This window comes from Diuraphis noxia, unplaced genomic scaffold, assembly GCF_037042655.1.
Source record: "Diuraphis noxia isolate RWA-SAM2 unplaced genomic scaffold, SU_Dnox_SAM2 contig0004, whole genome shotgun sequence".
In the NCBI taxonomy this organism is placed as follows: Eukaryota; Metazoa; Arthropoda; class Insecta; order Hemiptera; family Aphididae; genus Diuraphis; species Diuraphis noxia.
The window spans coordinates 24,650,709-24,722,797 of NW_028301714.1; the positions used below are offsets into that span (position 1 = coordinate 24,650,709).

The window sequence follows — 72,089 nt, forward strand, 5'->3', positions numbered from 1 at the left end:
GCGATAAAGATCCAACAAAATTGACTACCTTACCAACTGAAAAATCCGATAACATAATTGATGAAACGACAACTGATAAAAATACAGAGGGAAAACTTGATCCAACTAAATCCGACTCCAAAGAATCTATTAATTCTTTAACTACAGATAAAGAAACCCCTGAAACAGTAAAACAAACGGAAAAACCATCAAGCGATAATCTCGGTCTATCTAAATCTACATCTAAAGAATCAATAACATCTGATAAGAGCGATAAAGATCCAACAAAATTGACTACCTTGCCAACTGAAAAATCCGATACCATAATTGATGAAACGATAACTGATAAACCTATAGGGGGAAAGATTGATCAAATTAAATTCGACTCCAAAGAATCTATTAAATCTTTAACTAGAGATAAAGAAATCCCTGAAACGGTAAAACAAACAGAAAAACCATTAAGCCATAATCTCGGTCTATCTCAATCTACATCTAAAGAATCAATAACATCTGATAAGAGCGATAAAGATCCAACAAAATTGACTACCTTACCAACTGAAAAATCCGATAACATAATTGATGAAACGACAACTGATAAAAATACAGAGGGAAAACTTGATCCAACTATATCCGACTCCAAAGAATCTATTAATTCTTTAACTAGAGATAAAGAAACCCCTGAAACAGTTAAACAAACGGAAAAACCATCAAGCGATAATCTCGGTCTATCTAAATCTCCATCTAAAGAATCAATAACATCTGATAAGAGCGATAAAGATCCAACTAAATTAGATAAATTGTTAACTGAAAAACCCTATTTCTTAATAGATGAAACGACAACTGATAAACATACGGTGGGAAAGATAGATCAAATTAAATCCGACACCAAAGAATCTATTAAATCTTTAATTAGTGATATAGAAACCCCTGAAACGTTAAAACAATCACAAAAACCATTAAGCGATAATCACGGTCTATCTAAATCTACATCTATAGAATCAATAACATCTGATAAGAGCGATAAAGATCCAACAAAATTGACTACCTTGCCAACTGAAAAATCCGATACCATAATTGATGAAACGATAACTGATAAACCTACAGGGGGAAAACTTGATCCAACTAAATCCGACTCCAAAGAATCTAATAAATCTTTAACTAGAGATAAAGAAATCCCTGAAACGGTAAAACAAACGGAAAAACCATCAAGCGATAATCTCGGTCTATCTAAATCTACATCTAAAGAATCAATAACATCTGATAAGAGCGATAAAGATCCAACAAAATTGACTACCTTGCCAACTGAAAAATCCGATACCATAATTGATGAAACGATAACTGATAAACCTATAGGGGGAAAGATTGACCAAATTAAATTCGACTCCAAAGAATCTATTAAATCTTTAACTAGAGATAAAGAAATCCCTGAAACGGTAAAACAAACAGAAAAACCATTAAGCCATAATCTCGGTCTATCTCAATCTACATCTAAAGAATCAATAACATCTGATAAGAGCGATAAAGATCCAACAAAATTGACTACCTTACCAACTGAAAAATCCGATAACATAATTGATGAAACGACAACTGATAAAAATACAGAGGGAAAACTTGATCCAACTATATCCGACTCCAAAGAATCTATTAATTCTTTAACTAGAGATAAAGAAACCCCTGAAACAGTTAAACAAACGGAAAAACCATCAAGCGATAATCTCGGTCTATCTAAATCTCCATCTAAAGAATCAATAACATCTGATAAGAGCGATAAAGATCCAACTAAATTAGATAAATTGTTAACTGAAAAATCCGATAACATAATTGATGAAACGACAACTGATAAACCTACAGGGGGAAAACTTGATCCAACTAAATCCGACTCCAAAGAATCTATTAAATCTTTAACTAGAGATAAAGAAATCCCTGAAACGGTAAAACAAACAGAAAAACCATTAAGCCATAATCTCGGTCTATCTCAATCTACATCTAAAGAATCAATAACATCTGATAAGAGCGATAAAGATCCAACAAAATTGACTACCTTGCCAACTGAAAAATCCGATACCATAATTGATGAAACGATAACTGATAAACCTACAGGGGGAAAACTTGATCCAACTAAATCCGACTCCAAAGAATCTATTAAATCTTTAACTAGAGATAAAGAAATCCCTGAAACGGTAAAACAAACAGAAAAACCATTAAGCGATAATTTCGGTCTATCTAAATCTACATCTAAAGAATCAATAACATCTGATAAGAGCGATAAAGATCCAACAAAATTGACTACCTTGCCAACTGAAAAATCCGATAACATAATTGATGAAACGACAACTGATAAACCTACAGGGGGAAAACTTGATCCAACTAAATCCGACTCCAAAGAATCTATTAAATCTTTAACTAGAGATAAAGAAATCCCTGAAACGGTAAAACAAACAGAAAAACCATTAAGCCATAATCTCGGTCTATCTCAATCTACATCTAAAGAATCAATAACATTTGATAAGAGCGATAAAGATCCAACAAAATTGACTACCTTACCAACTGAAAAATCCGATAACATAATTGATGAAACGACAACTGATAAAAATACAGAGGGAAAACTTGATCCAACTAAATCCGACTCCAAAGAATCTATTAATTCTTTAACTACAGATAAAGAAACCCCTGAAACAGTAAAACAAACGGAAAAACCATCAAGCGATAATCTCGGTCTATCTAAATCTACATCTAAAGAATCAATAACATCTGATAAGAGCGATAAAGATCCAACAAAATTGACTACCTTGCCAACTGAAAAATCCGATACCATAATTGATGAAACGATAACTGATAAACCTATAGGGGGAAAGATTGATCAAATTAAATTCGACTCCAAAGAATCTATTAAATCTTTAACTAGAGATAAAGAAATCCCTGAAACGGTAAAACAAACAGAAAAACCATTAAGCCATAATCTCGGTCTATCTCAATCTACATCTAAAGAATCAATAACATCTGATAAGAGCGATAAAGATCCAACAAAATTGACTACCTTACCAACTGAAAAATCCGATAACATAATTGATGAAACGACAACTGATAAAAATACAGAGGGAAAACTTGATCCAACTATATCCGACTCCAAAGAATCTATTAATTCTTTAACTAGAGATAAAGAAACCCCTGAAACAGTTAAACAAACGGAAAAACCATCAAGCGATAATCTCGGTCTATCTAAATCTCCATCTAAAGAATCAATAACATCTGATAAGAGCGATAAAGATCCAACTAAATTAGATAAATTGTTAACTGAAAAACCCTATTTCTTAATAGATGAAACGACAACTGATAAACATACGGTGGGAAAGATAGATCAAATTAAATCCGACACCAAAGAATCTATTAAATCTTTAATTAGTGATATAGAAACCCCTGAAACGTTAAAACAATCACAAAAACCATTAAGCGATAATCACGGTCTATCTAAATCTACATCTATAGAATCAATAACATCTGATAAGAGCGATAAAGATCCAACAAAATTGACTACCTTGCCAACTGAAAAATCCGATACCATAATTGATGAAACGATAACTGATAAACCTACAGGGGGAAAACTTGATCCAACTAAATCCGACTCCAAAGAATCTATTAAATCTTTAACTAGAGATAAAGAAATCCCTGAAACGGTAAAACAAACGGAAAAACCATCAAGCGATAATCTCGGTCTATCTAAATCTACATCTAAAGAATCAATAACATCTGATAAGAGCGATAAAGATCCAACAAAATTGACTACCTTGCCAACTGAAAAATCCGATACCATAATTGATGAAACGATAACTGATAAACCTATAGGGGGAAAGATTGACCAAATTAAATTCGACTCCAAAGAATCTATTAAATCTTTAACTAGAGATAAAGAAATCCCTGAAACGGTAAAACAAACAGAAAAACCATTAAGCCATAATCTCGGTCTATCTCAATCTACATCTAAAGAATCAATAACATCTGATAAGAGCGATAAAGATCCAACAAAATTGACTACCTTACCAACTGAAAAATCCGATAACATAATTGATGAAACGACAACTGATAAAAATACAGAGGGAAAACTTGATCCAACTATATCCGACTCCAAAGAATCTATTAATTCTTTAACTAGAGATAAAGAAACCCCTGAAACAGTTAAACAAACGGAAAAACCATCAAGCGATAATCTCGGTCTATCTAAATCTCCATCTAAAGAATCAATAACATCTGATAAGAGCGATAAAGATCCAACTAAATTAGATAAATTGTTAACTGAAAAATCCGATAACATAATTGATGAAACGACAACTGATAAACCTACAGGGGGAAAACTTGATCCAACTAAATCCGACTCCAAAGAATCTATTAAATCTTTAACTAGAGATAAAGAAATCCCTGAAACGGTAAAACAAACAGAAAAACCATTAAGCCATAATCTCGGTCTATCTCAATCTACATCTAAAGAATCAATAACATTTGATAAGAGCGATAAAGATCCAACAAAATTGACTACCTTACCAACTGAAAAATCCGATAACATAATTGATGAAACGACAACTGATAAAAATACAGAGGGAAAACTTGATCCAACTAAATCCGACTCCAAAGAATCTATTAATTCTTTAACTACAGATAAAGAAACCCCTGAAACAGTAAAACAAACGGAAAAACCATCAAGCGATAATCTCGGTCTATCTAAATCTACATCTAAAGAATCAATAACATCTGATAAGAGCGATAAAGATCCAACAAAATTGACTACCTTGCCAACTGAAAAATCCGATACCATAATTGATGAAACGATAACTGATAAACCTATAGGGGGAAAGATTGATCAAATTAAATTCGACTCCAAAGAATCTATTAAATCTTTAACTAGAGATAAAGAAATCCCTGAAACGGTAAAACAAACAGAAAAACCATTAAGCCATAATCTCGGTCTATCTCAATCTACATCTAAAGAATCAATAACATCTGATAAGAGCGATAAAGATCCAACAAAATTGACTACCTTACCAACTGAAAAATCCGATAACATAATTGATGAAACGACAACTGATAAAAATACAGAGGGAAAACTTGATCCAACTATATCCGACTCCAAAGAATCTATTAATTCTTTAACTAGAGATAAAGAAACCCCTGAAACAGTTAAACAAACGGAAAAACCATCAAGCGATAATCTCGGTCTATCTAAATCTCCATCTAAAGAATCAATGACATCTGATAAGAGCGATAAAGATCCAACTAAATTAGATAAATTGTTAACTGAAAAACCCTATTTCTTAATAGATGAAACGACAACTGATAAACATACGGAGGGAAAGATAGATCAAATTAAATCCGACACCAAAGAATCTATTAAATCTTTAATTAGTGATATAGAAACCCCTGAAACGTTAAAACAATCACAAAAACCATTAAGCGATAATCACGGTCTATCTAAATCTACATCTATAGAATCAATAACATCTGATAAGAGCGATAAAGATCCAACAAAATTGACTACCTTGCCAACTGAAAAATCCGATACCATAATTGATGAAACGATAACTGATAAACCTACAGGGGGAAAACTTGATCCAACTAAATCCGACTCCAAAGAATCTATTAAATCTTTAACTAGAGATAAAGAAATCCCTGAAACGGTAAAACAAACAGAAAAACCATTAAGCCATAATCTCGGTCTATCTCAATCTACATCTAAAGAATCAATAACATCTGATAAGAGCGATAAAGATCCAACAAAATTGACTACCTTACCAACTGAAAAATCCGATAACATAATTGATGAAACGACAACTGATAAAAATACAGAGGGAAAACTTGATCCAACTATATCCGACTCCAAAGAATCTATTAATTCTTTAACTAGAGATAAAGAAACCCCTGAAACAGTTAAACAAACGGAAAAACCATCCAGCGATAATCTCGGTCTATCTAAATCTACATCTAAAGAATCAATAACATCTGATAAGAGCGATAAAGATCCAACAAAATTGACTACCTTGACAACTGAAAAATCCTATACCATAATTGATGAAACGATAACTGATAAACCTACATGGGGAAAACTTGATCCATCTAAATCCGACTCCAAAGAATCTATTAAATCTTTAACTATTGATAAAGCAACCCCTGAAACAGTAAAACAAACGGAAAAACCATCAAGCGATAATCTCGGTCTATCTAAATCAACATCTAAAGAATCAATAACATCTGATAAGAGCGATAAAGATCCAACTAAATTAGATAAATTGTTAACTGAAAAAACCTATTTTATAATAGATGAAACTATAACTGATAAACCTATAGGGGGAAATATTGATCAAATTAAATTCGACTCCAAAGAATCTATTAAATCTTTAACTAGAGATAAAGAAATCCCTGAAACGGTAAAACAAACAGAAAAACCATTAAGCCATAATCTCGGTCAATCTCAATCTACATCTAAAGAATCAATAACATCTGATAAGAGCGATAAAGATCCAACAAAATTGACTACCTTACCAACTGAAAAATCCGATAACATAATTGATGAAACGACAACTGATAAAAATACAGAGGGAAAACTTGATCCAACTAAATCCGACTCCAAAGAATCTATTAAATCTTTAACTAGAGATAAAGAAACCCCTGAAACAGTAAAACAAACGGAAAAACCATCAAGCGATAATATCGGTCTATCTAAATCTACATGTAAAGAATCAATAACATCTGATAAGAGCGATAAAGATCCAACAAAATTGACTACCTTGCCAACTGAAAAATCCGATACCATAATTGATGAAACGATAACTGATAAACCTATAGGGGGAAAGATTGATCAAATTAAATTCGACTCCAAAGAATCTATTAAATCTTTAACTAGAGATAAAGAAATCCCTGAAACGGTAAAACAAACAGAAAAACCATTAAGCCATAATCTCGGTCTATCTCAATCTACATCTAAAGTATCAATAACATCTGATAAGAGCGATAAAGATCCAACAAAATTGACTACCTTGCCAACTGAAAAATCCTATACCATAATTGATGAAACGATAACTGATAAACCTACATTGGGAAAACTTGATCCAACTAAATCCGACTCCAAAGAATCTATTAAATCTTTAACTATTGATAAAGAAACCCCTGAAACAGTAAAACAAACGGAAAAACCATCAAGCGATAATCTCGGTCTATCTAAATCAACATCTAAAGAATCAATAACATCTGATAAGAGCGATAAACATCCAACTAAATTAGATAAATTGTTAACTGATAAAACCTATTTTATAATAGATGAAACTATAACTGATAAACATACGGAGGGAAAACTTGATCCAACTAAATCCGAATCCAAGGAATCTATAAAATCTTTAGCTAGAGATAAAGAAACCCCTGAAACGGTAAAACAAACATTAAAACAAACAAGCGATAATCTCGTTCTATCTAAATCTACATCTAAAGAATCAATAATATCTGATAAGAGCGAAAAAGAACCAACTAAATTAGATAAATTGTTAACTGAAGCAACCTATTTCTTAATAGATGAAACGACAACTGATAGACATACGGAGGGGAAGATTGATCATATTAAATCCGACACCAAAGAATCTATTAAATCTTTAATTATTGATATAGAAACCCCTGAAACGGTAAAACAAACAAGCGATAATCTCGGTCTATCTAAATCTCCATCTAAAGAATCAATAATATCTGATAAGAGCAAAAAAGAACCAACTAAATTACATAAATTGTTAAGTGAAAAAACCGATTTCTTAATAGATGAAACGACAACTGATAAACATACGGAGGGAAAGATAGATCAAATTAAATCCGATACCAAAGAATCTATTAAATCTTTAATTAGTGATATAGAAACCCCTGAAACGTTAAAACAATCACAAAAACCATTAAGCGATAATCACGGTCTATCTAAATCTACATCTATAGAATCAATAACATCTGATAAGAGCGAAAAAGAACCTACTAAAATAGATAAATTGTTAACTGAAAAAACGTTTTTCTTAATAGATGAAACGACAACTAATAAATATACGGAGGGAAAACTTCATCTAACTAAATCCGACACCAAAGAATCTATTAAATCTTTGATAAGTGATATAGAAATCCCTGAAACGTTAAAACAAACAGAAAAACCATTAAGCGATAATTTCGGTCTATCTAAATCTACATCTGAAGAATCAATAACATCTGATAAGAGCGATAAAGATCCAACAAAATTGACTACCTTACCAACTGAAAGATCCGATACCATTATTGATGAAACGACAACTGATAAACATACGGAGGGAAAGATTGATCAAATTAAATCCGACACCAAAGAATCTATTAAATCTTTAATTAGTGATATAGAAACCCCTGAAGCGGTAAAACAAACAAGCGATAATCTCGATCTATCTAAATCTGCATCTACAGAATCAATAACATCTGATAAGAGCGAAAAAGACCCAACTAAATTAGTTAAATTTTTAACTGAAAATTCTGATTCCATAACGATTGTCACTAATCATGATACTATGAATCTAATTACAACAAATACGGAAACTAGGCAAACTATAACTCATGAAAAGGTAACCGAATTACATATCGAGGAAAAACTAGATCTTATCAAGTCTGACTCCACAGAATATAATAAATCTTTAATTGGTGTTAAAGAAACAACAGAAACTGTAAAACAAACAGACATACCATCAAGCGATATATCCGGTCTATCTAAATCTACATCTAAAAACTCCATAACATCTGATAAGAGCGAGAAAGATCCAAGTAAATTGGATAAATTGTTAACTGAAATAAACGATTCCATAATTGATGAAACGATAACTGATAAACATATAGGGAGAAAAATGGATCCAATTAAATCTGGCTCAAATGAATCAATTATAATTGATAAAACTGTACTCATTACTACCGATACTAACGATAATAATAGCATATCCTTTTCATCGCAAACTAATACTAAGGAAATTATTAAACAGGAAACCGTATCAGAAAAACAGACTTATCAATCTATTCTTTTTGAAAATAATCCTAATAATCAAGCTTCGGCTAATACTTCTTTTAATGACTTTATTCCAGATAAATGTATTGATTCTAAGATGAGGCCATTTAATAATATGAAAACGGATTTTTCATTAGAGAGTTTCAAAAATGAACTTGATATTTCTAACTTACGCAGTATAGAATATTCACATAATTCTTCTCATAATAAATCTGAATTTGTAAATTTTGATAAAATTAAAGCAGAATCAAAAACGAATAAACCCTTAGTGATTTTAACTGATGTCAATGTTTGTTGTCCATCACATACATCTATTAATGATGATGATACTTCTTTTGGTACCAAAGATGATAATAATTTCCCTGAAATAATTCGGTTGAATAATTTGGTAGCTGATACTGTACCGACAATTGATAGTGATAGGTTATTAAATGAACAAAAAGATACTACTTTTGGAAAGTCTAATCTAGAATTAAGTGAAAGTTTGTTTGAATTTATGAATGTAACATCTACAACTTTAGATCATTTTGAGTTTGATCACAGTTTGAACGAATCTGAGGATGTCGATGGTAAATCAAGTGGTGAGAAGTTTAGTATAGTTGAAGATAGTGGTATTGATAACTTTGAGGTAAGTAAGAAATGTATAGAAAATAGTTCATCAGATCTAAAACTGAAAAACATTGATGTTTGTGAAAATTCTTCCATGTGCACCTCATTTAAATCTGATCATTTTGTGCCTCCAATTCATTCAATTGACGTTTCTAATAAATACGATGAGATTGGAAGTAATATAAATGATGAAAATATATTCAAAAAATCGTATGGAATTCGAAGAACAGATATTACAAAATCAGTTTTCAGTTCTTCTAAGAAATCAAAAAATTTAGGAGGTTTTAAAAATGAATTAACTAAAAAAGATACCAAATCAAATCCAATTATCAAACCTGAAACTATTGGAGTTATGCGCAGTTCTTCATTACGCTCTAATACATCTACAATTTCTAAATCATACACGACATCTAAGAAATCTAAAGTTATGAGATCTGAAAGCACAAAGGTTGTTCGTTCATCTTTTGAATCCAAAACATCGATACAAAATGATAATACATCGAGTCAAAGTAGAAATATCGGCACCAAATCCAACTTTATCAGATCTTCAAAGAGCTTAAAAACAAAAGCTGATACAGAATTAAAAGATTTCAGATCAATGGACTCATCTAAAAAAATAACACGAAATGTATCATCTTTAGCATCAGAATCTGAAACTGTCAATAATAATGATTTCAAATCTTCTACTTTCATATCTAAAAACCAATCTTTAAACACGTCTCTAACAAAAAAATCAAATGTTCGTCAAGAAATTAATGCCGATAGCAAACATAGCCAAAGATTACGCGAAAATGTAACTTCAAAAGTTACTACTTCAACTAAAATATCTAACGAATCATCAACAAAATCAATTTTTACAGCAAATATAAAAAACTTTTCAAAAATTGAACAAACTTCAAGTGTTAATTTGAAAGATTCAAAATGCTTATCAAGTAATATTTCAACAAATCCACACGAATCACAAGATAAAAATATCAAACTATCGGTAGCAAATAAAACATTAAATAAAAAAATAAAAACACCTGAAATTGAAAAATACCACAAGAGTACAGTAAATGAAAAATTAAAAAAAAAACAAGTCATAGAAATACCAGAATTATCTTCTAAGCCTAAAATTAAAAGTTATATGGCATCTACAGAATCCCGTAACAGGAAAGTAGAAAATATTTCTTATGCCCACAGTAAGCCATATGACGTTTCAACTAAATATCAACGTATATCAGATAAACAAAAAAAAATGCCTTTATCGCCATCAAAAATACCTGTTAAAGATAATTCAAGTAAAACTCCAACTAAAAATAACTTATCACTTTTGGATACACGATCTTCATCTGTTTCTGACCCAAGAGTCTTAAGTGCACCACCACAAAGAAGCAGTTTTGATTTTATGTCTTCACCTAGAAAAATAAGTCCGACATCATTACCAGTAAGCCCGGCTCACAGATGTTTAAAGACTGATAAAAAAATCAGTTCTGTGTTAATTACTTCAGAAGTCTTCTCAAGCTCTTCAGATCGTGCATCGTCTGTAGAATTAGTATATGAGCAACCAAAACGTTCTCCTTGTTCATCAATGTCCGAACAACAGCCTGCTTCTATAACAGAATCAGTATCATTAGATGATGAGGAAACTACACAATCTTCAACCTCAGACACCAATCGAGATTCCGAGGTATATAATAAAATTTTTTTTAAATAAATCAACAAGTAAACCTAAATACAACAACATTTATAATTCACATAAATATACAATTAGTGTGAATTACGAAAAGTAAAATGTTCTTTTAACATTTTAAAATTTAGAAAAATATTAGTATTTATTAATTAAATAATTAGTTACAAGCATATAGTATAGAGTTATACACTATGCAATGTGTATAAAACTACAGAAATTAATTAAAATTAGTGAGGTATTATCAATGGGTGACTTTTCCTATCGAACAATTTATGTTACAATGGAATCTGATATCATAATAGCTGGTTGTACAAATTGTGAATATGAATTTCATCAATTAAAAAAAAAAAATTGAAATTATTTACATACAAACGTATATATGTATGTATTATAATATATCTACAAACAAAATTACATTGTTATTTTTGTTTATTTAAATCGTAAAGGTGAACTGGAGAAGCTAAAAAATCTCCACAGTGTATTTTAAATACATCTTTAAGTCCAAGGAATTGAAACCTATAATGTTTATATGTAGTTTTTTAAACAAATATGACTAATTTATTCAAATCATTTAAATAATTATCAAATAATATTTAATATTTTATGCATACTTATAAATTATATTACAGCAAACCTCTATACCAATACATTATACTATACTCTATTTCATGTGAAGATATGCCACGTTATTACGAGAATAGGTCTGCTCTGCGCATCCTCGACCAAATTCTCAATAGGTGGTGCGCGATTGTGGCGGTGCCACTCAACGCCGATTGTATTATCTAGTTACCTACTAGATTCTATTAGGTATACTACAATCAGTCGTTGTCAATGATATTTGACAGCATGGTGAGAATAAGACGACACAGTCGCCGATGAACCTCATAATACATCATAATACATCCGTATAACTGGCATGTTCTCTCGTAGAAAGAGTATAGTGCATCAACAATTTTCACAACATGGGTTCCTCCCTCGTAGGCGTGAAAGTTCAACAAATATAAGTTAGATGAATATGTTCATCGTAGATGTAAGTACCTCTAACAAAAAGATACAGATTAATTGTCATTGTTTCAAACAGTAAAATGTATTTTGGTGAATGGTGATACATTTTTTTTTCATAAAACAATAATAATAACATAATATTAATATATTATAATCCTAATGTATTGATAAATGCCTTTTTCTTTTGCTTCATATTAGCAGTTATTGTTTATTGAGAAAATTGAAATTGCACACTACTTACCATTTGTCCCTTGGGGAGTTGGGTACACATAATTAAAAATTATAAAGATTGATAGATGGTTACTTAAATCGATAAATATCACTGGCAACCAAACTTCTATTTAATATTGTTTTTATGCTGTTACCGTATACGTGTTTATGAAAAATATAATTTAATGAATGGTTTTAAACGAATATTAAATTCAAAATCTACAGGTATAATTTAAGATCACTCACATATAATATATTCATATAGATTATAAGTTCTATATTGAATAATAACACATCAAAATGTACAAGAAATCACAAGAAAATATTGTATCAATTGACACATTACAAAATAAAACATTCTAATTGTATGCAATATAATGTTTTAAAAAATAAGGAATATATGTGGTATAGAATATTAAAGAGAAAACAGTAAAATAAATATACTCTCAGTATAATAGTTGATGAATAGTTTATTTTAAAAATAACCTTGAACTTAAGTCTTAGAATTTCTTCGCATTATATTTATTTACGATTAATAGTGTTTGAAAAAGAAACATAATTGGTATAAGAAATATCTAAAAAAAAAAATAGCATGACCTTAATAAATTAGTTATGCAATAACAAACGTATAGAATAAACTTATAAGGTCAATATAAATTATGATATATTTAAAATATAATATCGATCACTTATTATGTGTTTATTTCTTTTATTTTTGATACTGAATTCTTGAAATTCAATAAAAAAAAACGTCAAAAATTAAATTGCGCTTGAGAAAAAATTCCAACCAAACCAAATTTCTCAATACTCGAATTTTCCAAATCTTCTAAATAATTTATTCATATTTTATCAACAGTTGACATAGCTTCGCCCTGTTTTGTTTTTCTAACTTATGGCTTATGAGTAGGTAATACTAATATCTACAATTTATTAGGACCTTATGACGAGAACCAATTGAAACAAAATATATTTTTTAAATGTGGTTGAGCTTTAAAATCTCTATTTATAATTCTAAATGAGTTATTTCATTTAAATTTACATTATTTCCACAGATAAATTCAACTATTTTTGACGATTCATCAATAGAGTTGAATTTAGTTTTGACGAAACCAAATCAATTTTTACTATCTGATAAAATGTCAGAAGAAAGCAAGAAAAGCTTACCCCAGATCGCAATAACTGCGTATGAGTCCAACGAGGAAGATATTGAAGTAACAAATCTATTAAATGGAGCAAATGAGGAAAATATTGTTAAGATACATGAACCACGATCAGTTTCTCCTAAACCAAACAGACATAAATCAAGAATTATATTAAAATCCCCCATCACAGCACATTTACAAAAGTCACTTTCTCCATGCTTAACAGACTTGAATAGCTACACAGATGTTGAAGTAATGTCAGATTCAGACGAGGAAAAATACTATGTAAGAACTCCTAACCTTACACCATGTCCTATAGATTATTTAATTCTAACAGATGTGGAAGACTTGAGTGAAGATGAAGGATATGAAAAACACAATAAGATTTTAGATGAACTTACCGATACTGAAAATTTCATAGATGATAAAGGAATAATCAATGAAGTTGAATGCACTGAACAGCCTTTAGAATCAATGCCCAATTTTCCCCAGCCACACAGAGAAACTTTATTTCACTCCAAAGATGGAACAGTAAGTACATTATCACCAACCGAAGAGTCAAACCCTATTTGGCTCAAATCTCCAAACGAAGAAGTTAATGGTGTTGAATCTGAGGAAGAAATTATAATAGTTGAAGAACATGGTGATATAGAATCGTATATCAAAAACAATAATAATACATATTATCATGATATAGATATTGGTGTAGAGGAATCTGTAGAAACTGTTAAACAAGAACGATGTAAACAAAAATATAGAAACCGATTATTAACATCAAAAAAAAATATAACGGCTGAAGCAGATAGTGGTAAAAAGCGACATCGAATTAAAAATCGACGCAATTCAGAAATTGAAGAAAGTTTTGAAAAACGTTCTGAAGAAAATAAAAAAAATTCATTATCAAATTTTATGTCAGAACCCACCATCAATAATGTGGCCATCCCTAAACAAAATCAAAATATTAAAACAAATAAAATCAACAATCAAGAGATTAATAATACATTTGTGATACATGACAACAGAAATGGTTTTAGCATTTCAATCGACTTTCAAAGCCAGAACTCAGTATTATTAAGCGTTGGTAGGGATTACGGAAATTTATCAATGAGATGGTTTAATGATGGAATAATCACAGGTAGGGTCATATCAGATTATAATAATGACAATATTTTAGAGCCATTAGAACCAGGATATCATATTAAGAGTAGCTTATATGATCCAAAACGGCAATTTGAAGTAGATTTATTTACATATGGAACAATTAAAACCTTTCAAAATAGATATTTTACGTATATTGCTGTATATACTATCGTCCAACCTGTAAGCATAGTACAGTTATATATAAATAGACCATTTCAAACACAAATTGCAATGGTCAAAAATCCTCTGGTAAAAGTATACTCCCTAAAAGACAAATTTACAAGTGTAGAAAGATTACGCCCTTCACCAGTTACACAGCTATCAGCATTCAAAATTTTTAACCAAACGGAAAGAAAACAAAACACAGAGCAGAAGAAAATTAAATTAGAACCAACAAAACATGTCTCTGATGTAATAAAAATGTTTGAAAGTATGTGTGGTAGTCCAAAGTTGAGACGAAAATTCAATTTCAAAAAATTATCAAATTTGAATAGTAACATTAAGATATGCGATTTAAATCAAATATGTAACTGTAAATGTATCAAAAAAAAATCCAAAATAGGTAATTACCAACTATATTATAAAAAAGGTGACGGACTAAACTAACAATTAAATAAATACTATGTACGTCATAAAATAAAATGAAATAGTCACTAAATAATCAAAATTGTACTATATAACCTCCTATCATACATAGTGTACTAACCACCTAAGTTGCATACAGTTTAACACATTTAATCTGAAACTAAAAGTATTTGAAATGTCTAATGTTATAAGAACATAAGATATTTAAAGGTTTATTAAGCCGTTGTGCAACCCAGCATGATTTCTGACACCTAACATACTAGAATTATTTTAAACATAACCATTTTGGTTTTTATATTATAATTTTAATTAGATTTGTTTAATGTTTAAATTATTTTATAGGAAATGAAGCCAATCAAACTCAACAACAAAATGCAAAGTCTATAGATAATTCTGGTGAGTTTTGAATTGATAAAATATAATTACTAAATTTAAAAAATAAGATTACACATTACTCAGTTTTAAGAGGACGTAACACCCTCATGTGTTGTCACGGTCAAACAGATAATATACAACATGGCAACAACTGTTTTGCGCAGTATAGAACCATTCAAGCTGTAGTGATAACTATACAACTCCAAATTAATATACAATATAGTTTAGTACGTTATCTATGAAATATAATTTTTATTATTTATACAAAAATATTATATATTTTATAATAGTAATATTGTATATTACTTATACAAAAAAAGTTTATATTGTTTCAAAATCCATTATTGTTGTGTTTTTTCAAACTTGATAACTTTTTGTAATAACAATATAGAAAAATAAGAACAAAATTTTCATTTTATGTAGAGGAAATTTTGTTTCTTAGTTATGTCTGTAGCCTTCTCGGTTCTTTTCCGCGCAAAATAGTTTTTGTTATGTTTTACATTTGTTAGACGAAGACAATACATGCTGGGATAGCGTACTCTTTACGTAAACTTGCAAAAAAGATAAAACAAACCTTATTTCCAATTGAAACCAATTAAACGCCAATTCCCTGCTTTGCTCAATGTACTGGTAATTATTTAATATAATCAGATGGCTTTTTTTAGAATAACGAATCACTGTGAATGCTTAAAAATAAATATTAAACATGTAAAATTTTGCACTAATACGTTTTGTTATACGTTGTTTTAACATAATAGACAATAATGAAAACATTTTTAAATCAAGATAACAAATTATATTTACTAGACACTAGCATTAGTTTTTAAATTGATTTAATTAATTGACAGTATTAATGAAATTAAAATATTTGTGTTTCAATTATATATAACTATAAAAATATAATAATATCATAGAATGGTAAAATTGAATATATTAATATGTATATATATAAATATGGTTTTATATTTATTTTTTTTCACTATGTAAATAATTTAATGAACATAACATGACCCTTAGATTATTTTTCCAACGAATTATTCAGCCACAACAAGTCATATTATTTTGACAACATAATGATCAATACAGCAATTAGCCACAGTAGAGAAGAATTAGCGAAATTAGTAAAGGCTGTAAACATTTTAGAAAATAAAGTCGAAAAGCAAGAGTATATTTCAACACATGATTTTCGAACCAAAAAATCAGATTCCGAAAGCTCATCTGATGGAGTTGGTAGCTTAGACAATGTTCAAAAAAGGATTTATCGGCTATTGAATGATGTTCAAAATCAAGAAAACCAAGTGCGACATTCATTGAATGACATTATGGAAAAAATAAACCATTGTGGTTTTCCAAAAACCAATAACATACCAGAAATTCAAGGACCAAGCTTCCGTGGTAATTTTAATACCGCGAGTTTACCATACAGATGGTGGAATAGATCTATGCCTTGTTTGCCGTTGTCAGAACGACATGTATTTTTATCAGGTTCTCAAGACTCACTGTCTGAATCATTTCAAATATGTTATTTTACTCCAAAGAAAAAAAAATCAATATCAAAAATGTCAAAGAATCAAAATTCTGGTTATTGTATATGGCTACCGCAAAATAAAACAGGTGAGGAGTATTGTTTTTGAGTGTGAAACTGGATTTTGTTTTCATAACATTAAGCTACTAACCGCTATTTCCTTAATTCCTTTAAAATTCCTTACATAAAAATAAAATAAAATAGAAAATAGAAGTAAGGAAGTTAATGTATAATTAATGTATGCATTTTTTGAGAAATAATCGTTTTCAGAAAACGATCGTACTCAAATAAGGCCATTAATGGTTAGAACTCCGTCAGAGAATACTGTACCCGATGATTATGAACACTTAGACGAATGGAAACCGGTTGATTATTCCAAAATATCTCCAGATACTGTGCAAGAAAAGTTAAAGACAATGTTGAGTGATCCTGGTAACCATGATGAAACACTTACTAATTTGCTTATAGATATGTTAATTGAACAAGAAACCGCTAAATTAGCTGCTTCCGGAGAGTTATCTTCCGGATCATCTGATTCAGATCCTCATGAAATTCTAGATGTCGAACAATCAAAGAATTGCCCTTCCCCTATACCAATTATATCCTCTCCAAAAATTCGCAGAAATGGAGTTGGTGGTTCTCAAAGATTATCAGCATACAAAAGACCTACGTTTAAAGAAATTCACAAAGATGATACTGAATCTGATAACGATAACGAATACATAGTAACTGAACCTCCGGAGAAATTACCGAGTAGAAAAGTTACATTTCGATTAGAATCAGAGGATGATGAAATTGTTTATCCAGGACAAAGCGACAACGAAAATGATGTAGTAGACCGCGATGTGTCTATGTCTGCTATTAATCAAGCAGGTATCATAGAAGATTTGAAATTTGAAATGGATTCAGATATAGGAGAAAAAACATTGAAGAGGGTAGAGAGAAGATTTGAACGTATGGCTTCGGAAACATTAGAAGATAGCCCAATCGCTAAACAAGCTATCGAAGGAGAATATCACAGAATTATTTCCCAATTATCAAATGAAGAGGTCGATGTTGCTAACCAAATATGGGATGAAGCTGGTAAATTAAGTTACATTTAGAAGCTAAATACAATAATAACGCTTCTTTCAATACTAACAATAGAAAAAAATGAGAGAATTATATAATCAACTTGAAAGTAAATTGTATATTCTGATAATATGATTTCGATAAAATAGATTTATTTATGTAATTGTATTATTTTATGTCCAAATATAAAACAGCGTATAACAAAACAACATAATATAGCACTATAAAATTAGGCTTATTTGTAGATGTTTGATCTACAAAAAGTTTTTTTTTTTCAATATAAAATGTAAACCATATAACATAAATATCCAAGGATTTGATCTTTTTGGCGAGTTTGTGTTAGTTAGATAACCATTGTATAAATAACCAATATTCTAATCCTGTATTTTGTTTGTATGTCTTTGTGTGTACAGAGCGCAGCCCAGAATTAACAACTAACGCCAACAACTTAGCACTTCAAAACTCCATAGATAAAATCCCACCTAAACCAAATCCTAGACATTCCATTGACAGTAGTATTACGTCTTCTCTAGATGAAGATGATGTAAACTATACTACAAAAAAACAATTTTGGGAAGAAATAACCAAAACTAATCAACCTCCACTACCAAAACCTAGATATAGTATTTCTTTACCAATCAACAATAATTCAAAAAGACCCATAATGAACAATGCTTCTTTAGAACTCTTCGAAAATTCATTCGGTGCTTCTGCTTATGCAGAAATACCTGAAATGATCAAAAAATCTATGACAAATAACCAAACTACAGAAAAAAATGTAGTTTCTGAGTTAATTTGTCTGAAATCGGAATTGCTCGATGAACAACCACATAAACCACAAGAGGAAGAACATAATTCTATTATAGAAACTAAACGATTAGATTCTGAAACTGAATATATTAATAAATATGGAGAAGAATCATTGGCTTTTGAAAATGAAGGCTTTCAAGAAGATGTTTTTGATGATAAAGTATCAGCTAAAAGAAAAATGGACACAAAAACTAGATCATTGTCATTACCATCCCATCAAACTGAAAATATTTCATCTAAAAATTATATTCAGCAAATTAAGCCTCAAATGGAAGGAATACAAATGGAACAAGAATCCTCACCTGAACATAAATCATTGAAAAACACATCACATCAAAAATCGCCAAGCCAAGAAGTTCTTATTAACCGTCAAATTCATAAACATATTTTTTCTAATGAATTAGATGAACAAATAGATTCGTTAATACCTGAAGAAAAATATTTAGGCTTAAAATGTGAAAAAAACGTTTCAATGAATTCAATGCATACATCATCCGATAAAATATCTGTAAATACAAATGAAAAATCTATAACGAAAACTGAATCCGCTGAATCATCTGTACTTGATGATTTACCAGAAGAAATAAAAATTAACAAAGCTATTTCTAAACAATCAAAAGACAGAAACTCGTTAAGCTTAACTCAAGATCATATTGATGACATTCCTTCGGACACTTGTTCATTTATTGAAGAAAAAGAAAAATCAATTTTACATACTGAATCAATTGATTCATCAATGATTGATGATGAATCACATCACGAAATAGAAAACGAAAAAGAAATGTGTTTAAAAACTGTACCCGATCATATTATTCACACTCCAGAAGAACATATTCCAGACACAATATGGGAAGTCACTCAGCTTGGAACGGACGATCAAGAGTTAGAGAACGTTGATATCAAAGATCGATGTGTTTTCCATCAAAATTTTGTTCAACAAGTTGATTCTATTGAATCCCTTGAAAACCCAAAAATAGAAATGACTGAAGAACTGGCTAGAAATATAGCAGAACAATTAGTTAATGAAATTGAAATTGAACTTACGAAACGTCATGATGTTTTGGCAAACTTGCATCATTTAATGATATCACCTGATCAATTTAAACAACTGGAAAATAGTGGTTATTTAGATATAGAAGGAGAAGATTTGCAGCTAAAAATAATGGAATCAGTATTAGCAAAAAAGTCCAGGGACCAATTGAAAAGTATTTCAAAACATGATACAATTACTTCAAGTATTGAAATTACTGATGAAGACTTAAAAAGTAGTGGTTTTGAAATTGAATACGAAGGATTGACAAAATCACGTATAACTGAACATAATATTCCCGATACTGATGATGAAAAATCTAAAACAAATCCTTCTAACAAAACTCAAGATATAATTAATGAATCTCGACAAACTTCACATGATGAAAAAGAAGAATATTATAAAAATGCAAAAGATAATTTAATTATTGAAGCTTATATAAAAGAACAACAAAATGAAAATGATAAACGAATAGAATCTCAAAAAAAAGATATTTATTTGAGTGGGCATGTTGATCATAAATCAATATCCCAAAAACACTACAATGATACTAAAACCGATGTTTTTGAAAAAAATATAATCAATGAAAATGACCAAAAAATAGAAACACAAGAACTAGGATCACATTATAATTCTAATGATAATAATAGTGTCCACAACATTCACAATTCAAGTACAATATCTAACACTGGAAAGGGGGAAATAATCGATGAGCATGTTTTAGAAAATGATAGTCATGAAATGCACTCTAAAGAATGCTTTGAAGTAAAAAGTAAACAAAATATACACAGTAAGACAGAAAATATTATTACTAAAGAAAAACACATTGATACATTGATCAAAGATTTCGACGATAAACTGATAAAAGAAGAACAGCATTTGAAAAAAACCACAGATGATGGAATAGAAATATTTAATGTAGACCGAGAAGAATACAAAGTGACATCTAGCATTATAAAAGAAACAGTGAATGATTATAAAAGCGAAGTAACATTTAAAGATTTTGAGCCATGTTCATCAAAATCACTAATCAAACAATTAAGCGCGGAATCTTTTCCTTCAAAAGATAACTCAGTCCACTCACCAACTTCGCCATCTTCGTCTTCAATTGATATTCGTGAAGAAAAGCGTGTAAATTTTGAAACTGTTGTCTTAAGAAAACCCGATTCAATTAATACGAATAAACTCTCAACAAAAAAACCTGCTGATTCTAGCTCAAGTGAAAGCCATTATCATTCGTTTGACCTAACATCATCTAGCAGACCGTGTTCGTCTGACGTAGACGGCCTTATAGCTGGATCATCTGAGTATGAATCTGCTGTTTCGGTACCGTCAAATGAATACCACACCGCAATAAGTTCGCTGAGCTCAAGAGAATCAATGAAATCACTAGATTCAGAAAGCTCTGGAAACCTTGCTTCAGTGGAAAACAGTGAAGCATCTGAGACACTAATTGCATCAACTGGAGATTTTGATTTTGATCAAGAAGGTACAAACTCAATTTTAGAAGATGAAGATAAACTAGAACCTTATGAACAAGAAATACCAATGCATATAATTAGAGGAGAATCCTTACCAATTATAGCAGAATTAACCGAAATGAAGTACAGTAGCATGTATAAAACTCAACCATTTTCTCAGCCAGCAATTAATAGTGAAAAAAATATGCAAAAAATGAAAAGATCACATGAAATGACTTTTCATCCTATACCAAAACATATAACCAGTGACAGTTTATCTGATTCATCATCTCACGAAGAAAAATTATTATCTAGTGAAGATGCCAGTATGAGTATATCGAGTACAGAAGGCCAAGCAATACAAACTGTTGTTGAAGCAATGAATGGATTTCCAGAGTCTGGAACATGCAGTTTTAGTTTCAGCGATGAAAATACTAAATCTGTTGAAACCTCAACTATTCAAAATGAAAATGAAAATTATAACAATGAGAACAAAAGTGTAACAATTATATCATCTTCAGTACCAACAGAACATGGAATTTCTCAAAATGTATGTACACAAATGACCACAAAATCGGAAGAATTACAAAAAAAAGGACATCGAAGAAATAATAGTTCATTTAGTAAGATATTGGTTGAAGACTTGGATATTATCGAAAATAAAGAAGGTATAGATGTAGATTCATCCAAAGAATTTACAGTTTATAACCAACAATCGGAACATATTCAAAATACATCTAAAAAAAAACATGAAAATATTTCATCGAAAGATGTACATGATTTAGATTCAGAAAAAGAAATTTCTTCAACACATGATAAACACAATTTTGATATGCATGGAAGTATATCCGATAAACATAGTTTTGAACACATAGATGATATTGCCGAATCAGATGCCGCTTTTCAAATGGTACCTCATGTATCACCAGCAATACCAGCTTCTTTACCCCCCACAATACCAGAAGATCCTTTTTCAGAAGATGAGGATGATTTATTAAACGATTCTACAGATACTGTTCCTAATATTATGATAACAGAACATATGGCTCCTTTAGTTGATCGAGGATTTCATTACCCAGACTTAGATCTTGAAGCTAAGGAACTAGAAATTAAATCATCAACCCCACAAACACCTGCATCAATAAGTAGTAGAGAATCATCAGATACAGATCAAGGTAAAGAATACATAATAAATGAAGAGTATGACCCACATGAAGAACCTTCATGGACTGGTGAGGAACAAACAATTTTTGAAAAAGTAGAAGAAACCGAAGAAAAAGAATCTGTTTCTTTGAGTGAATCATTCGAGTTAGTGGAGAATATCGAAGAAAAAATTGACAGCTCAGAAGATGAATTTGTAGTTATAGAAGAAATAGGAAAAGAAGCTAAAGAAGAGGATTCTGAAGGAAAAGCAATACACATTCAAAAAAAAACAAAAATAATTCATACAAATTTAAACAGTACGGGTTCACCTCAGCATGAATCAGACTCTGAAAGTCCAGGATTAAAAAGTCAACTTGAATTAGAATTTGCAAATCAAAAATGGGTAGAACTTCAATTTGAAGATGACAACACTATAAACGAAGTTTATGCATATAATATAGATTATGAACGGCCCCCTCTTGAAGATATCAAAGAAGAAGATACTGATGATTTGCAAAGCAGTAAAATTGGGAGTATTGGAAGTCAAATCAGCCATTCAATAGATAGTTTTGGCAGCATGAAAGAATCATTTAGTAGCACCCCAGAAAGTAAAAAATACTTAGGAAAATCATTAGAGAATGATAATATATCGGTGAGTTCACTACAAGAGTTTGAAAGGTTAGAACAGTTGGTAAGAATTGAATCAATGAAAGCGAAGTCTTCGGGATCTTTAGCATCAACTACAAGCTCTTCTAATAGCAGAAAGGATGATTTATCATTAGCTTCTCTTAAAGATTTTGAAACTATTGAAGCAGCTTGTTTTAAAACTGAGTTGATTGAAAACAAAGCTTTAGCTACCGAAAAATCATTAGATGACGAAGAAAAAATGTTTAAAATCAATGAAATTATCAAAGAAGCTGAGATAAATTTAGAAAAAAACGAAGATAATTCTGAAAAACATTTATCAGAAGATGATAATTTGACTAGTACAGAATCACTTGACTTAAAAACAATTGTTACCGAAATGAAAGTGTCCGCTTCTCTTGAACATATGTCAAATACCGAGTTTGTAGAAGGGAAACAGAATGATTATGACGACTGCATGAACTCAAGTGTTTCAAGTCGTGGTTTTAGTAGCCCAATTATGGATGACCGTTCAAAAGAGTCATCATACAGAAACAGTTTAATCTTAGGTAGCAATGATTCACTAGGCCCAATAAGTTCGACGTCAACGAATGCAACTTACCACTGTGAAACTGGATCCAATATGTCTTCTAGTTTCACAAGTGGAGGTTCAAACACTATGGTCTCCAGCATGGAAGGCCTTGACAAAACTGGAAGTAAACATGATTGGTTTGATGAACATGAAACTTTTGAAACATTTAATAGAGACCCAGATGGAACAGAATTCACTCATAAGGTCATACGACTACCCGCTGAAATTCATAAAGTAACAGCCAAAGGACCTGAAAAAGAAAAAATTATAGAAGATTTTGTAGAATACTTTTCACCTGGAGAATTTCAAGAGGATATGGAACGTACAGATGAGCATGGAAATATATTTGTTACGCGAATTGTACAAAAACGAATGGTTTTCGATACTGAAGAGCTAGCAAGTAAAGGTATTTCTGAAAACGAATTAAACGAATGTTTAAGAAAACTTTCTAACGACGCCCCTAATGGATTTGAAATCAATAAAAAAACTTCAACACACATTACAGGTATTACGTGCATTAGATATGTAATATAGGTCATCTTCAACTGTACATATTAACTCATTGTATTTTTCTCAACTATTCCAATTCTATTTTCATCTTAAACCTATATTTTAATAACCATTGCATGCTTTTAAAATAAGACTCTGATTGAATATTTGAATTTTCAATAACAAAACACATTCAAATATCAATTTTCTAGATAAATAATATCAATGAAATGTTTTAGGATCTTCTGAAGAAATTAGAGGACCGTCAAAAAATGATTCAAAACAAGGTAAGTAATTTATCAATACCAAATGCATGAAACAAAAGTAAATTTGATTTATAAATAATTTCTACTGTATAGCTCACACAATTAGATTAAAGCAGCCTCATCTCCAAGCGGGACGAAAGGTTCTGAACTAATTTATTATTTCATTGATATCAATAAAACTGTATTTGAATTATGAATTATACTATACTAATTAAATATACTAATTACCAATAATAAATTAAGTTAATACATTTTAATGCATCGATATTAGATATATGTCTTAATATGTAGTTAAAATTGTCTTTCCACAACCTTTTAAAAGAACGACTCAGTTATTGCTGTCTCCATCCTATAAATACGTAACATAGCAAATTTTAATCTTAGAATAATCAATTGTATTCTCGTTGTTTTTAATATTTGAGTAATTTTTTAAAAATATAAATTATTAAATCTTATCATTTTTATTTTAAAACAAATTGTAAGCAGTTAAATTTTTTTTATAGATATTATAAAATTCCTAGGTACCACAATTTGCTGAAAAATAAAAATAATAAAAATATCCTGCTTGGTGATATTCTTAGTTTTAAATATTATAATAGGTCAATAATTCGCTAAAATAGTAAAACAAAGACGACACTTGACTCCCCCTTAAAAAAATATGTACCTAGTTAAAATAATTAATATATATTTCAACTACTAATTATCAATTTAAAACTATATGCAAATACTAAGTTTAAACCTTTAATATTCATCCACCACCCCGCCCCCTATAAATTGGTCTTAAGACGTTTTATTGAAACTATAATTTTTTTAATATTTCTAAATATATAATTAATACAATTTAAATAGTATTTACGTTTATATATTTAAATTATATACATTTTTTTTTTTTTAATACAGCCGAGCCGAGTTTCGATAAATCGAATCTCAAAGATAATATAAATAAATTCGACTTATGTATATTTCGAATTATATACTTTTAAACCATTGCCGTAGACGCGAGGGTAGAGGTTCAACTCCCAGCCCTTACAACATAGAAAGAATATAAATTTATTTATTGTCTAATGTGTACATAATTATAATGGTAAATTCTACACTGCTACACCCCTGACCCCTATAATATTTAATTCCTGTCAACGGCGCGGCACTGCCTCAAACACAACTATAAAACACTTCAAGGATCAAGAAAAAATTTGAGTTATCGAAACTCGACTATATTAATAATGCGCATTAGATAAATAAGTTCTAAGATCTAATCTAGGTTAGTGATTTAGAACCTAGGTAGTAATACTTATATTAGTAATTAGATTTAGACGCTTTTTTGTGGTGATTGGTAGAGTTGCAAGTGGCTGCATCAAAACCGGAATTGAAGTGTGAAATTAGTATGGACGACGATACAGAAATAGATCTACGCGAGCATGACTGGCGCTTTCAACATCAAATAAATACCGGTTAATAATCAAATTATTAAATAATACAATTTAAAAAGAAAAATTTAAATGACAAATAGTTTTAAACATTTATCTCATTTAGCTATTGATACTCAATAAGTGAATTCTCATTATAATTACTTACTTACCTATACAGGGTGTCCCACAGAGATCTGACAAATAAAATAACTTTTGTTCTAATCAATATTTAAAAAAAAATTCTTTTAAATATAATTCATAGACACTTGCGCTACATTTTTAAAATACATTTTTTATTTTTTGTTTTTTAATACTGAAAATAAAAAACTTAAAAAATGATAAAAATTTTTTCTCGAAATATTCAACATCGCCAATTTGTAAATCTGATTTTTAGAAAAATTTATATGGTAAAAATACTTATTTAAGTCAAATGGATGATTTTTTACAATTTTTTTAAATATCAATATTTTCGTCAAGTAAATTATAGTTAATTATAGTAATTTATATTTATAGTTTATACATCACATATTATTAAAATAAAAGCCATAAAAAAAATTATTATATTTTAACATGCACCTATTTAAAAATTTTCTTATAAAATATTTTTAAAAAACTTTATACTATTTGAAATTAAAATGTTTCTAACATAAACTAGATCGTAATTTACTTAACGAAAATATTGATATTTAAAAAATTGTAAAAAATCAGCCATTTGACTTAAATAAGTGTTTTTACCATATACATTTTTTTTAAATCAGATTTACAAATTGGCTATATTGAATATTTCGAAAAAAAATTTTATCAATTTTTAAGTTTTTTATTTTCAGTATTAAAAAATAAAAAATGTGTTATAAAAATGTAGCGCAAGTGTCTATGGATTATATTTAAAAGAAATTTTTAAAAAATATTGATTAGAACAAAAGTTATTTCATTTGTCAGAATGTCAGATCTCTTTGGGACACCCTGTATAATTAAAACTATAAGCGTTATTTGTTTAGAATGCTCAGCGGCCAGCGCTAAACTTACTTGTATGCTTAAATTAGGTATTCATACAGTTATGTATTTTTTTTATATTTAGTATTTTTTTGAGTTATCAAGTAATGTGCATTGTATAGGTACTTGATGTTAACATGTATGTTTTATGCCATTTAAAGACTTTACTGTGGAAATACTAACTTTTATCTCCAAAAAAATTAGTCTATATGATTAATAATATAATACTTAGTGTATAATATAATATAATATATACATATATTAATACTTATATCAGTATTTTAATTTGAACACATTTTAGTATTTTATTATAACAGTATATAATAAATAAAATTGTATACACAATACCTACACTTACCTGTTTATAATATTATAAATAGCCATAGGTACCTATGGGTAAATATTCAATAAAAACCAAGGTACATTTCTTTAATAATAAAATTTAAATCTTAAAATAAGTCATAATTTTAATGAATACATATAATTTAAGCATATAATGACATGATAAATGAGAATTTTTAATGAATCCTCTTGGAAATTAATTACCTATTGAAAGATATAAAATAACTCAAGAGTTTGTACTAAACAAAGTTGAATTATTCTGAATACATTAAAATGTGTGCCATTAAAAATTATGCATCTTTAAAATTGGTAAATACATATCTAAGTAAAATAGGAACCTACCTGCATAGGTACTTGGACTTAGTTTTTTACCAACATAAATATATATAATATATAATTATGTACATACAGTTTTCATCACTTAAATGTATTCTTATATAATAAAAAATTGTTATAATCTATAAAATGTGTATAATATATCATGTCAAAGGTTTAAGTCTTTAAGAAGTTATACATAGCAATAGCAGTGTCGGCCTGGTACTTAAAGGGCCCCGGATGTATTTCTTCAGAAGGGCCCCCAAACATGTTATTAAATAAAAATGATAAAAATGCTTATAAGTAGTGAAATATTATACTTTTAGTAATATCGAGGCCCCTCGACACAAATACGGCCGGGACACTGAGCAATAGTAACAAGTGATTTTAAAATAAATAGTAGCACCATACTCCTAACTAATAATGTAATATAAGAAATATTAACTTACAAACTGTCAGCAATATGTTTATTGGACTAAGTTGTATTTAATTGTGTTGTATAGGCGTGTGCAGACTCCTATTTCAGGAATGACTTTTATTTTTATTTTTTGACCACAATAACCCTGCTTACAAACCCCCCCCCTTTAAAAAAAATAAATACATAAAATAGACATCATGCAAGATTTGATAGGTATAGGCATATAGCACATGACAATTTCTATAGTAAAATTGTTAAAATAAAATTTCTAATTTTCCAAAAATATGAGTTATTAACTTATTTTACTCAAGTACTTGTATGTTGTACCTACCTAAAATTCACATGCAATAAATGCAATATAATTTTTTTAATATCTAATGTAATGATCTTAAACCAGACAATATGTCTACATTGGCCATCGAGAGATTTTTTTTAATGTCTTGGGCCACATTTGTAATAAAAATCTGTATTAAAGATTACAATATGCATACCTACTATGATTAAAAGAAATTTGAGAGCCTCAAATAAATACAAGCCAAGCCATGGATTATAGACCCCTGACCTAGTGCATTAAAACTTAAAAGAATATTTATAAGTTTATAACACGTGCTCATGTAGTGATTTGAATGAATTTAACTAATAAATTTACCTTCTTTGGACAATGAAGTAAAAGTAGTAAAACAGTTTCTAAATTTCTGCTGACTGCTTTCTTTAAGATCTATAGATGCTGATAGGTTCCTTGAACTCAATACTTTTGTACTGCTATCATTGTGCTGTGTAACTTTTATAAACAAATAACGTATAAAATAAAAATGGTTTTACGATAATACTATTTTAGTAGGTACCTATACTGGTTATCAGCCCCGGTTGTAGATAGAACTACACACTCATAAATTAATAGGTACTTTACAAAGATACATAATTTTGTATAGATTTATTTTTTGATTCTATCTTTAACTATGGTACCTACTACCTACAATAAAACTGCAATATATTTCTTATTAAATTAGGGTACCTAATTATTAATTTAGATTGTACCTACTTAAAGTAATTACTATATAAGCGTTTTCAAAAAATTGTTAAATGAGTGCCAACTATCCACAACTTTTCAGTTTTTATTTCAATTATTCATCTATAACCCATTGCCTACCTAATTATAGGTAGATACATAACTTCTTTTTGTTTTAAACTCACCTTACAAGTTACAACCTTAGCGACAATATATTATACACATTAAAATTTGCATATTTTAAGAATTGTAAAATATAATTGGACAGAAATACAAAATACATAAATTAATGTCAAATTTTAAACTTAAGATAAATAAATTTTGTTTTAGAAACTGATGACATCACAAAGCCATGTACATCTGGATGGTATGTATACAAATTTATATTTATAAAATATTAAAATTAAAATATCATTCTAGCTAAAATGATAAAATATAATCATTAATCAATGTAAAATGTTACTATCATAGACCACCTGTCAAAGATATATCAATAAGTCCGTGTCATAGACATATTATTAAGCTCGCGCTTTCACTGCACTACCTCGATTTGTTAAGCGACCGTGAGCGTCAACTTATGACGTACCACCTATATTTTCCGTGACGTAACCACAAAATAGAAACAAACATAGGCACCGACTCCACGGGGGCAAAGGGGGCGATCGCCCCCGTACATTGATTTAACGGGGGCAAAAGTATTATTTCGCCCCCGTGCCCCGTTGTGTACAATAATAATTATTTGGTTAAAATACCAGATTATAACATGAAAATATTCATTAGAACATCGACGATTGTATATTTGTACCTATATTGCCTAAATATGATCTATAAATACTATATAGATCGCTCGACGCTCACTACTATTTGGTTTTATATTTTGTCTAAAAATACATCTGTCTTTTCAATTTTTGCCGAAATATAGAGACGGAACTGATTTTATTACCATTATAGTATATAAACTAAAAATTTTCAATTCAAATAATATGATTTATAAATTATAAACAAATATATTTATAGCACCCTAGAGGAGTATTAAAATAGAGTTAAGGGACAATTTGGTAATTACTCCTCTCGGTAAGCAAACTACAGCATACTATAGAATTTTTTCTCACTTAATAGAAGAGTTTGCCCCCGCGCTAATATCTAAAAGTCGGCGCCTCTGGATACAAACCAACTGAAAACACAATAGAAAAATATATCATTTTGGACGTTTTGGTTGCCTTTTCTTTACAACAAATTAAAATGATAATTTATCTTTTATATTAATTTAGATTTAGATAATTATTTATTTAGAATTTTTTCGTTCAATATAAGTTATAACTCAAATACCTCAATTAATTTATAAGACCATAAATACAACAATATATAAATTAAATAGATATTAAATTATAGAAAATTAGGCAAATCGGTAACAATATTAACATTTTTATCAATAATTGGGCAATAAAATGCAATTTATTGAGTCATATTTAATAAAACAAATATTCAATATAAAATTAATACATGTTAGTCGTGTTACTATGTTGGATTTGAGATAAACACTACAGTACACCTTGGTAATTATTGCACGTAGGTACATAGATAGTATATCTTGATCCGTGGTAATTGGTACTTCAGTACCTACTGAGTAGTGCCTACGATTTTATATTATTATTCAAAATCGTAAGTTCTAAAAATTAAAATTTTTAATTTTTAAACATTTATTTAAATTTATTTATATATATAAAGAGTACTTTTAGATTATTTTGGTAATTAATTTTCATATTATTATTATTATTTGTATCAACAGTATAATATGTAGATCTTCTGTTGTTTTTTGTTATATTTAAATCTGTCACGTATCTTAATGTTGAGCTATATGCATCCTCATTCCTCATTGTATCAATCTGTAATTGTTGAACTATAATAGTTTTATTCTGAAAGTTCTTAAAAAAAAAAAAATTTACATTAAGATGCAACTTGCTCAAATATATTGGATATATAAATATACATATTTTATAATATTTATCATAATTATTAGTTATTGTATGTTATTGATTAAAATACATTTCCATGGGCAATTTTTTACGGCTTGTATCCAGTACTGGTAGCGGTTAGGTCGGTTAGGTCAAATAAGTTGCATTGAGTCGGTGAAATGATGGCGATCGCCGGCTGTGGACCTCCTTCATATTGATTGAAAAAGTACGTCCAAGGCCTAAGGTTTACTAATTGTACATAAATGGAGGAGGGGCCTTTTTGTATTTAATCGACCAAGTAATTGTCTCTACCCGGGCCACAATTGTCCAGCACTCATATAGGTCCCGATTTTTGGACTAGTAGAAGCGAAGTCGCGCCACGATTTTAATAATAGCTACCTAAGTTTATAATAAAATACAGTCAACGAACATGATAAAATCATGTTATTATTTATTAAAGAAAAATATTTTTCTAACCTTACTCAATCTGGCCCTATGTTCATACAAACTTATAAGCTGCTATAGACTCTAGAATCTAGAGCAGTGATTCCCAAATTGGGTGACGATCCATAATTATTAATTATTATTAAAAATTACCAACACGTCATGTACTCATGTACGATGTAACTACCTTTTTTTCAGTTTGAACAGACGACGCCGCGGGAACTGCTTGCGCATTGCTTCCGCGACGCCACCATAAAACGATATACCTACCTATATAATCCTTACCTAATTAGGCATTGCACATTTTCATTTTCACAATAATATAAAGATAAAATATCTACGTCATAATATTATCTAATACACCATATACACTCCCTACCCAGACAAATTGTCTGGATTCGAAACTTTATCACGCCATCACCGGTCAATTGTATTTTCAAGTCAAATAAAAATAAAATATGATCTCGTAATTCATATTCACAAAACTAAACTTCATAAGAATAATTTTAATAAATAAATAACCATGTTGATTTGTTTTGTTAACAACACTCATACTAAAATTCCCTAATCCCTTATCCCCCATCCCTGCTAAACATTACAGTATTTAGTTCCCTGATCATAACGATGACAGAAGACCTTAAAAACAAAATTTAACTAATAACTTTTCTGTATATAACCCATTCTGTAAATCTCTATTCTACTATTTCTACTACTATAGTCGATCCGACTATCAGTCTTAACCATAGAGCATAGGGATAGGTATCAACCTAACCTAATATAAAGACCACTCTAATGTAAAATTAATAATAAACATATATATACATCATATTATAAAGTAAAATATTGTTAATGACTAATGGAATCTGTTTTATTATTTCAGGACTGGAAAAACGAAACCGAAAGAAAATATATCTGAACTGTAAATTCAATATAATATGATTTTTAATTTTATAATTGTATACATCACTATTATTATTAGAAAATGTTATTAATAATGTAAAAACATTTAGTAGGTCAATCTGAAAAAAAAAAATATGTAAATGGAAAGCTACATTCCAGTGAATATTTGAATACATGTACTTACTTAAAGTATTAATAAATATAATGAGTTATCATCATTTGGGTATTAACTATACCTATACCTAGAAATACCAAGTAATTTCATTTTGCAATTTAATTAAATTATAAGAATAGGTAGGTACATTTATGTTTGTACCTACATAATTTGCGTACTTCTGAATATTTATTTTTAAAATAAAGATTTATAATTTAGATAATTATTATAATAATATGTTATATGTATTCAAATATTTCATATGATATTGAAATTAACCATTTTTATTTATGTTATATCGCTTAACATTTGTCTCTTGTTTGTCTTATAAATACTTTACTATATATACCTATACCTACATGGCTAAATCTAGAAGTTTATCAATATCTATACCTATATTTGATATATATATATAATATGTATACGTAATAATATACATATACATACTATTATTATTCATATTTATCCCATTATTATAACTTACTATTGATATTTTTATTTTAACTACAAAATAATTTATTGTTACCTATTTTATGTCATACTTAATGAAATTTTGTCATCTTGTATAAAATTTACTTTTAAATAAAATGACAGCCAATTGCAATTAAAATGAATAGGCAAAAACTTATTGTTATTGTATCTATAGAGGCTGTGCGTTATTTTTGATGAATGAATATGATGCTTTGAATAATCATTAAATGTGTTTATTTTTTTTTATATATATACCTACCTATATCAGTATATCCTAATCTTGTCATAAATCAAATACAAATACTCTAGATAAATACCTATAAAAAAAAGTTAGTGGCCAGTATTTCATTCTACACTTGATTATAAATACTAGTATTTGTAATCAATGGTACTACAAAGGTAATACTTAGATATAATGAACTTATGGGAGGGTGAGAAGCTGCAACTGTCTCTTCAACAAGATTTTGTACTAAAAAAAAAATTCTTAGTTTCTAAGTGTAGCGATGAATGTAAATTTATTGATTTTACAATAAAGTTTATTCTTTTTCTAGTAGGAAAAATGCTTTAATCATCAATTTTCATAGGTTTCTGGTAACAAATTGGATGTAGTTGGTACTTTTAAAAGGTCAAAATTGAAAATTCTAAGATTTTTTTTAAATAAGAGAGGAAAAAATAAACATTTTTTAAAAATATTATTGCTATTAAAATAGTTGTTTAATAACTTGGGTTACCAAAAAGCTAAATTTTAAAAATTGAATACCTACAAAGTTTTCCATAAGCTGTATTTATAGATATTTAAAATTATAAATAATAAAGATAAATAGGCACAAATTAAATAGTTAGGAAATTTGCAACTAGAATGAAGAAAGATAAGTGTTACTATGGATTAGCAAAGATAGTTTTTATATAGTTTTTGTTGTTGTACATTTTGTAAAACGAGGACAACACATATAGGTATAACTTACCCTTAATATATTATTATTGGAGCTAAGGCAAATGTGGAAATGTATTATTAGGTAATATATTTTAGCATCCTTGAGAATAAATTAAAAATTTTCTTTTTTGATGGGGGGAGGATTAGTCACTAATTTTCTGAGCACTATATTTTAAAACATATGAATTTTTTTATGGTACCAATGATTATTTGCATTTCCTCATTCCATACATTTTTACATAATATGTTATTATATTATACTATACGCAATGACATTTTCAAAATATTTAGATTTTTTTAAGCTATTCCCTGTTTAAACAGCATAATTCTTACCTTATTAGTAATAGCATAGTATATTATAGTATATAATAAAATAGGGGGGGGGGGGTTAATGGCCAGACAGATATAGGCATCGATTGAGACATTTGAATCCTGATCATCAGTACATCACTTTTCAGGCAGTTTACACTGTCTGAAGAGAGACCCCTCCCCCCCTCCGGGCACGGGCATGGTAGAAACCTACGGTTGCTGAATCCCAAATTATACCAAAGTCCAAAAGCCACACACGTGTACCAACAAATCTTTACTCAACTCAAAAATCTACAGTACCCTCCCCACACCCAATGGCCTAGCCTATGTTGCAACGAGATGATTAATTTAAATTAATTACCTAATTTACTAATGTAAATGACAAACTGTCTACGCTTAAAATTGTTTTCTGCAAACAATGATTTATCATTGAATAAAAATTTAAGATACTTCATACATTACAATGACCTACACGATTACAAGAGGCATTCAACACATACTGCACAGCAGAGTGGTTACCTACAAGTAGATATTTAAAAAAAAATTAAATATAATTTGTATATATTTTTAAATTACAAACAGTTATGAAAAAATTATAAATATAAATAAAATTGAATAATATATATTTATAAAAGTATACCAAAACTAATGAGAAGATTAACATTTTTGATATTTAAATAAAAATATTTGAACAATTATTACTATATTATAATATAATAAATTGATAAAAATTATGTTTTAATAATTATTGATAAAAAGCAGACATTAATACAAAAATAAAGTATGTATCAATAGTTTGCTTAGCCAATAAATATTTTAATACGAGTTCTTATTAATTTCTGAATAGATTATTGACCTGGAGCAAGCAATGATTTTTCCATAAACTTCTTACGAGCAAAACACAACCACCATTTAGATGGTTTGCCATCATCAGTTGAAAATACTTTTTCGCAAACTCGTCTACCAGTTTCTTTTCGTAATTGTTCCAAATATTGTCGCATAACATCTATTTAAAAACAACAATTTTATAAAATTAGTATACCTTGAAGAATAAATGGTTTAATCGTCCAACTACCTGCTTCACCAGCTGATGACGGTTTAGCATAAACTGAGTTTAATGGAAATCCAGCCTCTCCAGGTATATCGAATCTATAAAGTGCCAATGAATACATTTCAGACATTCCTTGATCTTTATTTTGACATTTCTGAAGTTTTTTTAAGCACTCAGTTATGTATAAAGTAATGTAAATCACAACGCGATCAGTTTCACTCTAAAACATTATCAATATTCTCTATATAAATAGATATAATCTAAACAATGTATTAGTATTATACCACAAAAAGATATGGAATACCTTAACTTCATAAGATCTAAAAAATACATTTGCTTTAAAAAAAGATAATGACTCGTCTATTATATCCATTTCAGCAGTTGTAGGGCTGAGCAAAGGTGCAGGACCTTTGTATTGAGACTTTATTGGAAGTATTGCCATATTTCCAGTTAGTTGCTGGAAATCTTTTATACTAGAATGATAAGCCTGATAAAAAATAAAAAATATCTTATGGTTATAATATAATATGGTGAAGTTCAACTATATTCTATTTGAATGGTCTTCTAAACACTTATGATTATTCATTAAAAGTTTCTTTGTTTAAAGGAGTTAATTATCTATTACTATGCTATCAAATGTTACAAATAGGTAATCACTAGAGGTCGGATTTATATTCTCTTAAAATCCTTAAAATATGATGTTTTTATGTCGCATAAATTAGGCAATATATTCTCTTAATATTCTTTTAAAATACCAGATATATGATGTTTTATGTCCTTTAATATGCAAAATATTCTTTTAATATTAAAAAAAATTCAGTTTAAATTTATTTTAGCTAACGAAATAATTTACGTGCTATCGTCATCAATAAGGAATACCTGGAGATTAATTTTTATTAAAATCCAGAAATTAATTATTTATAAACAGAATTATTTAGTGAACATTATACCTATCAAAGTGCTGATATACGTAAAATATATTCATTATATGCCGACATTACAAAAATATTCTCAAATATTCTCTAACGTGTTAAATATTCTCTAACCCATAAAATATGCTATTTTATGCAGAATAAATTTTTTCCTATGAATTCTGTTTTTCATGAATCGTAAAGATTTCTCACTCCCACTTAACTGCATAAACTAGAAACAAATATGTAAAATCATAAAAATCCGACCTCTAGTAATCACTAATCATTAATCAAAAATGTTCAACTATCTTCTAATACAAAACAAAGTTAGATAATATGAGTTTATAAACAATGGGCTAGTTATTTTATATCATACAATTATGCAACATTATTGCAAATGAAAAATTATTAGAATCTAATTTTAATTATTGTTTAATGCATATATGATGGGGTATAGGAAAGATTATAGGTAGGTAGGTCTGTCATACTTACTGGCATAATGCTGGACCGTTTTGAAACAAATGAAACAGTACAAACCAATATTATTGAGTAAACTATTTTTTGGCTATTGGATACTTATGACGAATACTAATTAGGAATACAAATGATTTATATTAACATGAGTATATCTACATAAAACAATAATTAAAAAAGTAGTTACTGTAAACAAAACTTTCAACGTTTCAAAAATTGATTGTAAAATACTAAAATTACCAAAATAATAAATAATATTTTATCAGTTTTGTTTCATTCATGTCTTATCACTATAGACGAATTTATCATATGGGATTTATAAATCTACATTTATAAGTCTTGAGATAAGTCACAAATTGACTGAACCGTCTAAATCTGAACCACTGAACTAAATGGACGTAGGTACTCAACTCATAGAGTAGGTAGTTATTATACTCAATGATTCAACTGTTGAATACAGACTGTTACAATAGCCTATTGTCAATAGGTTATACTCTTACTTGGATTTGAAGCCATAATGGCACTATATATATAATAGAATTTATTTTTATTATCTAATATCTGTGGCCTGTGGGACCGTGTTTATAGGTTTATGGTATGGTTGGAACATAGAGTAATATTAATATTAATATTACCCTATGGGTTGGAACAAAAAAAAAAAACAAGTGTTTAGAACCACGGCTTAAGAATTTAAGATAGAATGGTTGCACAACGGTCAACGAGTCATTATTTTGTGATCACCAATTGTTCTTATCAGAAATCTGTTAAAAGTTACGTTACACCGCTATCTAGTTGCTTACATATACATCATCAAAATTCTATTCTTATTTTATATTGTGGTATTCAAAGAGTACTAATTAGTAATTTACAAATTTTATGGATAATCCGATAATCCTTTAAAGTTTCAAACTCATCAAATTATAAAATGAAAAATTATTTCATCAATAATAATAAGGTGCTTATAGTGGCTTCACATATGTAATAAAACTTTATATCCCAAAACAAATAAACACTAATTTAAAATTTACTATTTGGTAAATAGCAATGTGTGTAATAGCCTCTATACTATTAGTAAAATATATAATATCTATCAGCAAATTTTAATTGCTATTTACTCCAATATCCACTGGGTCCACTGCGGGTTCTGGAGTTTCTGGTTCACACAATTTTAATGGAATTGCTCCCTTTCTTAATTTGTGTTTTTTTAAGCATATCTATAAATTAAAATAATACCTACAGACTACAACATATTTTAACACATAGGTACATAGTGTATTGAATAATATCATATCATTCATAATACAACAAATTTTTATTGTATGTAACTCAATAAAGAAGTAAACTTATGGTGTACTTATTAAGTCCTTCACCAGACTCCCATGTGCTAATAATATCACATTCTTTAAAATGTGAGGCTCACACTCTAAAACTTTTTTTTAATTTAATACCTAGAGCATCCTCCCAAAGTTTTTTTATTTCGTCCTCTTTAGGAACGCCAAAAAGAGTTTTGGACGCACAATGTGACTCGTGAATTGCACAATAATTAGGCATAATGACCAAAAAGGCAATAAACGTAATTGAATATTCACAAAACCAATTATCAAACACAGACTACAGTGATGAGATTTCGTTTAAAAGATAATACATAAACATAACATTGTCATTTAATTATTATATAGATAGAGTATGAGATCAGTGAATCGTGATTATAATAATTGAGTTACTTATTAACTCAATTATATTATATTTATTATTGAAAATGCAATAATTTAATATTATGGCGGGAAATGGGAATACTGTAGTACCAATTAACAACCACCAAGAGCGTTAGTAGTAGTTCACTTTTTCGTTTGTTAGATAAGAACTCTCGTATACCGCCTTCTAACATTGCGTAGTATAGCCCGATGTGCAACCATTCTATCTTAAGCCGTGTTAAGAACATATGTTCTTATGTGATAGCAATTTTCATATCTATTGTCAGTGTTATCTCGATATCAAAATTCAAAACATCTAAATCCTCAATTATTGTGAATGTGAATTGTGAAATGAGTAAATTACACAAGGTATTAATTAGTGATGATTATCTTAACTCTTAAGTAAATTTTAAAGATGTTAAAAAATTAGAAATTATTTGCTTACAATTGGAACTTTGAGGAAACATAACAATAAGTAAAACAAAATGTTATTAAGAAACAGAGTTAGTTCACTAATGCAAAACTTATAAAACAACACTTGTTTATTTATACAGGTATCTTTAATCTTTTACACTTCTATTACATTTTTTTAGATGTTCTATATATTGTAATAGACACCATCTAGTTATGATTTATTATAATTTTGCAGATAATATATAATTGTTATATATATAGCTGTAAATTGTATTAGTATGTGGTGCAATTATAAGAAATTATTTAAAGGCTTTAATGTAAATACAATTATTTGTGTAGCTTACAAAAGCCATTATGAAGCACTTAATATCTCTAAATCTGCCACACATAAAGAAATAAAAGATGCTTATTACCGATTATCAATGATATACCATCCAGATAAAAATAAAGGAAGTGAAGAAGCTGCAAAACATTTCCGTGATATAACTTCAGCATATGAAGTCTTGGGAAATGTTCGTCAAAGAAAACTATATGACAGTGGAGCTAATCTTAATCAAAATCCTTCTCAATACACTACTAAACAACAACCTTTCGAATCAATGTACACGAAAAATGATATTTATAAAACCAATGTTCGTGGCAGAGACTATAATTTTGATGAATGGTCTAAGGCACATTACACAAATATATTTAAGCGACACTATGAAACTCGAGAAAAACATACAAGAAACAAAATGTATGAAGAATATGCAGCTCGACAAAATTCATATAGTTTATTGATGTTTATGATTTTTACAAGTATTTTAATTTTAATTACAATGTTTGAACACTTGAAAAAAATTCTAATTGAAGACGACAGAGCCAGAGGATTTTCTGAAAAAAATTTACAAGATGATTAACATTCATAATTTATTTTAAATCACAAATAAATTTAAGATTAGTTTTTCAAAAATGTATACAGTCATTTATATTGTTATGTTATTATTTTGAGTCTTAATTAATTTATGTGTACCTTACCTTGTTACTGATATTCTTCATTCACATCAATCAGCTACTAAAATTATCAATAGTACATTATTTATATTTTTATGCCTTGAAGACATTCATCTGTTTTCAAAATTATGTATTCATTATGATATTACTTATAATTGATCAGATTTTTTAGATCACAGAACTAATAAAAACAATATCTGATATAGCATTATGCCTGATTACTTAAGTTAAGTTGTATTGTAATTTAAAACTTCTTAACCTTCTACAACCAGTTTATGTTCTTATTATTATTATTCGGCAAAAAAATTCTCTCCTAAGACTCCTATGGTTTGTTCCTGGCTATGATTCCAAGATGACAACATTTATAAATTATAACTATAATACCAATTACCGTTTTTTATTACTATTTCTGTCCCCATGCTCTAGATATAATATTTAAGTTTTAATTACGAAAATTAAGTTTCATTGTTTTAATCTTATATTTAACTAAATCCTTAAAGATATAAAATGTCAGAATGCAACTGCTTAAGGCTTACAATGTAAAAAATACCACAGAATAAAATATAAATCATGGGAAATCATCACCATTATCAATAATATTAATAATTATTATATCTCAAATCTACGATTATGGTAAATTTTAAATTAAAATTATTAATACATTTTTTTTTTATAATTATTATTTTATCATAATTCCTACATGACATTCCACATTCAGATTATTACCTATTCGACTTGTTTCTAAATTTCTAATTTCTACACTCGTGGGGTATCGACTCATTGGACTTGTACATACTCCTACGAACCATTAGTCATCACCACAATTATTGAAATAGTAGATTTAGATTATAATATTATTCATATTTAATGCCCAAAAGACAACTCAAATGGGTAGTACCATATTCTATTCTGTGGTAGTACACTAGTACCAAGCCAGTAGGATAATATAATATATTATAATGATATAATTGTAGATGAAATAGCCCCCTGAAAATACTCGGACGCGCTCTATGTGTCAAATACTGAATTTCATATTATATTAATAATACGAAGACAGCAAAATTTTAAAAAGTTATATCTCACTAAAAATTTACAAAAATGATAATCCGAACGATAAAATAAAAAGAAAATGGCCTTATTAATTTAGTACTCTTTAAATATGGGTAGTCATTAGAAAATCAAAAGTTGATAGTGGTTTCACTATTAAACAAATGGGTGAAAAAAAATAAAAATTTCATACAAAATTTTAGAAAACCACGAAACAGAATATATTGAAAAAAAGTCATTACTTGACGAAATAATGAGTGTTTTATTATGAAAGAATCATCCTAAATAATTATGCAGTGTGTAAACGCTAATTGAAAAGACTCAATAAATGTATGTAGAGACCTACGATTTGAATAAATTCTGTTGGTTGGTCGGTTGTTATGGCATAAAAATACACATTTTATGGGTTTTAAATTTTTCTAACTTAATTTGACATGAGCATGCGCAGTAAAACTTTTTTCAAATGGTAACCACCTATTTTAATCACTAATTATTTTTCGCATAATTTTTTTATGATTTTGGTAGTCAAACCAACTTTCTATGTCCAAAATTAAACAAGTTATAGCAACTCAACCAAAATCCTGTAAAATACACACGATTTACAGTCTTTTGACTGTAACCCTTAAAATAATCATTCTACGATTGTTTAGGCTTGGCATTTAAATTGCTATTTATTAAGTTAATATTCACACATAATCATAATCTCAATTACTGTATAATTTTCACTGTAATTTGTGTATGAGTTATAACTTACAACAGAAAAAACGTAAATAAGTGTGTTTATTTCACTACATTTAATGGATCTATTATAATGTATTAATAATTAATGACAAATTAAATTCTTACAACTCATATAAGTTTATTTAGTTATTAATTGATTTAACTTATAAATTATTCAAATTGTTGTCTAAACTAGGGTTACCATATTTTATTTGGCAAAAACCGGGATATTTTTTTTTTATTGATTTTCTTATTATAGTATTATACCTACACTATAATTTGTAACACATATTATATAGATAACATTTATCATACTTGAATAAAGAAATACATAATAAAATTAAACATTTTTAATCTGTGTCCGATGTGTTCTCCGTGACTCCGTCAGCAGAAAAATCTGAGTTGACGAGTTGAGTGAGTTGTTTGATATTTAACTGAACTATGTATTTTTTCAAGCAATGTTCTCGAATGTTCAATCGACTCATATAATAGATAGTGCTTATCACTCGGTTTGAATCATAGAGTTTTGAATGAAAGAACAGGCTTTGATTACAGAATAGATAATAATATATTATCTAAATCTGTGGGCTTTGACGACCGGCCACCGAGTAAGGGCTAAACCATGATATAAACGAATGGCTCTTAGCAGGAAAAATTTTTTGTAGAATCCATGACGTCATATCTCATGAAACTGTGATAAGACGGACTATGATAACAATGATAACGAGAATATCAATGTTGTTTTTCAAACTTCAACTGAAAGTCTGAAATTTGAATTTGCTTTTACTTCACTTAAATCAAGTTCTATAAGTTTAAACTTTTACGAACAACATTATGTATTCCTGTGAAGTTTGCGAAGCAAAGTTTCAATCAATTTCAGGTTTTAACAAGCATATGAGGATTAAACATAAAGACTTAAAAAAACTAAAGTTATTAAACGTAACTTATACACATGCAATGATTGTAACGAAACTTTTGACTTAAAAAAGGTTTTGATTCAGCATGTCAAAAGCCATTTGATGAAAAATGTACAGCGTCAATCATTATGTTCGTTATGTCTGAAATCCTTTTCATCAATGTCTGGATTGATTGTTCATTTACAGAGTATACATAATGTAAATATTGAGACGAAATTGCTACATTTTGAAAATATAGAAGGTAAACTAATTTATTACTACATTGTTGGTGTTGTATGTATGTGCTCTGACTCAGTGAATACCATTATTGCTGGTAAATATCGTACTTGGTAATTTTGTTATTTGTGTCTAATATTGTTTAATTCTGCCTAGGATAACGATGTAACAGGAAACTGTCGATGACTGGATCAGTTTTATTTTTATAAATTATTCATTATGTGAGCGTTAAATTAAAGTAGGTAGATAAATATTCTGGGTACCTAATAAGTTAATTTTTTTTTACTTTATCATATTTTGAATCTGTATGTACTATTTACCAAGGCTGGGCAAATTAATGATTTTTATAACTGCAATTAATTAAAATCATTCAATATTTAAACTTGTTAATACCCATTTTTATAACCACTAAAACTTAAGAGGTAAGTTATTTTGATATAAATATGGGGAGAATATCTATTGGTCAGTTATACATTTTGGTTACAATTATAATATACAACTCTGACATAATATAATTTTCTTAACTTTATAAAGAACACTGTAGCTTGATATAAAATTTACCAACCAGTAACCATCAATTTTGGATATCATATTTGGTGTTACCTCGGAAGATTTTTTCTGAGCTGAAATAATTTGAATAATTTTAGAAGTTTTTTTTTTGGTTTTGCAATTTTAATTATCCTTTCAAAACTTTTATCTCTAACTAACGACAATAAGTAGACCACCTGCATACAACACCAACAATGTAGTAATAAATTAGTTTACCTATCTCCTCTTCATCGTTTAATATGTTCCGGAGTTCTCACCCTTTTTGGATTATCAGGATTATCTTTAGTTTCACTGTTCATTTTAAAAGAATTAATAATTTAATACAACATAAAATATGATTTAACAATAGGCAAACAATGGAAGAACTGAGAACTGACTGATTAAGATCAATAAAATAGTACTGCTCTTGCTAATTATAAATGATAATTGCTATTAAAATAGTCGTTACTCCCTATTTACTTATTTGCAGAGAGGTAATAGTATAGTAAAATACTTTAATATACCATTTTATAAAATAAAAATAGTATTATATAATATTATATTACAATTTACTATTTTGCTATTAATAAACATTTATTTTAATAGGTAGTATTATTATTTTTAATGGTTTGGTGGGGGATCGGACCAAACTTTAAATTATCGTATTTTCCCACCAAGATTGTATCATCTGGCAAGGTCATCAAGTTTCTGACTTTCAGTTGAAGTTTGAAAAACAAAACATTGATATTCTCGTTATCATTGTTATCATAGTCCGTCTTATCACAGTTTCATGAGATTTGACGTCATGGATTCTACAAAAAATTTTTCCTGCTAAGAGCCATTCGTTGATATAATTATATCATTTATATCATGGGCTAAACAGTTGTTTTGTTAACAGACAATACTACAATAGACATACTAACTAGTAAAGTAGTAACTGCTATAAGCCTATAAGTGTTAAATCTAACAAAGTACTCGTCAAATAGTAAAGTAATCTTGTTGCCGTCACCATCATTGCAGGATAAATTTTTTATTAAGTATTATTAGTATTGTTATTAATTGTTTAGTGGTACACATTAACTTCAGTGAAATGTACTCTAAAGTTGTTTGAACTATTATTTCTCCATCACCGTTTCTCAATTTTTTTTCGAAAATGAGTATTATATTTAATAGATTGAACAAGTCTGTTGCACATTACTTTAAGTTCACAGCATTATACTCAACTCAAACACATTTTGGTTTTCAAACAGTCGACCAAGCTGAAAAATCGAAAAAAGGTATTTTAAAATCTTTTATAAACGTGTTAATTCTCGCAACATCTATTTAGGTATAGTTATGAAAAAACATAAGATATTGCGTTATAAATGGAAAAAAATTCGTCGCAAACTTCGGAGACAACTCAAAGCAGTAAAACGAGAAGAACTCCTTCGACATAAAGAACAAGAACGTAAAAACTCTCCAACATATCACAAATGGCTAAAAAGTCAAGAAGAATCTGAAGAGTTTGAACAAAAGGAAAATGAACGGATTGCTAATATGCAATATACTAAATGGGTTGAAAGAGAGTGTGAAGCTATTGAAGAATGGAAATCAATACAGAAGAAGTTGGAAAAAATTAAACTAGAAAAAGCTCAAAAAGAATTATTAATTAAATTAGAGTGGGAAAGAGAACAGAAGAAAATTAAAGAAATAGAAGAAAATAAAAAAAAAGAAGAACAGCAACGAGAAGAAATAAATGCTAAATTTATTGAAGAAATTGAAATGTATATCAACAATTTGGGTCCGCTGCCTGAATCTATCAATGTTAGTACAAGTACAAGACCGGACCAACCACTGTGTCCTTTTTTTTCAAAAGTTGCTGCTTGTCGCTTCCGCGAAAATTGTTCAAGAAATCATATTCGACCAGGCATTAGTAATACATTGTTGATTCCTGGATTTTATAAAAATTTTGAATTGAACATGCGCTATGAACGTGAATTCGATATTGATATTGGTTTGGAATGTGATGAAAAAGAGGCATATGAAAAGTTTTATGAATTTTTTGAAGATATATTAGTTGAACTTAGAAGTTATGGACAAATAATTGAACTTAATGTTTGTAGAAATCAAGAAATACATCTTATGGGAAATGTTTATGTCCAATATAGAAGTAGACGACATTCTTTAAAAGCATATCGAAACTTATGTGGTCGTTTCTATGGTGGACGCAAGATAACTGCTGAATTCTGTACTATTCCTTCATGGTCTGAAGCGGTATGTGGTTTATTTTTTAGAAAAATGTGTCCAAAAGGCAAAAATTGTAATTATTTGCATTTATATAAAAATCCTGGTGGTAAATATCAATCAAAACCTCAAAGAAATCGAAATGAAAAATCAAGCCATAGTCATAGAGAAAATAAAAGTATTTCTAGTAAAAGAGACCAAGAACTTATTTCCAAAACAAATAAAGAAAGAAAAAACAGTACAAAAAGTGAGAAGAGATCAATAGATAATTCGTCTCGGAGAGAAACATTGAATACGCCTCAATGGGGAGATAACACTCCTGATCGCCAAAACAAAAGTTTTGTATCACTTAACTGGGATAGTGATGATGATTAAAAAGTTTCAAGTGATCTACAAAAATGTATCAATTTAAAATAGTTGGATAATAAAATAAGCATTACCTTGTGGCGTACAATTTTAGATTTGTAACTCTGTGGGGATTAAATAAAATCTTTTTGAATTATAAATAATATTAACTTAACTTTGAATAATTAAAAACATTAAATTGTATTAGGTATATTAAAATTAAGCTGATTTTACTTAAACATATTGTAATTTATGAGGTATATATAAATTTTATTCCTTGGTTTATGTGTGACTGAAGTATCAATAATTCGATTTTTAATTATAAATGCATCGAAATATAAATATATATTGTATGTTTGTTTTTTAACTATAATTTTAAATAAATGATAAATAGTTGATGTATGAAAACTCCATATACCTAAGTATGTATCTAAAACTAAAACTTTATTGGAGTTAATTTATTAGTTATAAGAAATTTCAACCAACTAATATAATCGAATCAACTGAAATATATTTTTGATAAAAATTTAATATAATAATAGTGCATTTTACTTGTTACCTAAACTTTAAAATAATATTTATTATAAATATTTTGAACCTAAATATATATTTATATTATAATTTGATTTTATACAAATAAATAGTTTAAGCAAATATTAGCAATGTTATAATTATTTTGTTACTTTAAAAATCATATAATGACATTTTTAGTGCATCAAGTTTTTAAAAGTGTTGCGGATTCATATGATGCTATGAATGATGTTATGAGCTGTGGTGTACATAGATTATGGAAAGACGAATTGATGAGAACATTGGATCCAAGTCCACGTACACGACTATTAGATGTTGCTGGTGGAACAGGTAGGTTATTTATGCAATACAAGATGGCTATTTTAATTTTCAATAAAGATAGCATTAATTAAAACCTGTTCAGTGGGTCTTCATGACCGTAATATTAAATAATGAGTATCTTATCTAGATGGTATCAATTTATGATCAATTGTTTAATTCAAAATAATTTTTAATATTTGGTCAAGTATTAAAAAAATAGTACTGTGCAGAACTTAGATTAAATAATTTCATACACAAAATATCAAAGTATAAATAGGTACCTACATAAAATTATGACGATGGTGAATACAAATTTAAACTCAAATCATTGTTTTAGGAGATATTGCTTTCAGATATTTAAAATATATATCAGATATGAAAGGAGATGGGCATGTGACAATTGCTGACATTAATGGTTCAATGCTGGAGGAAGGAAAAAAAAGGGCATTAAATTTGGAGTTAAATCAAGACAATGTCTCGTGGATAGAATGTGATGCAGAGAACTTACCAATGGAATCAGATTCTTATTCTGCTTATACAATAGCATTTGGTATTCGAAACGTAACACACATCGATAAAGCTTTAGATGAAGCCTACAGAGTACTTGAACCCGGAGGTAGATTTCTATGTCTAGAATTTAGCCAAGTCAATCCAGCAGCTTTAAGATGGTTTGATATTCCTTTTTTGGACTTTTATATAACAATTTAAAAGTATTTTTTCTGAAGGTTCTACGATCAATATTCATTCAACGTAATCCCTGTTATGGGCCATATAGTTGCTGGTCAGTGGAAACCTTACCAATACTTAGTGGAAAGCATTAGGAAATTTCCATGTCAGGTAAATATATATGAATACCACTTTAAAGTTGTAGTATAGGTTAATTTACTGAACTAGATTGAGCCCAGTTTTTACTCTATACATTGTTTAAATTTGTAGACCACCCTCTTGGTTTGTATTATTAGCTTCATAAAATTGATAATATAATTCATCAATAAAGTAGTAAAATAAGGGCATATTATTAAAATTCTGTGACTAATTAAATAATGACTAAGTCTTTGATTTTGATGTGAAATGGTTCTGGATTTAAAACATAATTCATATCATTGTATTATTCACTAAAATTTGATATTTTTTTTTAGGAAGATTTCAAATATATGATTGAGTCAGCAGGCTTCAGATGTGTCAGTTACACAAACTTAACATTTGGTGTTGTAGCAATTCACTCAGGGTTCAAATTATAAAACTTACAATCAATTCAAATCAAAAACAATATTGAAATAATTAATTATGATACTATAATTAAGTGAGAATATAGAACTGTTAATTTAAAATTTTATTTTAGAATTTATTAATCATCAATGTTAAGACGCTACTTGAAACATTCTTGTTTACACCAGTCAAAGAACACAAAATAAATTTTTATATATCTATGTTGCAAAAAAAAAAAAAATATAAATAAACCAATTATTTAAAAAAAATCTATCAAAGATCTATAAGTATCATAAACATATTAATAAAAAAAAAATTATACATAAGTAAACAATAACAACATAATCCACTTTTAACTGTTATCTATGTCGGTGACGTGTTCTCATTCCATTGAAAATAATGTTATATTATTATCATTGTAATGTTGGACTGCATATAATTTACAAGACATTTAAAAACTGTTAATTTGGTTACAAAAGTTTTCTTAATATTATGAACATACATGCAATCCAACATAATCTAAGTAACTATTTAAATTATACACGATACAGTCCCAAATTTCATTAACATATTTGCTTTTTAATGGACTAGAAATAATTACAATAATAATATAGTTGAGGACATGAAAATACTAATAAAATATTTGTTTACTGTGTAGTTAACATATTTTTAATAAAATAGTAATGCAAGAATGAGAGTAGCCTGTTAAGGAGGGAGTTAAAAACGGCGAGGGGAATAAAAAGAGTATAAGCCACAGTTGATGATGGCACACTCATATATATATATATATATATATATAATATATATTAAAAGCTACTCGCACATTTTAGTTTAGAAAAAAATAATAATAAAAATAGTTAGTAATGAGAAAAATTGTCAAGCCCTTCCAATAGATATAGTCATTTAACTCTTATAAATAATATTTTTAAAAATGCACAGGGAATGTTATAATATTGTATAATTTTGGTAATCAAAAATTTAGAAAAAAAAATAAAACGAATGGCTAATGCTCATAAAAATATTTATTTTTGTAAGAGTAGGTGGTGAAATATTTGTTTTATTTTTTAATTAATTTTTGCATATTGGAAGGGGACATGTGCAATAATCAATTAAAAGTTTAACCGCTCTTGAATAGCAATATGGCCACCTGGCCCAGATAGAAGTATATGAAGTGCCTCGTTTCATGTGTAACATAACTTCCAAAATTGCGACCAACAATACAATGCCAAGTTGGATTATATTTTTTGTCGAATTCTTTCTTTATATATGCAGCAATGTCCTATTTAAACAAGAAAGTTTATTTTTATTAAGAAATTACAACCAATTTACTTAATAAGGAGAAAATGCATAAATTAAAATTTAACTTCAAAACTCATTCTTACATATTTCAATAATGAATATTATGTTTTATCTTAAAATATTTGAATAAAATTTTAAATTTGTAAGAAATTAGAACTCATTAGCTTGACAATGAATTCAAATATATATAAATTGAATCAGCAGACTATCATTTAAAAACATAGTATTTGCTATTGGATAAGACATGAAACAATTATCACGACTTTTATACTTAAAATTTAACCTAGTAAACAATTCTTCAATATTTTTTTCAATCTGGTAAGTATAATAATTAACCTTGTGAGACTAAATTAACTGTATATTTATAAATTCTAATAAGATATCAAAATCATTACAATGTTTAACAGAAGTCTCATAAATTCAACATGAAATCACTACTACTAATCCACTATTTTAAGTAAAAATAAAAAAAAAAACATATTTTTTAATATATAAAATAATCTTATAAATAAATTAACTACCTAAATATATCAGCAATGTTAATAGAGTTCACAAAGTTGCAGTAAAAATTATTAAGATTTAAAAAAAAGGTAAGAAATAAAAATAGTTTATTATATTAAATATATTTGATTATTTGTTTAACGTTGGATCAGTATATTTTAGTGAATCTAACTTTAATATTTTATATTATACAAAGATAAATGTGTAGCAGATATTATTGACTAATGCCAATAACTCGGCCAATAATCACAAAAAACTTTGATTAGTAATTTTTGATTTCAGCTAACTGAATAGGTACCTAAATAAAAATTAAAAAAACAAGCAAATTTAACTTACAGTTAACTAACAGCTTCACTTTAGGGAGTGAAGAATTGATATATATTTATTATTTAAATTAATTAAAATATATATGTTATTTTTGAAAGCTAAGCAAATAATTATTATTTAGATACCTAAAATAAATAGTTAAATACAATCAATTTGTTCTACATATTAATAATTATAATGAGAATTAATTAGTAAAAACTACCTATAGAATTATTTCTCACAGAAAATTAAAATTAAAGAAATTTCAACAAATAATTTACATTATATTTTTCATGAAATTTTACCTTTTCAATATTGTACTTTTCCAGTGCTTGGGTAGCACAATCAACAGCATCTTGCTGCATCTCTTCAGACATATCAGCGTTTTTAATCACTGCTTTGCGATCAGACATCTTCAGTATGAATTAGAAATCAACTGGAAAAATATTAAAGATTCAGAAGTCATAAAAATTGTCAAAACGATGTGATTTTTATTATATTTTTTAGTTACAACAAAAATTAGTTAACAAAATCGAATTGGTTATTAAGAACGTTAAACAATACATTACCTGTAAACGAAAAATTCAAGGAACTAATAGTTGCTTTCGAGCTAATTTGATGCGCTAAATCCAACACCTAAATATTACACAGTTTGGATACAATAACTCCCAAATTCCGCCGATAAAATGAATGTCGGAAAAATAATGTTAACAACTCTGTTTGAGCAGAAATCTAGGCTCTCATTGGCCGGGAAACGGCGGTTTCTATCAGCCTTTCTACTATCGTCGAACCATCGACCCAGCGAATCGATAAAGTTTTTTATCTTCCATGACGCCTCCAAAAAGCAAAATCACCATTCTTCTATGTAATATCAGCTATTATTATTATTATGGAACTCATGACAAAAAACACTAATTTCAAGTTAGTACTTGGTAACATGTATTATTTGTAACGATTTTTTTGTAAAATTAGCACGAAATAAGTAGATATTAGGCCAGTTGACTGTAGAGTGTAGAGTAGTTATCCATTTTTATATTAAATGCAATTATACAAATTTAAATTAGTGAACTTATATTTATGTCTACTATACATAATTAATCTAATGTTTGTTTATAGTTATCTCGTAGAAGGATTAAATCATTCATAAGATGTAAATTATGGCAATAAATCCATTGGTACTTTTACTGGCAAATAAAATATCCAACAAAAAGAAATTGAATATCCGTGGATTTCAAGTCATTTTAACGACATAATATTATAAAGAATGTACGATAATTAATATTCCCTATTGATGTTAAAATTATCACTCCCCTGTATGGACGTAATATACAGTGTATATAACATATACGTTGACGTTACTCTACAGTCTACTGTATTGTTTTTATCGATTAAACAAAGATGACGCATTATCTACATTCCAAAGTTAAAACAATAATTTTAATTATATTTTTTGAAGATAAAAACGTAAATGCCCCAATGAGAATGGGTATTGGGTAATCCAGCAGGCTAGTCGAAACGTTGAACGATTAAAATATCGAAGGCGATTACGCGCGCCTACGTAATATCACTGTAAACATCGATGTTAAAATATCGCCGACGATCGATGTCGATGACTTATTGACTTCTCGAATAGTCGAGTACTCGAGTAGTCGAGTGTAATAATTATATAGATAATATTATATTAATTAAAATTGAAGTCTAAAGTCTGTGTGTAAAATATAATAAATTATTGTTTGTTGTACTCATAACTGATACTATTGTCTATTATGCTTATAAACCATAGTGAATTGCCATTGTTGCTGCGTAACTGTTTTCGGGAAATTCACTCAATTTATTAGCCAGCTTGCCAGCTTGGCTTTCTCAACATAATCTCTATAAGCGCAGCTCGCCGCGCACGCTCACTTACGCATCGCCAACGCCAAGTGCCGACTGCTGCAGTGCTGAGATATTGTTAACGTTAAGTGTCAATATTCTCTATCGTCTTCATACAGGCGTTATAATTATTTTTAAAGTCGTTTATTACACTAATACATTCAACCGCGTTTAACCGATACCGGTACTTTTTTTTATCTATTAAATCGTACAAGATATACCTCAGCCTGCTCGGGAAAATGTCCAACAACGACTGTAGAATTTACGTGGGAAACCTGCCGCCTGACATACGCACGAAAGACATACAAGATTTGTTCTACAAATTTGGTAAAGTGTTGTTTGTCGATTTGAAAAATCAGAGAGGTCCACCTTTTGCCTTTGTCGAATTCGACGATCCTAGGTAATATTTCATTGAACGAATTAAAATATTTATGCTACAACGAATTATGTACGTTTATTATTGTTATCATGAACACACATTTGAATCACTCTACTATGTAAAAATGATGGTGTATTTCCACTTGTATCATTATTATTGTATTTAATTCAAAACAAATAAGTACCTATTAGTTATTTTCATGTTTCAAATTTCATGTTTTCAGTTTTTATAGTTATTGTGCTTGTAGTGTATCATTTCATAATGCTTTGGATTTTAAATGAAATACAATAATTTTGTCTAACAAATTTCTGTATTAAATTCTTAAGTCAAGAATTAAGCTTATCTACTTACTTATTCTTGCTACTTATTTATATTTCATCTTGTATGTAGGTACCTTTAACTTTCAGAAAATGAGTCAATTTTTTATGATATTAAAGACGTATCAAGAGATTTGATTGTATAGATCGGTTCAGGCCTCACTTTTTTTTGAAAAAAATGTATTGATAAAGCATAATACGATAAGAATTTTGAAAACATGTTCAATTTAATATCATAACAAATTTAAATTTTTTTACACAATTGATCATTTTTACTACTTTTTAGAAATTAATTTGCCCAATAAGTACATTTTTATGTTTAATTCCTCCTGCACTCCTTACCTTTTGAACTAATTAACTTACTGGGTATATAATTTATACGATGCTGCTCTCATATGTGGACTACCCAATGCATGTGGTCTACCTTCATAAATGTAGACCGCATATTGTAGCAGAAAATAAATAAAAATAAGTATACGTAAACACATACATCCACTAAAAGATAAAATAAAATTGGTCATAAAATTTTCTGATATATGTCATATCTTGTATTTTCCAACCATGTTAATTGCTATTAAAAGATAAAATTGTTGATATACCTAACTTACCTACAATAACTGTGCAATATTATAACGAATTTAATAAGTCTATTAACTAGTTACGTATTGGTCGTCGATTATGTTCTACTTTGTTCATATTTTGTGTCCGTTTTGTATATTGTGTGCATTATGCAACTAAAAAATTCTTATTTCACTGTCGCAGAGAGTGAAGAGTATGCCACTGCGTTTTTAAGGGAGCATGGTTTATTAGATACTGTCAAAGAATCATTGCTATGATGTCATATGAAAATATAAACATGGCGTATTACAATATAATGCGATCTACGTCTTACAAGGTAGATCGCATACGTGAATAGAAATATGTTGGTAGTCTGCATATAAAAGTAGCACCGTTTATACTGGTCTATTTTTATTTGGAATCGAGTTTGGAATGGTATACATACATAATATTATAGTTAGTACTACCAATGTTTGGTTTTGTGCTTTGTTATGGATGATTATAACTACAGCTTTTAAGGATTATTGAAAAGTAAATTGTAAAGACTATTATAAGTACCTGATATTATTTTGATAATTTTTAATTGTTCTTATTTATGAATTTTAATATTTTAATTAGAGATGCAGAAGATGCAGTCCATGCTAGAGATGGTTATGATTATGATGGCTACAGATTACGTGTAGAGTTTCCACGTGGAAATGGTCCACATAGAAGTGGTGGTGGTGGCAGTAGTAGTGGTGGTGGAAGTTACAATAGAGGAGGTGCTAGTGGTGGAAGTGGAAGAAGCCGGGGTCCTCCAGCTAGGCGCTCTCAGTATAGAGTACTTGTTACTGGTAAGTTTTTAATTTTGATTTATTACACAAGTTATCCTCTGAAATTATAATGTCATTAAATTTTCTCTAAATATATTGAATATTTAAAGTAAAAAAACCTGAAAATATTATTATCAAGTATTCCTTAGCATTTAATGATGATGTTACACAACTATTTTCAATTTATTATTTATTTTGCAAAATAAAACTGCAAACCTTTATTAATTTTTCTTGAATTTGATAGTACTTTTATAATATTAATACTGAGTTGCATGAACAATCATTAAACATTGAATCAATAGTGAAATAACAGTTTCTTAAATAAGTTAAAATGACCCATTATGTAATTGGTTTACAGTTCATTAAACCATTAAATTGTTCATGAATTTAAAAATCCAAAATATCCAAAAAAAATTACCCAATGATAACAAAAATAAAATTTTCAACAAATTATTAACTATTATTTATTATATATATGTAATACAAAAAACCTAAATAATTATTTTGGAATGAATACCAATTCAAAATTTCAAAATGTAATTAAATTTTTTTTAAATAGGTATTCAAATTGTATGCAAAAGTAAAAGAAACATGCAATTCATAGTCATTTTTACAAAATATGCAAAATTTGAAAATTGATTGTAGGTTACATATTATAAAACAGGGGTGACCACAATGAGGTTTGCGAGCCTCATGCGGCTTCCAAGTGAGTCTAGTGTGGCTCTTGACACCAAACTTAGAGTAAAATTAATTCATAAAATATATAAAGCACTTCTCAATAGTAAAACTCCTAAAATCCCATTTCTTAATGTATACCCGCCCAAAAAATAATGCTCTGTGTAGTGTAAAAAAACAAATTTTCCTCTATCTGCTATAAAATTAAAAATGTGTTTTTATTTTATAAACATACTTACCTATCTTGACAATTTGACTTATTTCGAAATAGCTTCATATATTTGCAGCTCCTAAAATTAGATTAGTGGCCACCCCTGTTATAATATTCACATTTTTATTCAAAATTATTCTGAGTGAAATGTAGAAAAATAACCATTTGCATAAAATCTTGGCCGCCTTACTTGTTGAGTTACATTATTTATTAATTTTAAAATATGTTATGTAAACATTTAGGATTACCTGCGTCAGGAAGTTGGCAAGATTTAAAAGATCATATGCGTGAAGCAGGAGATGTGTGTTATGCAGATGTATACAAAGATGGATCTGGTGTAGTTGAGTTTTTACGTTATGACGATATGAAATATGCTGTTCGTAAGCTTGATGACTCAAGATTCAGGTCTCACGAGGTTTGTTCAATAATTATTGCTTTAACTATTTTCATATGTTTGGTGAAGTAAAATACTCTGACCATGATTTATATCTTAATACGTTTGCCACAGATCATAATTCGATTAACATATAAATGTTATCCAAAAATATTTTAATTTTACCTTGGTGGATGATCTTCGTGGACATTGTAACAGTACCCCAAAATGTGCAGAAAATCTATTTGTTTTTATTTTTTGTGTGTCACACTATTGACATATGACTTGCAATTTGCATACATATTAATTAATATTTATAGGTAGCTCTGTTGAAAAAATAAATATTTAATTGTAATGCTGACTGAATTTGTGTCATCCACAGTGAACATGTTCAAAAAATAAAACACTAATTGTATTGATTTTTTATTATAATAAATAGAGTATTCAGTGGCATAGCCAGGATTACGAACAAGGCAAAGGGAATAAAGTATAAATTAAACTAAGTTTTTTATGTAATAATATAATAGCATATTTTTTAAATGAAAAATAAGGTCAATAATGGGCCCCAAAATTATTGGGTGGGAGTATTATATTTATGAATTTAGTTGATACAAATTTATTCTGTAGAATATCTCATATGTTTAAATACATAAATAAATAAATATTGTTTTATAATTTTGTTTTTGATTAGGGTGAAGTAACATATATTAGAGTAAAAGATGATTATGGTGGTGGAAGCAGTCGTCGCAGTCGTGATTATAATAGTCGCAGTCGTAGTCGCTCAGCTAGCTATTCACCTAGAGATCGTGGAACACCAACATATTCACCTGTTAGAAAAAGTCGTAGTTATTCAAGATCTCGTTCCCGTTCATAATATTGAGGATAACCAAATGGTAAAGCATGCTACACTACATAATTGACCCTCATTCCATTATTATAGTGTTTTTTATTTTTATTTTTATTTTTTTTTATTAGAAACATTTTTTTTTTTTTTTTTTGATATATTTTAATACGAGGGTTAAACTAAGTTATAAGTGTTTTGTCATTTTTTATTACACTAATATTGTAGCTGATTATAACTGGATTGAAAATTTGACACAAATAAAGGACACATAGCATTAATTACAAAGGATATATAATTGATTTTATTTGCCACCTATTGTCGTCAAAATTGGAAAATGTATGCTCATCAAATGGATTAAAATTAGAAAATGTTATTTTACCATGAAAAACAAAGTGGACCATTATTATGAGTTACTAACTTCTTTTAAGGAGAATAAGACATATGGTAACTATTGTGGATAATAACATTTGTATTATTTGTTATTTACTGAATTATATGGAATTGGTTATTTTTGTCTCACATGATGGATGCTAAGTGCATGAATGTTAAGGAAATTACCTTACTTAGGAATACAGTGCATACAACACACATTTGAGATATTCTATTTAAAAATCTGGATTTTGGATCTTTCAATTCCAAATTCATCTTTTTATACTAATTATCATGAATCATGATAATGGTACACGTAGGAATATAACCACTAACTATGCAATATCTTTAAAAGGATGGATGATGTTAAGTACAATATATCAGTTTTATGAATTAAAATCATTACTCAAATGGACTTTCTGCCCTGGATCTTTTGTTAAAAACTGTTGAAAACGAAGACATCCAGAATATACGTTATTCATGTAGGATACAAACGTAGGATTTATAATTTTTTTTTGAACTGCCAAACATGGAATTATTTTAATCTTGATGGATATTCATTATTCATTGGATGGATCGGGATTTGGAACATCTTTTTTTTTTGGACGTCCAAGATCTAGGAAGTATAACTATCGGGGCGGAGCATTATAGTTAAAATGGATTGTTTTGAACCTACATAAGTAATGGATTACAAATGGACTTATTAAGAGGAGAATAATGGACCATAGGACAAAAAGACATTATTATGGATTGATTATGTGCTGAAAAATATAAAATAGTCATATTTTTTATTGAACTATCTGTTAAGAAATCTAACCATAATAAAATAGTTATGTTTGTTACATAAAACTATATTTAGTAATAATATACAAAACTGGTTTTATTTTTAAAATACCAAAATTGCTAGAATTTAAAAAAATTAACATTTCAACATACCTATATGAAGTACTTATCAGAAAAATATGTACCACTACTTATAAACTTTAATCACTGTACTTGCATTGTGCTTTGATATGAAAATAAGAGCATATTGGTATAAGTTAAAATATTTAATTTATAATTTTCTGGTTTTCTTAATTATAAATAGGATAATATTGTACCCACATAGTGTGGTCTCCTACTTACTAATGCATAACAATATAACATATTACATTTTACTAATATTTTAAAACAGATTTTATGGAAGTGCAATCCACTAATAAAATAAATTCGATGAAATATTAATTATAAATACTCATTAGTTATGATTTATGAAATAGTAAAATTCTTATGAAAAATTAATAGATTTAGAAATAATAATTTAAAAAAAAAATGTTTGAGAATAAGAACCTATTAATATTTTATTGAGATTAATTGCATTTCTTGTATATTAAAAAAATTAAAACTTATTTTTACTTATAAGCACCAGTAATTGGCTCTGAATAAAATTAATCAATTAAATTCACTATATTATTTTATTATAATAAGGTGACCATTTTTATAAAAAAAAAAGAGGGGACAAACAGGTTTAGGTAGTTGCATTTATTTAGGTAAAAAAAAACTCAATCATTTTTTAATAAATTTTATATTTTACAATTTAAATATTGTTGGATAAGCTTAATGAAGTTATTCAAAATCTGATTTTTGGAATCTTGATATAAACTCTGACCATATTTTCAAATTATTGAGATTGTTGTACCACGAGTAATGCCCTGTGGCCGTACAAACTTTTGTTTTTCAAATTAGAAACCTAATTTATTATTGTAAATCTCTGGTGGATTTGAAAATATTAGTCATTAAGACTAATCTATCGACGTTAATAATTTATAAAAACGACCAAGTATTATAAATACAAGTTCCAATAGTGCATGTATTTTATACTTTTGTAAAACAATTTTCAAGGATTATTATCCTTAATTCAAACACGTTAATAACTGGAAACTACTCGTTCAAATTTTGATTTTGATACATCAATATTCTCAAAAAAGTTATCCGCTAAATAATTTACATCATAAAAGGAGGATTCTCATTTGAAAAACAAAAGTTTGTATCGCCATAGGATACTCATTAAGTGGTCCAAAAATCTCAAGAATTTGAAAATACAGTCTGTGTATATTTAAATATTCTAAAAATCAGATTTTGAATAACTTCATTATTAAAGAAAAAAAGGGGTGAGCATGATTGGTGAATCACTCTGTATATAATAATACATTTAAATGAATAATTATTACAATTACAAGTAAAACATATTTTGTTAAATTTAGAAGAGCAGTTATAACAATATAAACCTCTGTTTCATAGAATAAACATTATTTTACAACTATTTTGGGTAAGTTTTGTTATATTTTATATGTTAAAAAAATATAAAAAATATGTATTTTTTTAGGTATGTAAATAAAAATTTATAAAACATTTATTGGTGATTACGCAATTGGTTTTATTATTTTAACTGATAATATTAGATTGGTGTTTAACATATATTATAATAAATGTTTTGCAAAGAAAGAATAAAGTGAAATAAAATTTAAATATTTAAATTAAAACAATTAAAAAAATATTTATTCTGGTTATAATTATGTATGTTTAATATTCATTTATAATCTAATCATTTGGTTGATTGTAGTGTTATCTATTAAAGGATTAATTCATATTAGATTTACAACATCATTAAACATTACATAAAATATGTTTATTTGGTTCTCGTCTATATTATGTAAGTATTATGTAAGTATGTTTTAAATAATGAAATGTGTTATAGTTTTTAAATAAAACATTTTTATGCTATTTTTTTTATACATCAATGTCAAAATGTATTAAAATCAATTAATTAATTTATTATTTATGTAAGTAAAATTACTATTGTAACAGAATAAGTTTTAATTTTGTATAATATTATTTTATAACTTATTATTTATATACAATTGCTCTCAACAATTCAAAATTGAAGTGGAAAAAAACAAAAACTTAACTATAAAAATGTTGATTCAAAAAAAATTCCAAAAGTTTGACAGTTTGAAGAAATTATTTTTATATTAAATTTAATAAATCAAATTTGACTTATTGTAAGGCAATTGTATTATTATATTATTTTAATAGTCTGATTAAGTTGTATACAATATTTAAATTCAGAATTATTTTATTTTTCAGTTAACAGATATACAACAATTTACTCTATGTCAATAATATTTCTATTAAAACCATTGTAATAGATAATGAAAATTTAGAGTTTAATGTACCAAGTACAACTGAATATTTGTTTTTTTATGATACCAGAACTCTCAAGTGAAAAAAAAAATATATTGAATATGTTCTTATTGAGTAATTAATTATAAATGCAATTGCTTATAGTTAAATCTATTTTGTTTCTTTAGACTTCCTGTATCAAATCAATGGAAAACAATTTTCTGATGATAAAAATGTATTGCTTACTATACTGGACAACATCTTTACCCTCTTGTTAAAAATCAGTGGACAGAAAACAGAATTCATTAACTATGTTATTCACAAAATCACTGTACAGTGGCAATCTGATCAATACATCGTACATTTTATTGGTATTTTTCTTTTTTAAACATATTTTGCATGACCCAATCATTTTGAAACCTTTTTTTGGTAAATATAACTTATATAATATTATTGAATAATATTGAATACTATTATAGTCGCACAATTCCATTTATTTATCAGTAATTTACTTAATCCAAACATGTATGATCTTGTGTATTTATTACATTAAAAGAACGGTATACCCGCATGTGTTGTCTCTGTCTTACAAGTGCGTAACATGGCAAATTTTACACTCAGAAGATCTCGTTTAGCTCGGTGAGTTTAATATTTTAAATGAATTAACCTCTTATAAAAATTAAAGGTAACATTATTATCAAGAGCTTCTACCTTTAATTTTTATAAAAGGTAAATTAGCTTAAAATATTAAACTCACCGAGCTAAACGAGATCTACTGAGTGTAAAATTTGTTATGTTACGCACTTGTAAGACAGAGACAACACATGCGGGTATAGCGTCCTCTTAATACAATAAATACAGTCAATTCTCAATTTATGAGATGTAACATGAATAATTTAAAGAGTGTAATTCTAATGATTCAAATGAAAGAAATGACTGCAGAAGTGAATTGAGAAATTATAGATACTGCAGTTACCTTAAATTATATTTTTACTACTGTCTACAAAACTATTATTCCATTTTACTTTTACTTTTTATTGTTAACATTAATTTGACATGACATTTAGACTTTAGTAATAAGAATTTTTGGCACATAATGTGTACCTACCGTTAGACTACCAAAAGGTCCGAAACATAAAAAGTCCGATATAGGTACGTCATATAATTAGGTAAAAGGAAAAATGAATACTTAATTTAATTAAGAAATAATTTTAATATATAATTATATTTTATTTGTATGATTAATTATTTTGATTGTTTTATATTTATTTACCTATATATTATAATTATTATCATTGATTTTTTTTGATAATATAATATTATACCGAACTTTTTTATCTCGGACTTTTTAGGCTTAGGACTTTTTTTCCGCGATTCGTACCTACCATGTCTTCTTTACTCTAACTTTTCTTCCATTTCAAATTTCCCTATTATTAACCTATAAATATGCAAATATAAAACCCTCAACACTTATTAGTTATTATTATTTATTCATATTGTTGCCTTAACCTTAAGTTCTCCTTTTCTGTCATGAATTCTGACATAAGGCATTACTTACGACTAACCTAAAATAATGTTCACCTTTTTAATACTATTTTATTTTATTTTCAGCTAATATTACTTATGACTACCACACAGATAAGCTTACAAGAAGCTTCAAATAATATTTATACTCTTAGATTTTATTTGTTATGTTGACTTTTTTATTTATAAATTATTTATTTTTAAATAAAACTATATTTTATGAAATGTTTTATTATTCTTTCTTTTAAAAATATCTTTATTAATATCAAAATTATATTGTTTTAAGTTTTCAAGGGAAACGAGAGTTGGGTCCCGAGACATTTGATCCCTTTAAGAAAAACACGAGTTGGGTCCGCGGTAATAGCCTTCCACCGGAACTGAATATATTGTATATTATTTTAATAAAGCGTTTTAATAATTACTATCACTATTGTATAGATGTGGCCTATAACTACTTTCTAGTAAATACTAAATAGTAATAATGTAGTATGTACTATAATAATAAGTTTTATGCTTACAACAGTAAAGTTTAACTTTGTTAATGTTTATACAAACCAAAATACTCGTTCAATTTATGACTTATGAATATTATGACTTGAAAAAAGAATTAATAAAATTTTTTACTGAGTCAAGTTTATTTTATTTTATATCTTAACTTTAATTTTAATTTATTTTAGTTTATTATTTTCATTAACTTGCCCACCTTTGCATAAAATATACCGGGACCCAACTAATGTACTCCATAAAGTATACCAGGACCCAACTCGTGCTGTTTTTAAAATCTGAGACCCAACTCGAGTTTGTCCGTTTTCAAGTGACAAATGTCATTATTGACTAAGTAAACTTGAAGTTGGTACAATATAATACATAACATCTTGATTATTTACCCCACGGGTTGTCAACCTTGGGGGCGCGACAAAATTTCAGGGAGAGGGGCGTGAAAATGTTGAAAAAAAAACACGAAAAATGAAAACGTTGCCGTTTTCTACGCCGTGCATTGCCGGTGTGTTGATCAATAGATATATACCGATACCGAGCGATTATTACGATTTTATAAGATTATGCAAATCATAAATGTATGCTCTTTAGTATTCTGGGTATTAATAGAAGCATTGTTTCGATGAAAAACCACCACTCGACGCGATAAGAACAAGTTTTGGTGACCCGCAAAAAAATATTACGATTACACTAATAGTCTTGTACAACGTTATAAATATTATGCATACTTGCATACATCAATCTTATAGTAGTAAGGGGAGGAGGTGTGAACTCTTAAAATAGTTTGAAAGGGGGCGTGGACCTCAAAAGATTGAGAACCCATGATTTACCCTATACACATAATTTCGAGTTCTTATAAACATCAATTAGACCATCTTACATCCTTCTCTGGTCATTGCTAAAAATCTTATTAGAGACACCTCCAAACAATTCAATAGATTCAACCTAGATTGCTACCTTATTACTGCATGTAGCAATGTATTTTGGTTCCTCCAATCCTCTAAACCCAACTCATAGTATGTTTCCTCTTCTAGTAATATGTCCACATCATTAACATTTCTAGCTTTATGTTCATTCTTAGCCTCCATTCACCAGTAATATAAAAATTCTCCACAATAGGTACTTTTCTTTAAAACATAATGCACTTATTTTTTCCTTAGTGGCCTAGTTTCACATCCAAACAAAATAACTAGACGTATGAGTGATGTATTTTTTCATTATTTGTGAAAATCCTTAACTTTAAACCTTCTGTTCTCATAAGCATTTACAAATATAAAAACATTATTAGAGCTATAAAAATATCCATTTTAACATTAAAATTTAAAATTGAGTTTACTATTAAATTATAATCAAGCAGAATGGGTAGAATAGGTTAACCTAACTTAACCTAGAACAGATCTTTCAGTGCTCTTTGGTCTTCCAACACACATTGAAATTTCCACATACCTATGCATAGAGCATACAATGTGTTATTTTCCTATATATAGCTAATCAACAACAATGTAATTAAAAATGAATTATACTAAGGTACAAGTGTACTTTCAAACACAAATTGTTCTGAGAATGGATCAACGAGGGGGTCCGGCACTCAAACAAAAATACTATTTAATATTTTGCTCAAATATTTTCAAATTTATAATAGAATATACATTACTGGTCCTAGACCATTATTATCACTGTTAATTGTTTTGTTTTAGATTTAATGAAGTTTCATATTTATTACTAAAATAATAGTTGATAAAACTTGCTCGAGCAAGATTTTTCCTAATTATAGGTTTAAAAATTAATTGTTTGGTAATCATTATTTGCATACCAATGTGAATGTTTATAATATATTAAAATTAACACGGAACACCATATTCAAGATTTACATAAAAAATGATCAGGTTCAAAATCCAAACCAATTTCCCTCTTGTAATCGGAAGTCTTAAGAACACAAAATCAAGACAACTTTAAAAAAATAATTTTTAATAACTATACTAATAAACCACAGAAGTAAAATATAGTAGAAAATAAAATTATAATCTTATACAACTTCATACTAATGGATAGTATACAAAATAATAATAGAAGGAACATAACATTAAATTTAAATTTAAAAAAAAAATACTTATCTATATAGTTAATACATTTTATAATACCCTAATTCAGAGATATTCAAAACACACATACAACTTTCAAAATATTTATCATGGTGTTTAAAATTAAAATTTGATTTTAAAATTTAATTGTTTTAATATAATTGAAAAACTGTAAAATTAATTTACAATACAAGTTTCTGATTTTGATGTACAAGAGAAAAAGGTCAAATTGTTTTTACAACCATTATTCTATTGACATTAACGATTTTGAATTCATTTTATTGATAGAAATCATAGAATTACAAAACAACAATGTTCATAAGACTGCTTTTAAAGAAAATGTTGACGTTTTTCAAGTTAATGATTCAAATTTTTATAAAATAGATTTTAACCGTAATTTTGTACTGGAAAAATGATTACAGCTTTTGGTAGCAGTTATCTGTAGATATTTTCAATACTTTAATTTCAAAAAAATAAATATTGTTCATGAAAAAGCGACAATCACGTGAATGTACTTTTATAAAGATCAACATCCAATATGAAAGCAGACTCATGACATGATAGTTTCAATTCATAAATATAATAGTAATATATGTTGTAATTGTATTTTTAATAAAGGTTATTTTAATTTTATATGTGAAGCTCAATGAAAAGCTGATAAAAAATATGATCCGTGTTAGTAAAAATGTTGCCATCCCCTGATCACAATTGTTATAGTAATCCAAGATTTTTTAATTTTATATTTTATTTATTAAAATAATATATTAAGCACTATAAAAATAGTATATACTCCCAAATACCTAGCTTAAAATTTAAATTAGTAAATTTATCTGAAATTAAAATTGTAATATATATTTTAGGTATAGTAATTACTTTATAAATTACAATTCATAAAATAATACATTTTTTATAAATTTTTCTACTATATAATAATTTTGTAAGTTAGAAATTTAGAATACTGTTTGGCCCACATCAATACAAAAAATATAAATTATGTCAGTTATAAGTTATAACGATTGAAGTTCTATAGGTAACATAACTTTATTAGTTGCAGCAAATCTTTTAAGCATTTCATATTGTCTGACTGTATTTTCCACTTCAGATCTTATCATGTTATTTGAATGTTGCAGATCATCTAGCTCTTGATATTCTTGAGATTTCTCTGTTTCTAATTCATCTTTTTGTTCAATTCTCTTAATACGGCAACTGTAATGCAAAATAAGTTATTTTTTTTAGAAATGGAATTTCATGGAAGCTTAGTTTTAGTGTGAGACAACTTAATAATAATTTTAGAAATGATACTAAAATTTAAAAACTAGAAACAGACAAATTAGTAAGAATTTATTCAATGTTTTATTGAAGAATGGAACGAAAAGAGTATAGGTTAGGTTATACAAAGTTTAATAACATTACCTAGCAGCATATCCTCGATTTTTCAATGTTCTTCTACGCTGTTTCATGCGTACTATTTGATCTCTAGTCAATCCACGCATCTTCAGTTGACGGTTCAAGTCACGTACGGATATTGTAACCAATTCATCGTCACTTATATCCAAAACAGGACTTGGCGACAATGGGGGTGGCTGTAAACCAATCCATTAAGTAACAAATTTATATTTTTACACATTATTGGAGTGTGAATCGTCTTTGTTAATAAACTCACCAAGTATTCTCTTTTGAGAGGAGACATATTCATTCAAATAGAAATTTATTAGAGCACTGAGATAATTACTTAACAAAATGCAATTTTTTTCAAAAAATTATTGATTTTAGCAGCGAATTATATTAAAAGGTAAATATTATAATACTACTATGAATCGTGATTTTTATAATTGTCAATAATTTAGATTTTTGGTCTAAAGATAATTTTTAGACATACTCATTAATAGCAGGATATTGCGAACTATATCATTATTCATTACCTTTACTGACTTAGTGGCTACAATATTGGTCATTGGTGTAACTAAAATACGCTCTATTCAGTAATCAGTATTTCTAATTGCAAGCAATAAGCATAGACAAGTAGATTGCAAGCAGCACGATTAGATAAGGTTATCTATAATTGTTGTATTAAGCCATTGAACTATATAATAATATTATACATATAGTTCTATGTATTAAGCTCGATTAAAGATATATTTATGATAATATACTCTATTCAGTAAAAACAAAAATAGTAATTACAAAAATCATTAGCTCAATAGTTGTAAGTTCATCACTATAAAAAATTATGACTAAATAGATCTATCTAGTCTTGTAAAAAATATTATTGTCAATATTTATTATTTTCATTAAGAGACGAATAAGACAATAAAAATACGGCTGATGTTCACAACTATCAAGGTGGATGTAAATCCATTATTCACGGCAAAACTTATAAGCTCTTTGTTAACTGATGTTAGTTACAATTATTACCGTAATCCGTTAACTTCATATCGTCACTAACTACAGGTTTATAGTGGGTAGCGCCGTATTGTACTGCCGTGAGGTATGGTGTTCATTTCTTATTTCCATTACTTTTGTCAGGTGTTCTAGTACATGAGTCAATAATCTTACGAAACACGAGTTTAGAAATTTAAAATTCCTAAACAAAAACTTATTAACTATTTACGAAAATTTTTGAAAATTCACCATGTCTGCTATAAGTCTGTTAAATCCTAAAGCGGAATTCGCTCGCGCTGCTCAAGCATTAGCGGTGAACATTTCAGCTGCAAGAGGCATCCAGGATGTGATGAAAACCAATTTAGGACCAAAAGGAACTATGAAAATGTAAGAACCTTAGATTTTAATATTACATTCAATAAATATTATAATTACTGTGAGTTATATGTAGTCTTTTAGATGTTGATCATAGTTTCAGAAGCTATTGTACTCAATAATTGCCTTAGTCAAAAATTATTATAGGTTAATATTTTCCTGATCATGAACTATTTATGGATTTTACGTTAGTGCTTCTTTATTGGCACTACTTATGATTTATATTTATTCTAAAAGCCATAAAATGTTAGGTAATATGTTATGTGTATGTAAAATAACTTTTGTGAGGGTATGTTACAATTTAAAATCTTTCTGAAGACCTAAAACTACCTACACTGGCTAAATATTATTCAAATCTAAATACTCATACCAATACTTTGATCAAATGAATATTTTCTGTATCTTTTTCTAATAATATAACTAGAAATCTCTAAACAATGGTCTAGAAATCTGTAAAGACACCTTAATGTGCGTGCTAAGCTTAAACCTTCCTTTAAAAAAAATAAACAACTAATTGTTGCAATACTTATTGCTTTGATGTTTAATTCTTAATTTCTCATTTTACATGGGTGTTAAATGATTTTTTTAAAAACTATCCATGAGTTTTAACTATAATGGCCAGTAACTCATTGCTTATTATTTAATCTGTAGTTAAATCGTTATCTATAATTTGTTGCAAATTTTATTAGAATTGTAAATGTTGATAATTTTGGTCCTAAGTATAATTTTTTAACAGAATTTGAAATAATGCAAAATAAAAAAAATGGACATGAAGATGCTTGGTGTAACAATTCTGTTCAATAAACAAAAACTGTTAAATTACAAACTTAAATTTTTTTTTTTTTTTTATTAAAATAGAAAAAATATACAATCTGTATAACATAATACAATAAATAATTTATATAAAATTTTTACCAGTCTGGACGGCTTGAGGGAAGGGAGAGTCCATTGACACTACTTCCAATATGAACTTTGATTAAATTAAATTTTTATTGTACATAATAAATGTATTTATAATATAAATTTTGATTTATTTAGTTAGAAGATCACGTGGCCATTTTCGTTTTAGACGACGGGGAGGGTTGTCAGGTAGAGTTTTAGATTGGCGACTAGAGGATTAGGATGATTTAGGAACTTCAATTAAAAAATGTAATGAATCTAAATTAATTATTGGAATCACAAATAGAGAAATCTTTAATCGTAATTGGAATATACAATTTTTACCTATCTCCTAAACAGGATTTGTTGTACCTTCAATATTTTAACTAGGTATGTAATGACATTATTATTATTTGTTTGTAGGTTAGTTTCCGGAGCTGGAGAAATAAAAATTACTAAAGATGGAAATGTGCTTTTACATGAAATGGTAATATAAATACTTTTGGTCAACCTACATTGCACATTTTAGTTATTATTTATTATTTCAACACCTATTATTATTATTAAGATAATACCTTGCATGTTACATTAATAATGTCTAAAATAATTTTTCAGACTTAAAATGACAGTAAAATATATATTATTTGCTCAATGATTTATTGTCTGTTTTTTGTTTTAATTCTTAGGAAAACTGAAAATTAAACAATGTTAGTTTAATATATTCACAGCCAGTGAGTAAATTAAAATGGCCTAACCTATAATATACTATTACTAAAGAAATTTATTAAAATAAACTGGCCTGTAAATCCCATATTTCCGAAAAACCTATGTAAATACCATTTACCATATTATTGTCTCATATATTATATCTATAAACATTATTAGAAGTGGTAGATTTTGGTTAAATTTATAACCCTCCATGAATTTTTACCTCAGTTTTATCAGTTTTAAAATTGTTTTTTAAACACATAATTATTGGTACTCTAGCAAATTCAACATCCAACAGCTAGTCTTATTGCCAGAGCTTCTACCGCCATGGATGATGCTACTGGTGATGGTACTACTTCAACTGTTCTCATTATTGGTGAACTTTTGAAACAAGCAGAAAACTTAATCTCTGAGGTATGCATTAAAAGTATATAAAGTAAAAAATATTAAATAATTTAAATTTTATTTTAGGGTGTACATCCTAGAGTATTGACAGAAGGCATGATTAAAGCCAGAGATAAGGCATTAGAACTTTTAGAGAAAATTAAAATTGAAGGGAAACCTGATCGCCAAAGATTGTATGATGTTGCTACTACTTCTCTTCGTACTAAAGTTGATAAAAAATTAGCTGATCAAATGGCAGATATATGTGTTGATGCTGTATTAAATGTGCAACGTGAAGATGGAATAGATTTACACATGGTTGAATTAATGGAGATGCAACATAAGACATCTACTGCAACAACTCTTGTTAGAGGTAAATTTATTTTTACTCATCAAAAACCTAAGTCATAAACATAACACTAATAAAATACGTTTTTCATAGGTCTTGTTCTTGATCATGGTTCAAGACATCCTGACATGCCAAGAAAAGTTGAGAACGCTTTCATATTGACTTGTAATGTTAGTATGGAATATGAAAAAAGGTAATAAAAAAAATCATTATTATTAACATAAATAATTTCCTATAAATATTCTCATTCTTAACAGTGAAGTAAATTCTGGGTTCTTTTATAAAACTGCCGAAGAGAGAGAAAAATTGGCAATAGCAGAACGTGATTTTATTGAACAAAGAGTGAAAAAAGTTATTGAGTTAAAACGGAAAGTCTGTCCTCCTGGATCTGGTAAATCATTTGTTGTCATAAATCAAAAGGTAATATATGTATTGATTTAAATTAATTTATATATTATATCTATATTAGTCCAACTTAAATTAGTTTTTCTATACACATTAAAATTATAGGGTATTGATCCATATTCTCTGGACATGTTGGCAAAGGAAGGTATAATTGGTTTAAGGCGTGCCAAGAGGCGTAATATGGAACGTCTATCATTAGCATGTGGTGGATCTGCTGTAAACAGTGTTGATGACTTAACTGAAGATGTGCTTGGTTATGCAGGCTCTGTTTATGAATATGTATTGGTATGTTGTTTTTTGTTGTTTAAGTTATTATATGATCCATAAATTTAAAGTTAATTTAATTTTTGTTAATAATTATATTCAGGGTGAAAATAAGTACACTTTTGTTGAAGATTGCAAAAATCCACTTAGTGTTACCATATTAATAAAAGCTCCTAATAAATATACATTGACTCAGATCAAAGATGCTATTCATGATGGTTTAAGAGCAATCAAGAATTCCATTGACGATGGTGATTATAACTATTTACTTTTTTTTTAATTCAGCATTGTACTTATGAAGTTAAGAGAGTGTGTGTGAAAAATCATTAATTACTACATAAAGCTAGTTATTTTTCATAGGGTAATGAAATAAATTACAATTTTCAATTTACAAAATAAATAGTAAACATGACTGATTAAACCTTACGTATCGACTATTATTTGTATCATTTATTGTAATTAATTTGACAGAAATAAATTAAGAGAAAACTATTCAAAAAGTTTTTACATATCATAACTAACCGTGTGCAGATTTATATGTTGACAACACATTCAAAACAGTTTTGAAGAATAAGTTTTAAGGGATTATTTATTTATTTTTTCATATGTTAGGGATTGTTTTATTAATAATGACAAAAAAAATCTTAGGTATTTTGTTGTCATTTATAAATTATTATTTTTTTTTCATTAATTATTATATATGACAATACAACTAAGCAAATCTATGTGAATCTCACTAGTTATTCGCCAAAAAATGATTATAATTTATTTTTATTTTGTTCTCTTAAACTTTTGTGTATTAACAACAAAAAATAACATAAGTGTAATCAAAGTTTCATAATTATTTTATTTCCAAGTTTATTTATATATAAGAATCAGAATTTTAAAATAATGTGATCATCATATTTCGATTGTTTTTCTAAAACATCAAAATATATAGGTACTAATGTTATTTTTTCAAAATATTTATTGTGTTGAATTCTGCCATTATTATACTACTATACTATTCCATAAATTCTGAACAGAGGTTGTCACTGAATATTGGCAGTGCTATAACAAAGTATGACTACTCCACATTTTTATTTGTTTGTTTTGAAATAATTATTAATTATGTACATAATATAAATGATGATAATAAGTATCTGATACTTAAGTTTTATTACAAAATTAAATCTTAAATAAGTAAAAAAACTTTTTAATTTAGTTTATTCCTAAAGCCCCCCCTCCCCCTTAAAATTGCTGGCAGTATAATTATTTAAATCATTGTGATGGTTATTCAAAATTACTAAAATTAAATTACAGGTGCTGTAGTACCAGGTGCTGGTGCTTTTGAAATATATGTTTGGCAAGAACTTCAAAAGTATAAAGACGAAATCAAAGGAAAAAGTCGTTTGGGAATTCAAGCATACGCTGAAGCTTTGTTAATCATACCCAAAACCATTTGTAAGCTTATATTTGTTAAACTTGAGTTGAATAATGTTGATAACTTGTTTGACTTTACTTTTAATATTATGGTTAACTCATTTTAGCTATCAATAGTGGTTTTGACGCCCAAGATATGATAGTTAAATTACAAGAAGAGTGCAGAGAAAGTGTTGGTCCAGTTGGAGTGAATGTTGATAGCGGTGAAGTTCTTCAACCTGTTGATGCTGGAATATTTGACAATTATTGTGTTAAAAAACAAATCCTGAATTCTTGGTAAGTTAACAATAATATTTTTATATATGGTGTAAAACATATGATTATTTTATTTTTTACTATTTTTTAGTACTATAATTGCTAGCAATTTGTTGCTTGTTGATGAAATAATGAGAGCTGGTATGTCGTCACTCAAAGGATAATAATGCTTGTTTATTTTTTTTTTTTTTCATTATGCTTACACCCTAATTTTTATATTACTAAAAAGTTTCTAACATGAAGTTTCTACTTTAATTCTAATAAATTTTTTTAAATATTATTTGTGTTTTTAATTTCATTATAATTTGGAGGTATGTATCTTATTTATTTGGATAGTTTCTATTTTTCAAAATAGATTTATCTTATAGAGTATATTCACTACTAAACAGATAAACATAATTTTAAATTTTAAATTATGTATTAAATATATATTACCAATATCCATTAAAAGTGACAAAATTTATCAATTCTTAGTATGATTGCCAATCTTTAAAATACAATATTCATACCTTAGACTTAGAATAGTCTATTCTATAATCAATAATTCAAACATCAAAATTAAATGAAATTTTTATATTGTGTATTATATAGAAAAAATAGATGTGTATGTTTTAATTAACATTATAATATAGACTTCTGACTCGTATAATTCTTATTATTATGGTTATTCAAATAACGAGTGTTTTGAAAAAATCTATTATTTAATTTCAGGCTAATAACCTCAGTTGTCAAAGCCCTAACCATAAAAAAAATATTTTATTTAATATTATAATTAGTGTTCTAACTTGTTAGATAAAAATTGTTTGAATTATGTACAAACTATGCATCTAATGTTTTGATTAAATAGCATTCAGAAATATTAAATTTTAACAATCTTTAAATTTAACATATTGTTATTAAAGTT

At 27.9% G+C, this 72,089-nt stretch overlaps 8 protein-coding genes and 1 long non-coding RNA gene across 9 annotated transcripts; 6 read left to right on the forward strand and 3 right to left on the reverse strand.

Annotated features, from left to right (window-relative positions):
- Window positions 1-34,952: 34,952 nt before the first annotated feature.
- On the reverse strand, window positions 34,953-37,093 carry Arpc3A (Actin-related protein 2/3 complex, subunit 3A). Its single transcript, XM_089227835.1, has 4 exons — window positions 36,863-37,093; window positions 35,764-35,946; window positions 35,484-35,679; window positions 34,953-35,414 (listed from the first exon to the last, which is right to left on the reverse strand). The coding sequence occupies exons 1-4, from the start codon at window positions 36,866-36,868 to the stop codon at window positions 35,257-35,259; spliced, it is 543 nt and encodes a 180-aa protein (XP_089083961.1). The 5' UTR covers window positions 36,869-37,093; the 3' UTR covers window positions 34,953-35,256.
- A 1,747-nt stretch (window positions 37,094-38,840) lies between these two features.
- Window positions 38,841-40,171, forward strand: LOC107173982 (uncharacterized). The gene is made up of 2 exons (XM_015524766.2): window positions 38,841-39,092; window positions 39,188-40,171. The coding sequence occupies exon 2, from the start codon at window positions 39,231-39,233 to the stop codon at window positions 39,849-39,851; it is 621 nt and encodes a 206-aa protein (XP_015380252.2). The 5' UTR covers window positions 38,841-39,092; window positions 39,188-39,230; the 3' UTR covers window positions 39,852-40,171.
- A 4,103-nt stretch (window positions 40,172-44,274) lies between these two features.
- On the forward strand, window positions 44,275-48,103 carry Coq5 (ubiquinone biosynthesis protein COQ3, mitochondrial). Its single transcript, XM_015524776.2, has 5 exons — window positions 44,275-44,650; window positions 46,653-46,802; window positions 47,110-47,440; window positions 47,498-47,609; window positions 47,912-48,103. Exons 1-5 carry the CDS (start codon window positions 44,527-44,529, stop codon window positions 48,011-48,013), a joined length of 819 nt encoding a protein of 272 aa, XP_015380262.1. The 5' UTR covers window positions 44,275-44,526; the 3' UTR covers window positions 48,014-48,103.
- LOC107173989 (uncharacterized) lies at window positions 44,657-46,597 on the forward strand. Its single transcript, XM_015524775.2, has one exon. The coding sequence runs from the start codon at window positions 44,709-44,711 to the stop codon at window positions 45,969-45,971; it is 1,263 nt and encodes a 420-aa protein (XP_015380261.2). The 5' UTR covers window positions 44,657-44,708; the 3' UTR covers window positions 45,972-46,597.
- On the reverse strand, window positions 48,097-50,817 carry LOC107173988 (dynein light chain 1, cytoplasmic). Its single transcript, XM_015524773.2, has 3 exons — window positions 50,657-50,817; window positions 50,393-50,523; window positions 48,097-49,260 (listed from the first exon to the last, which is right to left on the reverse strand). The coding sequence occupies exons 2-3, from the start codon at window positions 50,498-50,500 to the stop codon at window positions 49,099-49,101; spliced, it is 270 nt and encodes an 89-aa protein (XP_015380259.1). The 5' UTR covers window positions 50,501-50,523; window positions 50,657-50,817; the 3' UTR covers window positions 48,097-49,098.
- A 909-nt stretch (window positions 50,818-51,726) lies between these two features.
- On the forward strand, window positions 51,727-56,413 carry SF2 (splicing factor 2). Its single transcript, XM_015524777.2, has 4 exons — window positions 51,727-52,359; window positions 53,832-54,046; window positions 55,154-55,326; window positions 55,976-56,413. Exons 1-4 carry the CDS (start codon window positions 52,199-52,201, stop codon window positions 56,156-56,158), a joined length of 732 nt encoding a protein of 243 aa, XP_015380263.1. The 5' UTR covers window positions 51,727-52,198; the 3' UTR covers window positions 56,159-56,413.
- A 2,978-nt stretch (window positions 56,414-59,391) lies between these two features.
- On the forward strand, window positions 59,392-61,408 carry LOC149055882 (uncharacterized). Its single transcript, XR_016191774.1, has 3 exons — window positions 59,392-59,758; window positions 59,848-60,030; window positions 61,271-61,408. It is a non-coding gene; the product is annotated as an uncharacterized LOC149055882 (long non-coding RNA).
- Window positions 61,409-63,482: 2,074 nt separating this feature from the next.
- On the reverse strand, window positions 63,483-65,999 carry maf-S (MAF bZIP transcription factor K). Its single transcript, XM_015524784.2, has 3 exons — window positions 65,426-65,999; window positions 65,176-65,345; window positions 63,483-64,968 (listed from the first exon to the last, which is right to left on the reverse strand). The coding sequence occupies exons 1-3, from the start codon at window positions 65,456-65,458 to the stop codon at window positions 64,770-64,772; spliced, it is 402 nt and encodes a 133-aa protein (XP_015380270.1). The 5' UTR covers window positions 65,459-65,999; the 3' UTR covers window positions 63,483-64,769.
- Window positions 66,000-66,244: 245 nt separating this feature from the next.
- CCT6 (chaperonin containing TCP1 subunit 6) lies at window positions 66,245-71,465 on the forward strand. The gene is made up of 11 exons (XM_015524783.2): window positions 66,245-66,531; window positions 67,822-67,885; window positions 68,386-68,520; window positions 68,578-68,863; window positions 68,933-69,032; window positions 69,097-69,259; window positions 69,350-69,529; window positions 69,612-69,759; window positions 70,811-70,951; window positions 71,038-71,206; window positions 71,277-71,465. Exons 1-11 carry the CDS (start codon window positions 66,395-66,397, stop codon window positions 71,347-71,349), a joined length of 1,596 nt encoding a protein of 531 aa, XP_015380269.1. The 5' UTR covers window positions 66,245-66,394; the 3' UTR covers window positions 71,350-71,465.
- Window positions 71,466-72,089: the final 624 nt, after the last annotated feature.

Bases quoted from the DNA above. Each gene is read 5' to 3' on its own strand.
- Arpc3A (XM_089227835.1), bottom strand. The intron at 35,680-35,763 runs GTATTCCATATC...ATAATGTTTTAG, and splicing joins TTAGATCTTATGAAGTTAAG to AGTGAAACTGATCGCGTTGT. The intron at 35,415-35,483 runs GTAGTTGGACGA...GTTTTTAAATAG, and splicing joins GTCATCAGCTGGTGAAGCAG to ATGTTATGCGACAATATTTG.
- LOC107173988 (XM_015524773.2), bottom strand. From the start codon at position 50,500: ATGTCTGATCGCAAAGCAGTGATTAAAAACGCTGATATGTCTGAAGAG. The intron at 49,261-50,392 runs GTAAAATTTCAT...TTGTTTAAATAG, and splicing joins AAAAGTACAATATTGAAAAG to GACATTGCTGCATATATAAA.
- SF2 (XM_015524777.2), top strand. From the start codon at position 52,199: ATGTCCAACAACGACTGTAGAATTTACGTGGGAAACCTGCCGCCTGAC. The intron at 52,360-53,831 runs GTAATATTTCAT...TATTTTAATTAG, and splicing joins GTCGAATTCGACGATCCTAG to AGATGCAGAAGATGCAGTCC. The intron at 55,327-55,975 runs GTTTGTTCAATA...GTTTTTGATTAG, and splicing joins CAAGATTCAGGTCTCACGAG to GGTGAAGTAACATATATTAG.
- maf-S (XM_015524784.2), bottom strand. From the start codon at position 65,458: ATGAATATGTCTCCTCTCAAAAGAGAATACTTG. The intron at 65,346-65,425 runs GTGAGTTTATTA...ATTGGTTTACAG, and splicing joins CTCTCAAAAGAGAATACTTG to CCACCCCCATTGTCGCCAAG. The intron at 64,969-65,175 runs GTAATGTTATTA...TTTGCATTACAG, and splicing joins AATCGAGGATATGCTGCTAG to TTGCCGTATTAAGAGAATTG.
- LOC107173989 (XM_015524775.2), top strand. From the start codon at position 44,709: ATGAAAAAACATAAGATATTGCGTTATAAATGGAAAAAAATTCGTCGC.
- LOC107173982 (XM_015524766.2), top strand. From the start codon at position 39,231: ATGTGGTGCAATTATAAGAAATTATTTAAAGGCTTTAATGTAAATACA.
- Coq5 (XM_015524776.2), top strand. From the start codon at position 44,527: ATGAGTATTATATTTAATAGATTGAACAAGTCTGTTGCACATTACTTT. The intron at 44,651-46,652 runs GTATTTTAAAAT...TGACATTTTTAG, and splicing joins AGCTGAAAAATCGAAAAAAG to TGCATCAAGTTTTTAAAAGT. The intron at 47,610-47,911 runs GTAAATATATAT...ATTTTTTTTTAG, and splicing joins TTAGGAAATTTCCATGTCAG to GAAGATTTCAAATATATGAT.
- CCT6 (XM_015524783.2), top strand. From the start codon at position 66,395: ATGTCTGCTATAAGTCTGTTAAATCCTAAAGCGGAATTCGCTCGCGCT. The intron at 70,952-71,037 runs GTAAGCTTATAT...AACTCATTTTAG, and splicing joins AATCATACCCAAAACCATTT to CTATCAATAGTGGTTTTGAC. The intron at 71,207-71,276 runs GTAAGTTAACAA...ACTATTTTTTAG, and splicing joins AAACAAATCCTGAATTCTTG to TACTATAATTGCTAGCAATT.